The following is a 72,089-nucleotide window of genomic DNA, read 5'->3' as shown; positions in this document are numbered from 1 at the left end:
ACAACAATTTTTTGTGTTCATAACTCTCTTCAATAATTTGTTTGTTCATGTTAAATTATTTAGTACGATGTATATAGAAGCTTCATTTTTTTTTGCTGTGTTTTGAGGGTGGTTATATGCAGGAAGGTGAAAAGTATATTCTATTTTCTGGACAATTGCTTACCGCTTCCGAAATCCCCTTTTCAAATAACATGATTTTTCTCTTCTGGAAAATATTTCTGGACAACTTAATAGACAAAATATAAAATCTCCGTGGAGATAAATTACTAAAATTTAAGATAAATTACTAAAATTTAAAAACAAAATTTAATAGCAATAAGAATGGAAAAAATATAACACAACCCTCCAATCAAAAATCAACATCAACTTCATCAATTATTTTGTTATTAAAGTGAAAAATAAATGAACAGAACAGAGCAAGAACAACAAATTGCAGTATCGCGGATTATTGTGTATGGATGAGAGAGGGTATAAAAATGAGAGAGAAACAAATGCATGTTAGCAAACTCCCTATCCATATATATATATATATATATATATATATATATATAAACTTGGCATTTTATGTTCGAACAGAGATGATCTGAGTTGAAACAAGCAAATGGTTTATGAGAATCACTTCGTTTATCCTTGTTAGCTATAGAATTGCTCGCACTAGGCTAAGAGGTCACTTTCATATAAAACAATAAAGGGTAAAAGTGAAATTTTAAAAATGAATGGGATGCAAGTAAAAATTGAGCAGTTGCAGTAGGGAACTTCACAGCGTAAGAAGGAAGTTTATTTTTGGGTCCAAGACACTACAATCAGTGCCTAATAATATGGTCCAACGTTGCACGATCTTCAGCTTCATCTTTTGCCGAACTCCGCACAGAAGGGATTACCATTATTCTTCTCTCGCCTTTTCCAATTGCTGAAGAGATTTTGTTTACAATAAAACAAAATAATAAGTATATTGAAGGAAATTGATATAATATTTAAATTGTAAAATGTCATAATATTCAATAGTTAGAAATATAAAACATATTGTTAACTTAATAGTTTTAGTTTTATAATAGTTTATCGTTATATAATATCTCACCCTTTGTTCACTTGAATGGATTTTAGGAGAGTGATTAAGTGGATTTGAAGATAAATTTTGTTGTTGTTTATTTGAGTGAATTTGAAGATAAGTGAGAGTGAATTTAGAAACAACGGTTGTGACAATTAGTGTAGAATTTGATTGATGTCAGAGATTAAAAAAATTTACTTTCAAATCCACTCTCACCTACCTACAAATTCACTCAAATAAACAACAACAAAATTTATTTTCAAATCCTCAAAAATTCATTCAATTATTCTCTTTCAAAAACAAAATCTGAGGGTTTTATAAAACTCCAAGTCATAAAATGTTTTTACATCTTTTATTGGGTGAAAGCAATAAATAGCATGCCCGTACGTCATGAATAATTTCATAACAAAGAGTTACTAACTATATTAATGAAAACAGAAATAAATATATTTTTAACACCCTTGTTAATAAAGTTATCGAACTATGAAGTGAGTGGATTGAAAAAATTCCAATCTTCAAAACTTTCACAAAAAAGTCTTTTTTAAAAAGTTCACCCGCTGTAATATTAAATTAATTAATCTTAAATATTTCTCAAAGTTGTATGCATTCATCAAATGTTTTAAATTACAAATTAATACTTAAATATTTGGTACTAAATATAAATTGATTATTAATTAATTATTATTATTATTTGTAACAAGATAAGTCTAACCTAACTTGACTCAACATTTTCTAACTTAAATCCAACATTGAACTCAACTTAACTTGGTCTGAGTTCAATTTTAAGACAATTTAACTTATTTTAATTAAATTCAACTTAAGTTTCATTTAATTCTAATCATTCCCATTTAGCTTAAACTCGACCAGAACTAACACGAGTTAACCCTTACTTAACCTTGACTAATTTAACTCAACTTGACTCATTTGCATCCTAACTTAGTCAACTACCCTAATTCAACCTAACTCGAGCACATCTCAACCCAATCCTTGTAAGTTCACCCTAAACCCTGACTCTTGATCTCTGAACCCTAAACTCTTTGACTCAATTTAATCCAACCTAACCTTTCTTGATTAGGACCCAACTTGACCTTAGGCTGATCCAACTTAGTCTAACCTAGAATTAAACAAACTCAACTTGACCTTAATCAAGACCTAAGCTTCATCCTACACAACATAAATCTAATCCGACTCGACTTAACCTAAATCTACCTCCAAGTAACTTGACTTGGTCATAATCCAACTCTACTCATATTGACATAGGTATGAACTAACTTAACCCAATTTGAACTAGTTAAATATAAGTCAAAACTTGTCTTAACCCAACTTAACGAACAAAACTTGATTCAATCTAACTTGAATTAACTTATACCATGATCTAACATCAACTTGATTCAAACATGATTCGTCTTAACTTTACTAAACTGGATTCAACTCCACTTGAACAAGATTTGACCTTATAAACTTCATATAATCTCAATTCAACTAATTAAAATTGATTTGACTCAATCCCACCCATACTAACTTGAATGTAGATTTCATTCAATAAATATTTTTTATGTATATAAAGATTTTTTTAAAGTTATTACTTTTTCTTTTCATTTTCATTTTTAAAGATCTTTTTTACAGATAGCCTTAACTTATAAAGTTTTTATGATCAATTCGACCCATACAATTTTTTTTTATGTACACTTTTTATCTACTACATGAGTGCAGGGTAATATGGGCTATATTGATAAGTATAATGCTTGAGTACATTTTGTTAGTTATTCATATCAATGGCATTATCCAGTCTAAAATATACATCGACTTGTGAAAATAAAAATAAGGCATGATTAGCAATTTGACTGACATACCAATTAAAATAATAGAAAATCAAATAGCATGAGACGCATGAAAATTACATAATTTCATGGTAGTTTCAATCCCCACCCCTGCAGTATTAAACCTTTGTATTTCTTCCCCATTTGCGTGAGCTGTAGCCACTTGCCCTTTCTTCTCGAGTTCAATTGGTCTACCCACCACCACATGCAGTGGATGTTTAAAGGGTATCGGAGATCTGAAGAAGAGAAAATATAACCCGTGTAAAACATTAGTGCCAGATATCAACTTCTCCAATGTAATTTAAGCTTCATACTGATAGACCAGTCAAATGATTACTGTCCAAAAAACAATGATTGACTGTAAAATTCATGCATCCTCCAATCGAGTCCACCTTTTCCCAGTCAATAGCAAATATTTTAAGCTGAACCAGACAAAACTGACCTTCCATATTATTTACCAAACTGATTCTCAAATTGGTTTGACATTTTAGAAACGATTTTTTTCTATTGTTCCATCTTTCCGAATTTAATTCATTGAACAACCTCAAGTTTGAATTAAGAAAATTAGCTTCATTCATCATACAAAACCCCCTTGACTAGTGAAACTGTTTCAACAACTTCAAGTTTGAATTAAGAAAATTAGTTTCATTATCATGCAAAATCCCTTTGATTACTGAAACTGAAAAATAGATGTAAAGGAGATCACTGGCAGGTGGCAAGTTGACATTTAAACGAAAAAACATACCCGAAAATTCCCCAAAAATATATTGGGGTGAACTTGACAGCCCTCGAAAAACTCAGAAATAGCTTCCCACCTGGTTTCCATCACTTATTGACATTTGACTACAACAAAATTACACCAAAAGGGAAGTTATAGTTTATTTGAATCCAGAAAAAATCTAAAACATAAAGTAGCAACATTAGCAGATAAGGAAATAATACCCAGCGACATTTTAGTTTTAACAGTTTGCAGTTGATGTGTGAGAGTCCGCAAAATCTGCAACATTTTTCCTAGAGAATGACATGGGCAAGAAATAAATACCTGCCCAAAACAGAAAACTGGCACCAGGGGTTTGCCCTTCTCCATTGCTATGCGCACAAATCCTCACCTTGCTTTAAGAAAGGCAATCTAGAAAGCAAATGATTCAAAGTATTATTAACTTGCTTGAATACAAATTATATAAAGGAGTTTCATATTGAATACCCATTTTATTTGGAACCTTTTTCGGACTATCTTTATATATAGTAGAAACATTATTTAAAAAACAATCAGACAATATATAGCCACCAAATTATCAAGCAAATATGATGTACTGAGTATATTCTTTGCATATATTTTTAGGCATTTTGTGATTGTACAATGATTCAATTACAAAAGCAACCATACAAAATGACAAGGTGTTTAATTGGTAGATTGTAATAAGTGGGCCCATTGCTATGCTATAATCAAATTGAAATGACTTCACAGCCAATGTCAGAATTCAAACAAACAGGACTATGATCGCACCAGTTTCATGAGGCATATTAAATAAAAGATTTCTTTATTACAACCATCGCGGTGTGCAAACGGGTATGACTTTGCTGCTACAGATAACAGTATCTTGGCTCATTATTGTACATTTATAAAATAGCCTAATGCCATTGCTGCTCAATAATTCTAACTACTATTTTTTTGTTGGTCATTATATTTCTATACAAGTCTAGTGCTTCACATGAAAAGCTTTATCAACCTTGTTCCTTAGCGTTGGGAGAATTACATTATCCCCAATTACATAATCTCTCATATTTTACATTACTCAAATCTCAAGAATCAGGTACACCTTAAGAGTGTTATTGGCAAGTCATATTGCCATAGCTCAAACATTTCAGGTTAGTGATCCTAAAATTAGATCATAACATATATAAATGAATCAAGAGAATGTAATTTTCCCACCTTTCCATCAATACTAGACATGAAATATCAGAGGGGGAAGAAACTAAAGTGCTAGTTAAGACTATCAAACATGGACCATTCAAATGGCAATGCAGCACAAGTGCTTGCATAGCAAGAGAAAATGCCTGTACCAACATATTACTCCAATTTGACATCAGTTATAATACTATATCTAAAAGAATAAACATTTTCAGTTACCGAAAAAGATAAAAATATAAAAATATATACTAAAGAGGAAGAGAGAAAAACAATGTACCTCAGAACCATGCTCCATGAGAAATGTTTCTTGAACTCCACCAGGTATTAAGATACAACTGTAGCCAGCATCCAACAGAGAGGTAAACCTTTTCCTTGTCACTGGAGTCAAACCCAACGAAGTCCATGTGTCGCAAAAAAGGTGTGTAAAAAACCTATTTATTAAGTGTGATAAGAAATTTTTTAAATTATATCCTTAATAACCTTCTTACAAAACAGGGTATATAAAAATCTTACCGCACTGCTAGCAAGAACTTTTATTTTGGGAAGAGGCATAAAACCTGTGTTGTCAGCTAATGCAACAACTCCAATTGGCAAAACTGAATGTGGTTCATAGCCCAAAACTGCATGAAGAGGCATGCTATAGTTAATATTGATGAACTACTAATAATAAAACACAGATAACTTAGAAATCATCACCGTAGAGAGATATAATAGATTAAAACTTGCTATCATGTTTCAGATCTAGCTCTGCCAAAGGATAAGAAATAAATTGGTTCATTCAGGACACTTCGTCTTATTTATGCAACGTTCATTCTCTAAATGAATAATTATTTAATTTCGAAATGAATACTTGCATAAATCTGTTTAGAACAATATCAGCACTATCACGTCGCCTATCCACTCCTCAAACTAGCTAGTTTTTTTCTTGGTACAAAGGGAAAGGAAAAAGACAGAACAGGAAGCAACAAAGCTAGCTATATGAAGCTTGATCCCCTAAGCAAGAATCCGAAGCTTTCAGGTGGTGGAATAAAAAACTCAGCCATCTTCTGATGAGCTCTCATACCAGCAAGGGCATCAGCTACACCGGAAGTAGATATTTCTAATTGCAATTTCTAAATTAAAAACATATTATTTATGTCAAACCTTAGAATGGACACCGAAAGTAGATATTTCTAATTGCAATTTCTAAATTAAAAACATATTATTTATGTCAAACCTTAGAATGGTCTCCTTCAACCATTTTAGGTTATAAGTTACACTTTTCCGGCAATCGCCGCCTACCATTATGAATGAAGCAACCAAGCAAAGGGTAAGGCAATCTCCTGCTCAACGTTCCTAAATCCAATCCTTCACTTTTCCAATCACCCTTTTTCATTGTATAAAAACCACAGAACAAACTTACCCAAAAAAGAATCTGTTTAAAATATCTAACCAATTTTAGACAAAAAAAAAACAATACATAAATATGTGTGTATTTATATGTCAAAAGGTTGTTTCCCACTTATAATAGAACACTATGAATGATCTGATAACAGTACTGGGACGTAACTCAAACTCAAAAGTTGGCTCGTGAGGTGAAGATTGTCCACTACATAAACTATTTTGGTCGTGTTAGTATCATTATCACTAGTAAACAATCTCCATTAGAAGGCAACAAAATTGCAAGAGAGAACAAAGATACACTTTCATCTAAGAAAAATATTCAGAAGTCAAACTTGAGTTAAGATTAAGGGGCAAACCATAAGCACGATTGGGATGAAAGGCCTTCATATCTTCCACATGAAGAATGACGGGAAATTCACTGCAAAGGTGCTTGCGTATGTACCTGAAATGCACCCAATTTTTTTTTCTGAAAAAAGATACATTTTATTCTACCAGAAAAGCAAGGGATTCAAACCCAGTGTCACAAGAAGAAAAAGAAAATACAAAAGCTTATAATAACTTAATCACCGTTTTTTACATCAAATTTTCATGCTATAAACAAGTACCTGGATAATTTTTGACCGAATTTTCTATTTTGATCAATAGGAATCAGCATCAACACGAGAAGCAAATATAAGCCTGAGATAACATAACATGAGAGGGGCCTCTTTCTTAACCTCATTCAAGGGAAGAGCAATAGGGGAGAGAAACGAACAAGAGTGCTTGGCTGAGAGAGGACGAGAAGCGTGAGGAGAATCAATCAACCAACCAAGAATTTGACAATAACTGAGTTTGACAACAAGCAGCTGCAGGATGAAAAACTATGTGATTTTACCATGTAGCTCTTCCACTGTTTCAAAACAGACCCAGAATTTGAAGAATTGACGTTGGTCTATAGAACTGATTGGGTCTTTCAAATGCTGAGCCAGTTAATGAAGATTTGGGTATCATCAAGATACCTCCCTACTCGTTCAGTTTCCATGAGCAACATCCACAAGATTTGGGACGTATCCATTCAATCTTAACAAAGTCGTCAATCCCTTCAATGTCCGATATATACTCTCTGTCTCAGGATGTCTCTCATCCAAGGAATAGAATTCTACCACACTATCATTGCACCCAATAACACTACATCCCGGTAATTTCTTGAACCCGGTATCTCTCGTTGCAAGCTTCAACCGGGCAACATCCTCCCATCTTCCAAGATCCTTGTATATGTTCGAAAGCATGACAAAGTTTGCAGGGTTGTTGGGTTCAAGTTCAATGAGTTGCTCAAGTGCCACTTCTGCTATTTCCACATTCTTATACATCCGACAAGCCCCAAGCAGTGCTGCCCATATAACCGCATCCGGTTTTATTGGCATCTTTCTCACGAAATCCATAGCCTGATCTATAAGACCAGCTCTTCCCAACAAATCCACCATACAACCATAATGCTCAATCTGAGGCACAATTGAGTAATTATTAACCATCGATTGGAAATGCAGAAACCCTTCACTCACTAACCCCATATGCGTACAAGCAGACAAAATCCCAACAAATGTAACACCATCTGGCTTCTCTCCCATGCTCTTCATCCGCTCAAACAAACTTAAAGCATCAACTGCATGACCGTGCATGGCAAGGCCATTAATTATGGTGTTCCAAGTTATTATATCCTTCACATCCAACCAATTAAACATATCAAGTGCTTTCTGTATAACCCCACATTTTGCATACATGTCAATCAAAGCATTTCCAACAAACAAGTTGCCCTTATACCCAATACTCTCTGCATAAACATGCACCCACTTACCCATCTCAAGGTCCCCCAATCTGGAACATGCGGACAACACTACCACAACTGTGTAATCATTGGGAATGACCACAACATCACCACCTTCCCCTTCTTGTTTTGGTAACATCAACATCCGTTTAAAAGACTCCAAAACTTTGTTAAAGAGCCCATTCCGAGCATACCCTCCAATTAACCCGTTCCAAGAATAAACATTCCTCTCAGGCATTTCATCAAACAGCTTCTCGAACGATTCGACCTCACCGTTATAGGCGTAACCGTTCAAAACGGTGTTCCATGACATCACATCGCGGTTCGGCATTTTATCAAACAGCGCTCGCGCGGCTACCATGTCCCCCAATTCGATGTATCCCGAAACGACGACATTCCACAGCACAACGTCACGCTGCGGCGCCAGGTCAAAAAGACGCCTTGCGGAAGCCATGTCACGACACGCCACGTGAGCAGCGATGATCGCAGTCCAAGCGAAGACATTCTTCTCGCGCATTTCGCCAAACACCTTATAAGCATCCCCGATGAACACCTCCCCTCTCACGGAGTACATGTGAATCAACGCGGTTCCCACAAACGCGTTCGACTTAAAACCACGTTTGGCCACCACGCAGTGAACCTGCTCTCCTTCTCTAACCGCGTTCGCCTGAGCACACGACTTCATCACCAATGGGAAAGTGAAGCAATTCGGCGAAGCACCAGCGCGATGCATTTGCGCGAACAAAACGACAACTTCAAAGGGACACTCCAATAGGGCAAAGCCTCGGAACATGGCATTCCACATGGCACCGTTTGGTTGCGCCATTGTGTTAAACACTCTTCCAGCGTGACCCATTCTACCGAGACGCGCGCACGTCGTGATGAAACTAGGGGTGACGTAATCATTGCTTTGTAGTCCATGAGTGACTATTTGGGCTTGAATCTGGTGCAGCCGCGTGCACGTTTCGCATGACCTTAACAGGGATATCAGCTTCTCTTCCACAACTATTTGTAGTCTCTTCGGAGAATCGTTCACCACTAACTTCCCTATTTTTCTTTGCATTTGTAGTCGTGGATTGAAAACACATATCAACTGTTTGTGTATGATATTGGTATGTGTAGGACCCAGACTGTGTTCCACTTGGATCCACCTGACCCGAAAGTCTGATGTCTGTATGTCGTGTCAGAAGAGTACTGTTTTTTCAGAACAAAATGTTTGTACCATTTTTTTCTGAAAAAGGAAACATTTTATTCGACTAGAAAAGCAAGGATTCAAGCCCAGTGTCACAATAAGAAAAAGAAAATACAAAAGCTTATACTAACTTAATCACGACTTTTGATATCAAATTTTCATATTATAAACAGAAACAAGTACCTGGATAATTTTCGACCGAATTTGCTATTTTCATCAATAGGAATCAGCATCAACACGAGAAGCAAACCTATAGACACGAGATAACATAACATGAGAGGGGCCTCTTTCTTAACCTCATTCAAAGGAATAGTAATAGGAGAGAGAAACAAACTGTAACGTTCAAACTACGAGTCACTTAAGCACATCAAAGTCAAAAATTTTATAAAGACAAAGTTAACAAATCCAAAAGAACTAAACTTTATTACAACTTTAAAACTCAAGTATTCATACATCCAATAGATTAAAACATCAAATTAAACTTATAAAGAAATTTCTTTCATAAAATTCAGATGAATGTTTAAGCTCCACCAAGGCACATCTGTCTCGTGTCATCTATTCCATATCATGTATTCTTGTATGCTTCCGTACAACACACATGTCATATAATCATCGCACTAAACATACAAAAAACATGGGTGAGCTAACAAATCAAACACAATAATAACAACAATACCATCATCAAAACAAATATAACAATAACCCAATCACTCTACTTTTATCTTAGTGATAACATCTCACCCTGTATCATATCACATAAAACAATAATGAGATGAACTTAAGGCACATTAGTTAAAACAATAATGAGATGCACTTAAGGCACATTAGTTAAAACAGAATTGTTGGTAAACGTAAAACTTACATCTTCTAATTTTGAGTTCAAGTCATTAACCTTTTTCTCTAACAAACACTCGAGTTTCCGTGTTCCCTTTCTACTTGTTTTATGTTTCTAGTTCCCCTTTAAGCTTGTCCACCTGCATAAAGAATTTCTGAGTCTGCACTATAGAATAATGATCATAAAAGACACATCTACTGGCTGATTTATAAGTAACCTGCTTCTGTAGAAAAACCTTGGCTCAGTTTGTGACAGCCGAATTTTCACTAGAGTTAATTAAATAATCATAGTTTTTTTTTTTAACTGGGAATGTTAAGAAAAATTAATCACATTGTTTTGTATAAATCCTCATATATGAATTTTGTGAGATAAAGGACAGAACTAGCACCGATTGATCAATGAATATAAACATAGTATCAATTTTAAGTTGGAACAATACATAACACTATTTCAGAATTAAAATGATTTTTTTTTCTAGAAAGAGAATAATATGACCTGCCATGAATCATGGGCTGCATTTACAAAGAAAGATAAGTAAAAAGAAGACAAATAAGCTTACACATTGATAAAACAACCAGCATCTGCAAGGCATTTCACTTTAGTTGTTCTAGGTAGTAGTGATTTGAATCGATCACAATTTAAAATTGCAGCCAACTCTCCAGCACAGAACATCCAGAAATAATTGCCTAAAGTTACAAGTTTCAACTAGTGAATTAAAAATTATTCAAGATGAAGACAAAAGTATGTAACCATCAATGTCCCATACATTTTGAGCACTTTTCATTCCTTTTGCTAAACTTCTGTTTCTTTTCTGTGTTTCCTTTCTTTTTCTTATATAATTGCTTTTTTTTTCTCTTATCAAAATATTATTGTAGAATTATGATTTGTGTTCGGTTCATCTCCTAAATATTTAAATAGATCCACAAAGTGCAAGTGTATGTGATGAGAAAGCCTACACATTTTAATATGATTTTTCTGATATTTCTGACTTCAACTTTGTTGCCCCGTTACATGTCATTGCCATTATCTTAGTTTCACCTCTTCCAAAGTAATTATAATATTCAATTATTTATTTTATGTAATCACATAATATTTTTATGTATTAGATAAATATTAAATGGTTTAGTATGTTAGTTTAATTATTTGATTAGTATGTTAGCTATATTTAACTTGGATTCTTTTGTATACATATTATAAATAAATTATTCTGAACTTTGGATGTTTAGACCACATTTCTTGACCATTACCATAAAAACCTATGAAAAAGAGAATTGTTTGCTGTTGATGAAATTCATTGTACAAACAATATCTAGAACATACATCATATTCAAAAGTTAACAGCATGTTTCTATTTACTTCATTGAGTTTTTATACATCACATAATTCAAAAATTATAACCATAATAATAATAATAATAATAATAATAATAATAATAATAATAATATGACTTGCTTCTCTATTTTGATATCTAAAATCTTGAAACCTGCTAAAGAAGTACATGTGTCGGTATATACTCTCTAATTTCCTATCCCCAAACAAAAGTTTCTTTTATTTTCCCTACTTGAGTTTATCTTTTACAATTAAGATTTGCTACAATCATATATATCATCTTCATGTCATTATCAAATGTGAAACAATATCAAATGCATACCTGTTAAGAAAGATGGAATTATAAGGCCAGTTGTTTGAACTTATTTTGAAGAATTAGCGGTTTTTTAATTAACAGATGTTTCAATAAAATATAAATAAAAACTGAAAAGGAAACAAAAATAGTTTTAGAGCTTTTCTTTTTTCACTCTCAATATTCCTGAAAAAAATTTCAATAAAAGATGTATCACAGAATCACTAAGCAAAGAAGCACTTACAAAGAAATCAATATCTCTGCATTGATATTAGCAAACAAAGCCTATAATTGTTCATCCTTCTAACATTTTAATAACAATATCTCTGCATGTCTAAAACCTTAGCAACATAAATTTAATACCAATCTCATCCAAATGGAAATGAAAATCATTTGGATAAAGTAATCAAACCTCACACTTTCACTGATATTCTAATTTGTGCACTTCACTTCAATATTCCTTCCAATTCAAACAAAACTTTCTCCAACATATCAGACTTCACAGGATTCACAATACTAATTTAATATAATAGGTAATAGGTATAGGTAATCTAAATACATATAAAAGAAAGTTGGCTCACTCTTCCCTGAGAATATTCTGACACACGCACACCTAAATTCTGAGTCTCTATGTTCATTTTCGTGCTATCAGAAGAGTAGATGTAGCTACAGAGACAAATATTGCTCTTTACCGTGTGCACAGAGGGTAACAGTGGGATTTTCTAGTGTAAAGTCAAACACATTCTTTGAAGGTGTGACACAAGGACAAGCAAAAACACACAAGTCGCAGCGGTCCTTCTAGGACATCAGTAAAAAGAAGCAAAAACACACAAGACACAAGGTGGGATTGTATTATCCTCTTTAGTGAGAGTCTTCCTTATAAAAATAACTTCATTATTGTATAGCCTAGAGAGACCTTTACACACTTATTTTGGAAATACTTTGTGTACTTCAAATGATATAATGAAGAATCAAGAATACTAATCACCTTACGAAAAACTTCAGTCACTGGGCCATCGTTTTCTGATGCAGTCAGCTCCTCTTTAACCTTTTCTAATCCCCTGATGATTGCTTGCATTTCTTCTGCTAATGACTTCAATTGTATCTACAAGATCATGGATTTATGACCACTATTCATTGCAATCACGTTAACTAATAGTAACAGTTATCCAGTACAAACATCATTTTCTTTTCCTTAAAAGTGCAAATATCCAGTTTCTTAGGGTCACGCTTTTCTTCATACTCAGCTGAAATTTCGTACACTTCTTGAACCTGCACAAAAACATTTACATAAATGTCGAAGAGAAGAGAAAGAACATAAATTCTGGAATATTTTCTGATAAATCACTATAGCCTTCTCCATCGAATCCATCGATTACATCCTCAATTTTGCACCATTTCACCGATTCAGCCGTTGAATCTTCCTTTTCCACCGAACACGCGACCTAAATCGCATTTCTCACCGAACAATCTTCCTATTTTTCACTCCTCTCCGAACCCTTCCCGCTCCTGGAGTATTATCACGAACCTAGGGTGGATGAAGGTACTCTCTCAGCGTCGAACTACGACTCCGAAACGAACGATGAAGGTGATTGCTTCATCAACGAAGGACAACGACATTGCTGCGTTATTATGCGACGACAGTTCGAGAGAGAAAGGGGGAAGAAGCAAGGGTTCGAGAGAGGGACAGCGACAGTGAAGAGGGCTCGGGAGAGGGACAGCGAGGCGAATAGGGCTTGAGAGAGGGACAATGAGAGCAAAGAGGGCTTCAGAAAGAGATGTGAAATCGCGAGGGTTTGAGAGAGAGATCAAATAGGGTTCGAGGGATAGAGAGAAGATCGAGGGTTTTGAGAAGAATAGGGTTCGAGGGAGAGAGAAAAGCTAGAGGGTTTTGAGAAGAATAGGCTTTGAGGTTCTTCAGGTTGGCTTCATTTTAATCAGAATTTTTTTAAGTAAATTATTTTCCCAGTTCGTATGTAATGTAACATTGGTAGCTAAAACGTGGACATATTTAAGTACAAATAATTGGAGCTATATATGGATCTATCCTTGGATAACTTTCCCACCATCGCCAACGTTATATACGACTTTTATATACGGATTTGTCGTATGTAAAAATCCGTATATAATATTCGTATATAATTTTTTTTTTAAAATCCGTATATAATATCCGTATGTAATATATATATTATATACGGATTATAATCCGTATGTAATAGCCATATTTCTTGTAGTGATTCCTACAAGGCGGTTGAGTAGTCCTATACGCACAGGTAAGAACTTGTTCCTCTTAAAGAGCCAACAACTTTCCTCTCGTTAACGATCACGCAGACTAGAGAGACTAGAGAGTACGATACTCAAACTCACTCTTACTACCTCACATAATCTGAAGAGTGCTCCTTCTCAACACACAGGAGAAATAGACCCTTATATAAAGAGAAACTCATCCTAGACCACTTTTTATTCTTGAACACATCAAGAACAACTCTCTATTTATCTCACCTCTCACTATCGACACTTTAATGTAGCCAATTCACTTTTATTGGCTAAACTATGAGGTTTAATATCACATCAACCAAACATTCATTTAACACATCAACTATCACCAATAGTCTGAGTTACAACATTCACCGTTCACAAATATCATGCACATAGCCATAATCCTTCATACAACAAGTATCTTTAATGTTACAAGACCTTTTAAAGAAGATACACCAAATTAGAACCACGTTCACATGTTCACATCATACTCATACGTACAAACCCAAGCAACTAACAACCGTTCATAAATATATTAACCACAGCAAACAATGCATGAAAAGAGGAAGCTAAAACACCCAGGTCTCGCTCAGCGAGAGCGAGACCTTTCCAACGCCCAACGGCCCACCGCCCAGCGGTATAAAGTGACGCTCAGCTCTAACATACTGCAACAGCTTACTACTATAATGCACTTATGATTACTGCAAACATTCAACTACATTTTGGACATTTTGTATGCACTTTTCAAAACACCTTGAAACAGTCACTAACAACACCAAATTAAAGAAAACATTCCACATCAGAGTTAATGCTCACACTTACACTATTATGGAGAAAACCAACATCTTTAAACATGCACTACACTCTCCCGTAACCCAAATTTCCAGAACATACCTTACAACATCTAAGCATAGCACTTTAACCACTATATTCCATAAACACTCGTCATCACACACGACTTTATTTACTTCAATAAATATACATCAAAATTTACTTCAAATCCAATACCCCATTATTCACAATTCTGAACATCAAAAACCAGCATCTATCACTTACTGTTAAGCTTTAACTCATTTATCCCCATATCAAAACAGATTGAAAATTATACTACTGATAGTAATCTCAGGTTTCACAATTTATACAAACTAAAGTAATTCAATCGCACATATATCAGTCATACCATCCTTATTACTTAGTTTACTTTAACACATGCACGTTCATCCATAATAACACTTCTTAGCATACCATATTCAGACAACCAAGCATTTTAGTTCTGCAGCCCAGTTTCAAGAAAATTCACAAGCTAATTCAGAATTTCAAACAACAATATCCTATATTAATCTTACAGAATAAGATAACATCCCTTCAGAGTTTAAAGTTGATTCCAACTAATACCAAACCTGATTCGCATGAGAGAAGTGAAGCGGTGGTGATTGAAGCCAACTGGGCAGGATTCGGTGACGATAAGGACGACGACTCGGAAACTTGGAGACAATGGCGTTTTGCGCGACTCCTTCGTCGAGGTTGAGGTTGCGGAGAAGATGAACCGCGTCTGGTGGCCACGGCGTCCGGTGATAATTCGTTTGACGGATTGAGTGCGCGGTGCAGGGAGCGGTCTCCGGCGACAATGTGGACGGAGAATTCGCCGGCTAAGAGGCACGGTGGAGGCTGACAGTGGTAACGAGGCAGTAAGGTTTGAACCTTTGTTTAATCATTTCAGATACTGCTGATGAATTTATTCATATAATTACCTTACTGTTTTTTTAATTCGCTCCTTACTTTTTAAAAATTTAAGTTTTTATCGGTAATTTCGTATTAATACAGTTAAAAATTAAAACAATTAAATTTTTATTATTAACTTTTAAAAGAGTATCAATTCATGGTTTTTTTAAAATAATTTTTTAATTATTTTTATTTTTATTTTTACATTTCTAAAGAAAATTGTCAATTGATACTTAGTTATCATTACATTTGTCTTCATTTCTTATATTTTTATTTTGTCTTAATTTAATTCTATATTTTTATTTTATTTCAATTTATTCCTATTTTTTTTAAATTATTCTATTTTTTTTTTCAAATCCAAACAAAAATTTAATTTATATATAAATTTTTACAAATTCTTTTATACAATTGATATTATTTCTATTAAAATAATAAAAAATTAGGAACTAACATAAAATACATTTTTTTGTAGTATTAAAGAAAATAACTTAATTGTATTAAAGTTAAAAAAAAAAACTAAATTAAGACAAATAAAAATAAATAAACTCATTTAAAAAATTTCTACAAAATTAAACAAAAAATAAAATCATTTAACCTAAATAATCAAATGAAGATACTATAAAAACTAACATTTCAATAGTAAATATTTTTGTGAAGTTAATCTATAATAAAATAGTCACTATACTTCCTCAACAATTCATAAAAGGTTTATGAAGTTAACATTAAGATTTGGAATACATACTTACCAAAAATTTACTTAACAAAAACAAATTTAAAAATAAGAATTTGGAAAATGTACATACCATTATTTTATTTTAAATTTTCTAAAATTGAGAAAAAAACTATATTTAATTAATCTTTTAATCATTTAATTTTTAAGACAAAACTATATTTCATATATCAACAATTTAAAAACATAAACATTCAAATTTTAGTATTTAAATTTCCTAACTAAAATTCAATTAAAACAGTACTTAATAAAGTAAACTATTGCACATTTATGTAAATTTTATCATAAAACACAATAGTATTAGTCATTTCTTTACAAATTCCACATTAATTAGGATTTTCATAGAATTTTTCTTAAAAAAGTGAAATTTTGCGTCATTATTTTTTTTAAACTCTTATAAGTATATTTAAAAAACATAAATTAATATTTATATAATTTTATATTTTTGTTAAAAATATTTAATAAAAATATCAATTTTAATAAAAATATTGTTATATATTTATTAATAAATTAAATTTTGTTTGAATTTGAGAAAGACAAAACTGTTTTATTTTAAAAAATTAAGAATAAATTGAAACAAAATAAAAATACAAAGATCAAATTGAAATAAAATAAAAATACTGACAAATGTCATCTTTTTAATAGTGTTAGTATGAAACTTAGAATAATGACCTAATTATTTTAAAATTTCAAAAATAAAAATCCAATTGAGAAAAAAAAATAAAAATCCTATTTAAAAAAAAGTCACAAGTAGAAACTATCTAAATAATTAAACACTTTAAAAAATAGGAAAACAAATGTTTTCAAAATAAGAAATAAATAATAATAATAATAATAAGTAAAAAATAATAATAAAATAAGAAGAGGGTTACTCCCTACACCACCCCACTTTGCTTCCTGTACCACCACATTTTTTTAAAATTCCAAAACTATCCTTTATATTTTAAAATATCCTACACTCCCACCTCTGTTCTTCAACGGATGTCAACATCCGTTGAAAAAAAATTCTTCCACGAACGTGCCACATCCGTTAACGGATGTGACGAATGCGTTGCCTTTTTTTGTTTTTTAGTTTTTAGTTTTTTTATTTTTTTGTTTTAAATTAATATATAAATATTATTTAATTATTTTAAAATTATTACTTAATTATTTATAAATTAATTTTATTTTATTTAATAAAATAATTATTATTAATTTTAATTTATGTATTATTATTTAAATAATAATTAAAAAATTTATTATACATATATTAAAACGGATGTGCCACATCTGTTAACGGATGTGGCGACGTTGCTTTTTTTGTTTTTTAGTTTAGTTTTTTTATTTTTTTTGTTTTAAATTAATATATAAATATAATTTAATTATTTTAAAATTATTAATTAATTATTTATAAATTAATTTTATTTTATTTAATAAAATAATTATTATTAATTTTAATTTATGTATTATTATTTAAATTATAATTAATTTTTTTTTATAAATATATTAAAGATGTGCCACATCCGTTGCCTTTTTTTGTATTTTAGTTTTTAGTTTTTTAATTTTTTATATTTTAAATTAATATATAAATATTATTTAATTTTTTAAAAATTATTATTTAATTATTTATAAATTAGTTTTATTTTATTTAATAAAATAATAATAATAATTTTAATTTATATATTATTATTTAAATAATAAATAAAAAACTTTTTAAAAATCTATTAAACGGATGTGTCACATCCGCCGTTGAAGTTTTTTTTTTTAAATAAAAATAATAAACTAAGATATAAAACATGTAAATGGATGTTACGGATGTCAACATCCGTTGAAGGTGAAACGGATGTTGACATCCGTTTTATAGAAGGGCAAATAAGATATGGGAAGGTGCAGGGAGCGGTTGGTGGGGGTGGAGGGAGCAACTCTCAAATAAGAAAAAGTAAAGAATGGGATATGGGATTGAGCCACTTCGGTGTTTCTTTTTGAACTAGTTATTTTGTTCACAACTATATGCGCTTAGTTATATGGACTGAACTTAGTCCAATCCAGTGTTTTTTTTTTTTTTTCATTCTGCACCTTTAAGTCCTTTAGGTCTTGTTCTTTTGAGTGAATTTGAGGGAGTAGATTTGAGGGAATTTGAGAGGATTTGAAGATAATTTTTTTGTCGTTTTTTTGAGCCAATTTGAAGGTAAATAAGAGTGAATTTGAAAATAAAATTTGTGAGAATTTGTATAGAATTGTATTGACGTGACAAATTAAAAAAATTATTTTCAAATTCACTTTCATTTACTTCCAAATTCGCTCAAAAACACGACAAAAAATATTATCTTCAAATCCTATCAGATCCCTTCAAATCCATTCGCTCAAATCCACTCAAAATAACAACCCTTACACCTCCAATTTTTTCAAGCATACTCATATTACCCTTATTTAAAAATCTTTAATTATTTAACAAAAAGTAAAATTTTGGTCAAAGATTCTTCTTTTAGAAACATATTTGTCAGTGTGCATTTATTGATCTCAATTTTTTCATTATCTATTTTAGCTTCCTCTCCTTTGGTTGGTTCGTTGCAGGCACACACAGGAAGCTCTTCCTTTAGAGGTTGAAGTGGGTTTTGGTGTGGGTTTTCATAGCACACACCACTGCTTCTCGTTTTCTTAGTGCAGCCATACTGTTTCTTCATTTTCGTAAATTATACATTTATAAATTTATTAATAATGTAATCAACTTGAAAAAAAAAACAGCAAAATAATAATACTAAAACATTTAAAATGTATTATTTATATTAACAAAATTTAATAAGGGTTAAATATGTTTTTAGTCCCTAAACTATTAGTCGTTTCTAGTTTTCGTCCCTCTTTCAAAATAAGGTACAATTTGATCCTCATTCTTTTCGAAACGTTCGTTTTAATCCTCAAAATTTTGGTTTTAGTCCTCATTTATTGCTAAATGAGGACCAAATTTTTAAACAGTGTTTAGTTTTCGAGGACTAAAACGAACGTTTCGAAAATAATGAGGACTAAATTGTAGCTTACTTTGAAACAGGGACGAAAACCAGAAACGACCAATAATTTAAGGACTAAAAACATATTTAACCCATTTAATAATTATAAAATTTAAGTTATCATTATTTAGTTTTTTAATAAAAAAAACCTATTGTTAAAAAATATTAATAAAGCTAACATGTAAAAAAAAAACATGCAACACATTAATAAAGCAACATGTAAAAAAGTGCAAAATTAATAAAGCAACTTAAAAAGCAGAGTACTTAAACATATCGCATCTAGATATCCGATCATTCAACTATTGATATTCACATCCGATTTTGCCAACCGATATATATCTTTACAATTTTATTTTTTAAATATTTATTTTAAATCTAAAAAATTTATAAAAGTTATTTTTTAACAATTAAATTCTTTTTAATTAAATTATAAATTCATAAAAATTAATATATAATTTTAAATATAATTATAAACTAATAAATAATTAAATAAATAATATAATTAAATTTTTATGAAACAATTTCTTCGTTTATCGTATATCAACATTCGATAACTCTACTCAGATTTTCATATCCGATATATATTTAAAATTTTATTTTTTCAAAATATTTTTATTAAATCTAATAAATTCATAAAAACAATTTTTTAACATTTAAAAGTATTCTAATTAAATTATAATTTCATGCAATATGATACATAAATTTAAAATAATTATAAATAAATAAAATAATTAAATAACTAATATAGGAACGGGTGTAGAGTTTCTTAATAAATGAAAAATGAGGTGTAGTGGTATTTTAGAAAATTGGAGGTGCAGGCTCAGAGGTGCAAGGTGAAACACCCCAGTTTTTTATTATGGACTGAAATTTGATCCATTCTAGTATTTTTTTTTAACCATTTTTTTATCTACATCTTTACCTATTTTATATAATTTTTTATAATAATTTTAAGTCTTGAACATAGTTAGTAATTATAATTTAAAAATTAATAATTATCATGTCAAATTTTACATTTTTTTGATAAATAAATTTTTTATCATATTAATCTATATGAGAGTTAACTCTGATTTTTTATTTTTAAAAGGGTTAAATATGTTTTTAGTCCTGAACTATCAAGCGTTTTTATTTTTCGTCCCTATTCAAACTTTGTACGATTTGATCCCTGTCCTTAAGGAAACCATTATTTTTGGTCCTCCAAAACAAAACGGCGTTAAAATTCGGGTGATGTGGCTAACGTATAGCCACGTGGGATGACATGTATCATTTCTAACGTTTGTCACATGTGTTTACATTTTAAATTGAAATTGATTACTGATTAAATGAGATGACGGAGTAAGGGCTTATATACTTACTAAGGGATGAGATCTTCTTAAGCGAATCAAAGACGAGGGTGATAACTTTGTTGTATGTTGAACCTAAGTCGCGATTAGGGTTGTGGTTCCATCATTTGGTTTGACGATTGTTGTGGTCCAGTGTTCGTTTGCATTGTGTGTGAAGGAAGGTGATTTTTTAGAAGGAATTTTGTTCTTTCGTTTACGTTACTGTCACTCCATGCTTGTTGTGCATTGTGTGAGTAAAATTTGCATTTTACAATGTAGGATTAGCAATGGTTTTTGATTTTTCTCTGCATCACATGGGGAAGTTCGTGAAGAATAAGGGAATAGAATATGTGGGAGGAGAAATACATGTTATAAAAGGAATTAATCCGGACATGTGGTCTTACTTTGAAGCAGTGGGATATGTTAAAGAAAAAATTCAAGTATGATGCAGAAGTTCAAGCTTTGGTGGAAGGGGGCAAAACAAAAGGCGATGAACAACCTCAGATTACTCAGTGATGACAGTGAAGCACTGTTCTTGCTAACTATGCAGAGGCAAATAATGATGAGGTTGAAATCTATGTCCAACATGTACAACCTAGTCAGCCAGATGAAGTTAAGTTTCTGTGTTTTGGTGAAGAGGCAGTACAAGAGACGGAGGAAGAGGTAAATATGGAAGAAGAGGTCGAACATATACATGCATATGTTGTTGAAGAAGATGCTATTCTGGATGAAGAAGTTGGTTATGTTGGTGAAGCACATGCTTATGTGGCTGAAGAAGATGATGCAGTGGCTGAAGAAGATGATGCAGTGGATAAAGAAGATGGTTATGTTGGTGAAGCACATGCTTATGTGGCTGAAGAAGATGATGTAGTGGATAAAGAAGATGGTTATGTTGGTGAAGCACATGCTTATGTGGCTGAAGAAGATGATGCAGTGGATAAAGAAGATGGTTATGTTGGTGGGGTGGAGGGGAATGTGGAAGTAGAAGATGTCCTAATGGATTACGAAGAGGAAGAGGGGAATGTTGAGGACGAATATGTACAGAGGGGTGAGGAAGAGACTTATGTTGATGAGGAAGAGGAAGAGGGCAATGTGGCTGAGGAAGAAGTGGTGGAAAATGTGGATGATAGTGAAGAGGAAAGAATGGAAAATGATGATGATGGGTTCGGGATGGAGGATGAGAGGGTGGAGGAAGAAAGAAGAAATATTAATCCTGTTTTAGAGAGGTGGAGTACAATGAAAAAGAGGAAGAAAAGTGTGAGGAGAAGAAACGGTGGTGGTGAGGGGTCATTTATGATTAACGAAGATGTTGGACAGCATGAGCATGAGATAAATGAATATTACAATACTGATGAATTATCTTCAAATGTGGATAGTGATGAGGCTATTAGTGAGAATAGGAGGAAGTTTCCAAAGTATAGAGCAGATGATATGTCCAAGAGCTTCAAATTTACATTGGGGATGGAGTTTAAGTCATTGAAAGATTTTAAAAGTGCCCTACAGGAGCATAGCGTATTAAATGGAAAAGAAGTGAAGTTTGTTAAGAATGATTTGAAGAGAGTGAGGGCAGTTTGTAAAAAGGGATGTGGTTTTGTAATTATGGCTAGCAAGGTAGGAGGAAGGGAAACTTTTAGAGTGAAAACTCTCGTTGGACGTCACAAGTGTGGAAGGGTTTTTGGTAACAAAAGTGCAAGTGTGCAATGGATTGCACAAGTATTGGTAGACAGATTTGTAAATGTGGGAGGCATGACAGTGAACCAAATCATAGATGAAATCAAAAAGTCCTTTAGTGTTGGAATTTCTCCTTGGAAAGCAGGAAGAGCAAAGGAAATTGCTATGGATTCTTTAGTGGGTGATGGAGAACGACAATATGGACGTTTGTATGATTATGTGGCTGAGTTGGTAAGAGTAAAGAGGGGTTTGGGGCATTTTACATGTGTTTAGAGGGCTGTAAAGAGGGGTTCTTAGGTAGTTGCAGGCCATTTATTTGGGTTGATGGTTGTCATTTGAAGACAACATATGGAGGTCAGTTGTTAGTGGCAGTGGCAAGAGACCCTAATGACCAATATTTCCCACTAGCTTTTGCTGTGGTTGAAAATGAATGCAAAGAGACATGGAGGTGGTTTTTGAGCTGCTGCTGGGTGATATTGGTGGCATAGATTGTCAACGGTGGATCTTTATTTCGGATCAGCAAAAGGTAAGTTACTTTATACATCAATATGTTTTTTCATTCCCTCTTTTATTGAAATTGTTAAGTTACTTTATTAAAGGCTGTTGGCATTTGTTGACAGGGATTAATGGCAGTATTTGATGAGATTTTGAATGGGGTGGAGCACAGGCTGTGTTTAAGGCATTTGTACAACAACTATAAGAAGAAATTTGGTGGAGGACTACTCATTAGAGACCTTATGATAGGGGCTGCCAAGGCAACATACTTTCAGGACCGGGAAAAAAAAAAGGGTGAGTTGAAGACTGTGAATTGTGATGCTTATAATTGGTTAATGACAATTCCAACTAAATCTTGGTGTAACATGCATTTAGTGCTTATCCTAGATGTGATGTGTTGATCAATAATTTGACTGAGTCATTTAATAGTACTATTTTGCTGGCAAGAGACAAACCTATAATTACTATGATGGAATGGATTAGGTCATATATTATGAGTAGGTTTGCAACACTTAGAGAAAAAGTGATCAATTATCCTGGTGATGTTATGCCTAAACCGAGAAAAAGACTTGATAGGGAAGTTGAAAAGAGTGGGAATTGGCTTCTAGTTTGGGCAGGGGATGCTAAATTTGAAGTCACTCATGGCTTTACAATGAACAAGTTTGTAGTTGATATAAGTAATCATAGTTGTAGTTGTTACTTTTGGGATTTGGTTGGAATACCTTGTAGACATGTTGTTGCTGCCATACATTATAAATTAGAAAACCCAGAAGATTATGTTCATCCATATTACAAGAAACATGCTTATAACACTTGTTATGCACCTGAAATAATTCTAATCAATGGACAACAACTTTGGCCTACATCCGACACTGCCCCACTACTGCCACCCACTTAAAAACACCTCCTGGGAGGCCTAAAAGTTAAGAAGAAGAGAAGCTGATGAATATGTCAGCCATTCAAAGTTGTCCAAGAAAAATATTGGTATGAAGTGTAGCAGTTGTAATGCATATGGACACAATGTTAGAAGTTGTAAAAGGGGGCAGAAAAGCAAGGTACTTCCTCCTGAACATGTTATTTACAAATTCATTTATTTATAACTATGTCAAATCTAACTACCTTAAGCCTTTGACAGGACACAAGAGGCACATCTGCAATGGGAGAATCTACATCAACTGGAAGGAGAGAATCTGCAAGAAGAAGTGCATCAGGTGGAAGGGGAGGATCTTTATCAACTGGAAGGGGAGGATCTGCATCAACTGGAAGGGGAGGATCTGCAAGAAGAACTGCAGCGGCTGCTGAACCATCTGCATCAACCTCACAAGGTCAAAGAACATCACAACTTAGAGGGGCTGCACATATGCGTCAAGGGGGAAGAAGAACATCCTCAAGATTGGCTGCACAATTTCTAGGGTCTCAAGCAAGTTGCAATTGACATCCACAGACTTTTTTTAATGCTATAATGTACTGATTGGGACCCACTTAGGGAGACCATTTGTAGTGGGCACAATATTTTTTGGACAACTTGTTTGTCATATAGTGTACCACATCCAATGTTAATTAAAGTACTAGGGGACCACTTCTTCTGTTAATTAAACTGCTCGGGGACCACTTCTGTAATTTCTTGTGTTATTTTTGTTGAATGCAATGCTCTGTACTTCGATGACAATTTACTCTTCATTGTCCACTGTCCATTTCAGTCATTGTGCTTTAAATTACTTGTTGGATTAGTTATTTTCAAAGCAGTAGGGGGTTGGCATATTACAATAGACAGAGTTGCTATTTTTGATGTATGTTTTCAGGTTCAATAATCTTGCAAGATTGATGTTATAAGTGAAAAACCTTATCAGGTTCAACACTGGTGCTTTTTGCTGTCACATTGTGCTTTCTGATGTTATAAGTATTTTTGTCACATTTTTATATAAACCATCCACATCCAATGATACTTGGTCATTCTTTATAATGCTTTTACTGGTTCAAGACTTCATTCACATGTCCAAATTACGCATACCAGTATAATGCTTTTACTGGTTGAGATTTTTATAAACTATGCTGTCAAACTCTTTTATTTAAAATAAAACAGAAATGCACATAACACAACGTAATCACATATGTTGTCCACATTTTATTCAATTTAAAACTTCAAAGTACATCCACAACACAACATTACCAATCTAATTACAATTTATCTTCAGCACAAACATAATACAAAACATCACTGTTAATGCCCATAATGACAACACAAACAAGACCAACATCATTTTGAACTTTTTTCTCTCTTGCTCTAATTTCCTCTTCAACTTGTCTTTCTTCTTCCTTAGATCCAACACAACATTTTCAATACAGACTTCAACTTCTTCACTCCTCCTTTGTAAGCTTCCTTCAATTTAGAGTCTCCTTCATCAACCCATTCAAAGTAGTTACAACTTGAAGTACTCTGCAAAAGAAATTACAAATCACGAATACAAACTTCATCACAATAAGTAAAACATTTTCTCACTTACTGCCCAATTTCTACATCTATAAAATAGTCTCCCTTTGTTCTTCAATGTAGTTGCCTTCAACAGCAACAATCTTTCCCACAACCACAATTTCTTGAAGCTAAGTGAGAGGAGGATCCACATGTTTCGGACATTCCAGAACCAATACTCCTTCGTGTGCAACCATTTCCTCCTTTGTCAACTTCCATTTCCCTGATACAGTAATTTCCAAACTAAATCAAGTTTGACTACTCCCAACAAAAACCCTATATCCCAAATCCATCCATTCACACGAAACGAAAGAGGAAAATGAACTTACGTAACCAACTACAGCAATGTTGAAGAAGATGAAATCCACCCTTTTGCGGGTCACCTTCAACCTTCTTTCCAGCTGAAATTATGTGCTCGTCTTTGCTCGTCTTTGATTCGCTTAAGAAGATCTCATCCCTTAGTAAGTATATAAGTCCTTATCTCCGTCATCTCATTTAATCAGTAATCAATTTCAATTTAAAATGTAAACACATGTGGCAAACGTTAGAAAGGATACATGTCATCCCACGTGGCTATACGTTAGCCACATCACCCGAATTTTAACGCCGTTTGTTTTGGAGGACCAAAAATAATGGTTTCCTTAAGGACAGGGATCAAATCGTACAAAGTTTGAAATAGGGACGAAAAATAAAAACGCTTGATAGTTCAGGGACTAAAAACATATTTAACCCTTTTTAAAAATACTTAGAACAAGGGTCTAAATAATTTAAAATATTTTAAAAATTATATTAATTTTAAACACTTAATTGATTCAAGTATGTTCTGAATCGAAATTTGTCTTAACACAATTTGACTTAATTTGAATAAGATTTAATTCATTAACTTATACTATAGTTCAACCTCAAATTGATTCAAACATAATTTGTCTTTTACCTTATTTGAATTTATTCAACTTAACTGATTCGACTTTATAAACTTGATATAGTCTCATCTTAACTAATTAAATTTGACTATCCATACTAAGTATACATTTCATTCAATAAATATTTTGTATGTACGTAAGGTTTTTTATAAGTCATTATCTTTTCTCTCTCTTTTTTAATTTTTAAAGAATTATTTTTAGAGATAGCCTTAATTTATAAAGCTTTTATGAGCAATTTGACCTATACAAATTTTCTTTATGTACACCTTTTATCTACTAGGTAATATGGGCTATATTGATAAGTACAATGCTTGAGTACATTTTGTAGTTATTCATATCAATGGCATTATATATCAACGCTTGAAAGTTCATGTAGTTTGAATCTCCACCCCTGCAGTATTAACCTTTGTATTTCTTCCCTCTCCTTTTGCGTGAGCTGTAGCCACTTGCCCTTTTTTGTTTGTGTCTTGAGTAATAGAGGCAATGTGAGGTGAAAAAGATGGGATATAAAATGGTGGGAGGGAACAATAATTGAGAAATGGGAGTGTAGCAATGGACATCAGATTCACTTTTGCAGCCATCATTTTCCTGACTCTTCACACTGCTCACTCATCTAACCCACCATTCGCTTGCGATTGGTCCAATCCTGCCTCCAAATCCTACCCATTCTGCAACCCCAAACTCCCCATCCCTCAACGAACCAAAGACCTTCTCTCCAGACTCACACTTCAAGAGAAACTCTCCCAACTCGTCAACACTGCTCCTTCCATTCCCCGCCTCGGCATTCCCGCCTACCAGTGGTGGAGCGAGGCCCTCCACGGCGTAGGAAACGTCGGCCCCGGCATCCACTTCAATGCCTCCATCTCTTCCGCCACCAGCTTCCCTCAGGTCATCCTCAGTGCAGCCACCTTCGACTCCCTCCTCTGGTACCGAATCGGACGCGCCATTGGGATCGAAGCCCGCGCAATCTATAATGCAGCCCAGGCCCAGGGCCTCACCTTCTGGGCTCCCAATATCAACATCTTCAGGGACCCGCGATGGGGCAGAGGGCAAGAGACACCCGGCGAAGACCCTCTCCTCACTTCTCGCTACGCAGTTTCCTACGTCAGAGGCCTCCAAGGAGATTCCTTCCACGGCGGCAAGTTGAGGGGCCACCTTCAAGCCTCCGCCTGTTGCAAACACTTCACCGCTTACGATCTGGACAATTGGAAGGGCGTCGATCGCTTTCTCTTCGATGCTCGCGTAAGTAACCACTTCACTCCACACACCACTCAATTACCTTTTTCTCTTTCTTCTGAACTCTTGGATAAGATCTGTTTCAGGTGAGTTTGCAAGATTTAGCGGACACGTACCAGCCACCGTTTCAGAGTTGCGTACAGCAAGGAGGGGCCAGTGGGATAATGTGTGCTTACAACCGCGTGAACGGAGTTCCAAGCTGTGCGGATTTCAACCTGTTAACCAAAACGGTCAGAAAAAAATGGCATTTCCGTGGCTATATTACGTCGGATTGTGGAGCAGTCGGGATCATACATGACCAGCAAGGGTTTACGAAATCAGCGGAGGAAGCTGTAGCTGATGTTCTTCGTGCTGGTATGTCTCTCTCTTCGTCGCTAATGGCACTGTTAAATCTTGGTCGCTAATTAAAACCACAAAATAGCTTAAAGGGTGATTACCTAAATCGCATGTATACGTAGAGACCTTTATCACCTTTCTTCTGTCGGTTTACAGTAACATGGCTTTACGATGCTATTCATTCTCAACCATATTAATGACAAAATCGATGCCTTGGCCCAGTTATACTCGGTACCATAATATGTTTACTAGTATTTCCTATGTTACCTTTCTGTATATTTTAAGTAATCGTTTAACATTTTAGGTTTCTAAGGTTCCCATTTTTGTATTTTCCCTTCTTCTATCAATAATACCATTAACATGCATATCAATAATACAAATTATTGTTAATTATTTTCCGACATGTGAGCCCCCACAAGAAGACTTTCTTTCTACTTTCCACGCAGGCTTGCTAATATAAGATAAGATATTCACCACATTTTTTAACAATATTTTATCTTGGTATTTATACTTATTATTATTAATTATGAAGTAATTATAGAACTAATCACAGAATACATATAAATGATGTTAAAATATTAGTAAAAAAAAATTGTTGTCAAAATATCATTATCCAATATTTATGGTGGCAAACTTATGCATGTGTATTTTAAAATTTAAGTGAAATTTATGAAATACAATTTTAAAAAATATTTAAAATTATAAATAAAATATGTTTAGTTAATACATTTAAAGTTTTAAAAACACATTGGAAACAAAAAGTGTTTTAAATTATAAAAGTATTGGTAGCTACAATTTAGAGAGAAAGAGCACACGTTTGTTTATAAAGGAAAAAAAATATAATCCAAAGTGACTAATTTGAGATTTTTTTAAATAGAAAAAAATAGTGCGTTGTGGATTTTAAAAATGGTTGGGATGATATATTAGGAAAATGTTAAAAAAAATTCACGAAACAACAAGAATTTTTTAAAGAGAAATGGTGCTTACTGAAAAAATTACATTGACCATTGTTATAGGAGCTATGTTTTCCGTCAAATTACATTGAAATTGTTTAAACTTTTAAATTAATATTTGTTTAATTCATGTTTTCTAGACTAATAATTATGATATCACTGAATGAGGATATAGTTGGAGTAATATTATTATCTCAATAACAATCAGAAGTTAGTCATAAACTAGATTTGTTTTAAGTCTCAAAATAATATTAAACTATCTTATACCAGAATGGAGACATTTTTTTATCTCAAACAATTTTTTCAGATGCATCGCAGTGAATATGTTTTTAAACTTTGCAGGGATGGATGTGGAATGTGGAAGTTATCTGACGGATCATGCTGAATCGGCAGTGTTGCAGAAAAAAGTATCCATGTCTGAAATAGACCGTGCCCTTCACAACCTGTTTTCTATTAGAATGAGGTTAGGCCTGTTTGGTGGAAATCCAAGCAGTCTCCCATTTGGTATGATTGGTCCGAATCATGTGTGTTCCAAAGAGCACCAATATCTTGCTCTTGAAGCTGCAAGAAATGGCATTGTCCTCTTAAAAAACTCTCCCACACTTCTACCACTTCCAATAACAAGCCCCAGTATTTCCCTAGCAGTGATAGGACCCAATGCCAATGCTTCTCCACTAACTCTTCTTGGAAACTATGCTGGTCCTCCTTGTAAATTTGTCACAATATTGCAAGGCTTTCAGCACTACGTTAAGAACGCCGTTTATCATCCTGGGTGTGATGGTGGACCAAAGTGTTCTTCGGCTAAAATCGAGCAGGCAGTAGAAGTTGCAAAAAAAGTGGATTATGTGGTGCTGGTTATGGGATTGGATCAAAGTGAAGAGAGGGAAGAACGTGATCGCATTCATCTAGACTTGCCGGGCAAGCAACTTGAACTCATCAACAGCGTTGCCGAAGCTTCTAAAAAACCAGTTATTTTGGTGCTGCTGTGTGGAGGGCCTGTAGATATCAGTTCAGCCAAGTATAACCACAAAATTGGAGGCATCCTCTGGGCTGGTTATCCCGGAGAACTTGGAGGCATTGCACTTGCACAGATTATCTTTGGCGACCACAACCCAGGTGATTTCTTTGCTATTTTATCAATTCAATGTCCCCTTTAACTTTTATTAGTTTCTGACTCTACAAAACTTTTAATCAAAATATCATTCACTTTACTCGTGTTTTAACTATACTCTGTTATTACCGAAATGGTGTGCGCTGCTGCCTGTCATGAATACTATGTAGGAGGAAGACTTCCAGTTACTTGGTACCCAAAAGATTACATCAAAGTACCCATGACAGACATGAGAATGAGAGCCGATCCTTCTACGGGCTATCCTGGGAGAACTTACCGATTTTACAAAGGTCCAAAAGTGTATGAGTTTGGCTATGGACTGAGCTACTCGAAGTATTCCTATGAGTTTGTTTCTGTTACACATGACAAGCTTCACTTGAACCAATCATCCACTCATTTCACGGTTGAAAATTCAGAAACCGTAAGGTACAAACTTGTTTCGGAGTTGGGAGAACAAACCTGCCAAAGCATGTCACTCTCGGTCACTGTGAGAGTTCAAAATCATGGAAGCATGGTGGGGAAGCATCCTGTGTTGCTGTTTATGAGGCCTAAAATCCAGAAAAGTGGAAACCCTCTGAAACAGTTGGTTGGTTTCCAGAGCGTGATGCTTGATGCAGGGGAAATGGCTCATGTTGGATTTGCCGTAAGTCCTTGCGAACATCTTAGTAGAGCAAATGAAGCTGGTGCAATGATTATTGAAGAAGGGTCTCAGGTGTTGCTTGTGGATGATCAAGAGCACCCCATAGACATAATTGTTTGATGCTACATATGAAAAAAAGTTACTTTCAGATACTTTTACACTCATTTTAACACATTAGTTTTCACCTTTTCGTTACAAAAATCATGTTAAGTAAATGTAAGTGTATCAACTACTGTTCCCTGCTACAGATTTTTTCTTCAACTGTCACAAGCTGACATGTTTCTGAACAGTTTGGGATCATGAGACAAAGTAATGTACTATAATTTGATTTGATTCGTGGATCCATCCATGGTATTTTCAAAATATTCATTACAAATGTATTTCAAAAATATTTTCAAATCCATATATATAATTTAAAATGTAAATTAAAAATGTGTATTTGAAATTATAAGTTTTGAAATACAATTTTTTATTAATATACAATTCAAAAACTTTGAAATTCAAACATCCACAATCACCTCCAACAAACAACAATAATAACACTCAATACGCTCCCACTCATAACTTCTATCACAGGAACAAGTTTGATATTCTGACAATTATAGGATGCAGGAAGAAAAAATATGGGTGCAGGAAGTAATAATTTACAAGGATGCGTACAGTATGGGCCCATTTTGCCAGCTCCAACCTTTTACAAAACAAGCACTTTCACAAAAATATTCCTCACAAGGTTTACTTTGGAACTGTATTTTCAATGCGTAACTCGTTAAGATTTCTTTTAAGATACTTTGTGGAACACTTCTTTTTGTTGACATTGGGGGTTCACTTCACATTTTAATCTATTCTTCTTAATATTTCGTATTAGTTCTAGTTATTGAAAATCACATTAATAATTATAGACGTCTTATTTCAATTAAAAATATAAAATATGTTTATAGATGTCTTGAAAACACTCCTCTAATTATAATCATATTATTATTTAATAAATAAATAAAAATTAATTCTTATGCGAGTTTTTTCATAAAATTTCAAGGAGAACAAGACTATAGGATCAATTGATTTTTTTCTTTTCTTAAAACTTAATGAAGTAAAGAGGAACGAGAACGTGTCAAATTGATCTGCTAGATATTTACTTCTCAAATTTACCTGCTATTAGTTTGATTTCATTTACATATTCTATCTCACATAATATAATTAGAAATAATCTTTACTTTACAAAATTATTTTAGTTAAAATTTATTAGATTTAAATTCACTTTATATTATAATATGCTTTCATAGTCTATAGTCTGTTTTGCAAAGTTTGTTAATTCTCGTCTAACTATCAAACCATCCATAAAGTCAACAAACACATGAAATGTCCATATTTAATTGTAATGGACATACGTTCAATTTTACGTTAACTAAATATAATATCAATTTATAATATATAAATTAAATTATTTGTATTTTATAAATTAAATCTTTTTAAGGATAAATTAAGTTGAAACTCATCTTTTAGTATAACGTCAAAGTTTATATATACTGTGTTTCTTATTATGAAGTCAATATTATATCACCTTGAATTTCTTATTCTTATGCCTAAAATATAAATGTCTCCATTTTAAAGGATTTTTATTACAATGTCAATTTTAAAAAAATTTACTTTATAAATCAATTTTTTATAACAAGTTAATAATAAACTCACTTCATAATATATAATTAAAGTTTATTTTGTTACTCATTATTTATGCGAGTTAAATACGTTTTTATTCTTAATTTAAGATAAAAATTGGAATAAATTCTTATTTGGAACTTTGGATTAATTAGTCTTTCATAATTTTTATAATTGAGTCAATTTAGTTCTTCTAATTAAATTTTGTTAAATTTATTTAAGATTTTAAATATTTATCAATTAAAATTAAAAAAAATATTTCAAATAATATAAATAACTCCAATACTTTTTTATAAACTAAAAAACTAAATCTATTTATAAAATTTAAAAAATAAATTGAACCAAAATTTAAAAAAAAATTACTTAAAAAATAAAAATATATCTAACCCAATATATACTCTAACATGTAAATATTAAAAAAAACATGTTAAAGATTATCCATCAACCATATAAAACTAATTTATCCTAAATAAAACGATCATTACTTTAGAAACCGATTTCGATTTTAGGAAAACAAATCAGAAAAAAAATTTATGAATACAAGTCTAATAATAAAATCATATGAATAATATTGGATTTTGGTTCGAAAGTAACTGCAGTTTTTAATGGGATGTACATTTTGTACCAGATGTCTAGTAGATCTTCAGTACATTTAGATCAGCCTATTCACTACTTTTTCGAGTCATGTGGTGTACTGTCACGTTCATAACAACACCTGTAATTAATAAATATATTGAGCGTCAACCCTTATACAGTAATTCAGACATGTGATTCGCAAAAAACTGTTTTGAACGAGGAGGACGATAACTTCCATTTAATTCATTAGTTAAGTATTTATGTTATTGTAATACAGTTGTTAAATGATTATTTCAGTTGTCAAAAGTATTATTTTAAATTAAGAACAGGACTAAACCACTCCTTTTTATATTCTGCAGTGCAAATACATTTTAATACCGGGTAAATTCGGAAAGTTTGTAATTGTTTAGAAATACTTTTTTCATAATTTATTTGAAGAAAAATCACATTTTTTTTGTTTAGTTTGTTTAACCATTGAACATATTAAAAATAATTTTGACTCAAAGTTTTATATTGAGTAAAACTTACAAAATTAAATTTTATATAAAATGAAAATTTCATAAATATATTATTTGAAGATTTTTTTATTAAAAGCCATGTCAATATAGTATGTGATAAGATTCAATATCATATATATATATATATATATATATATATATATATATATATATATATATATATATATATATATATAATCGAATTCAATAAATTTTTTTATATGAAAAAAATTCTATAAATGATATTAAAGTTGATAGTTTGTTATGATGATTGTTTAAATTGCTATAACAGCAACCCACTATAATCATAATAATATTTCAACTCACAAAACATTTAGATTTTAAATTAAAAGTATAATCAAATGTCTTATATGGAATAAGACTCAATGTCTCACATAAATAACCAAATCTAATAAACCCCTACATAAAAAAATAGTGATATCATAATCGATAAAGGCTTAAATCGTTTTAACAATACCTTTATCATAATGACAGTAATAGTCCAACATGTATAAGATTTTTGATTTTTTATTAAAAGTCGTGTCAACTGCATGTCTTATGTGGGAGTAGGACTCCATATTATACATATATAATCGAACTTACGTGAAAAAAAAGTCTATAAATAGTATAATAACAACTCTATCATAACAACAACGCCATTTCAATTTTCAAAAAAATCTTTTATATTGTATAGTGTTTAATTTTGTTATTTTTATCTATAGTCATACTTTGAGTCACATTTATTCTCAACATAATACTATCACATTTATATAATTGGAGGTGTTAAAAAGAGTTGTGGAAAAGTATTGTTTAAAATCCTCAAATTATAAATACTTAATTGGCATGCTCGGTTTCAATATCTCTCTTGTTACATGAATATCATATTACATGAATCACTTATATCTATTTATTCCCATCTGTCAAAAGATTCTCAATGTACTTGTAATATAATTTTGTCTATTAATGGTATGAAAGGAAACAAAAAGAAAACCAAAATTACAAGGATAGTAAAGCGAGGTCGCGTTATGGGCTAACTATAAACTCTGAATTCAACAAATTTAAATTTTCTATTAACTTTTTTATACTCTTTCTATTGTGTCTTTAAAATATATTAAATAAAGTTTTAAATATATCAAAAAAATTAACATAGTATTTTAAAAGTATAGCAAACAAATAATATTAAAAAGGTGATCCCTATTTTTCTTCAAGCATCTCAAATATGATCCTTTCTTTTTTTGACATCTCAATTGGGTCCTTAATTTTGTAAAATTGAATTAAATAGGATCTTTTCGTCAAATTGATCAGACAGCGTTAAGTATTGTGTGACCTGGCATGCTGACAGTGTTATTTTAACACACGTGTCATTAAAAACGTGGGTGAATTCTATTATTTTAAATTTTAAATTAAAAAATTAACTTAAAAGAATGAAAATTCAATTACAGAAGGGCAAAGTTGGCGAAGTTGGAAATTCATTTACAGAAAGTCCCGTTCTCTCTGCAATTGCGATTCACACCAAAGCGGTTTAAATTGCGGAGGAAGAAAAGGCTGATGCCATTTCCACTTTGATAGACCGGCGAGATATGTCAAATTGGAATACTCGTCTTCATTTGGCTGTGAAATTTGGGGATGAAGTTGACACGAAGATGCTTATGGTTGCTGGAGCAGATTGGAGTCTGCAGAATGAGCAGGGGTGGAAACGCCTCGTCGCGACGCTGCGAAAGCTGACGCTGCTGTTGGAAACACCACTTAGGGCCGAATTTGGGGCGCGGTGGAGGCTTGCCATCAACGAGGCGGAATGAGGCGTCGTCGTCTCGTCGTCGTCAGCGGAGGCCGGGAAGGAGTCATCGTTGGTGAAGTCGAAGACGGAATCTGCGGGGTTCTTGAAGCGGGTCGGGTTGTTGAAATTGTTGGTCCAGTCGGCGATGCGGCCCAATTTGTCAGAATGGGAGAAGGGGGCAAAGGGAACGTTGAGAGGAAGGTTGCTGCTACCGTCAACGGCCGCTGTTTACGGTGGTCCCCAGCCGTCGGAGTTGAACGGAACGGCTCCCATGTCGAAGGCTTTTCCCATTGGCTCAATGCGAAGGGTTGAATCTGAGGAACAGATTGGCGTGCTCAGAGAGCAGAAGACGAGTGAGAAACCCTAGTTTCGAAAACAGATTTTATACAAGGGCTTCACATGGATGATGGATGACTGACGAGCCTAAAACTCAAAATTTCCCCAATTTCATTTCCATATTTTCACATCGCAATTGGATTTTCACATCGCAATTGCAAGTATGAGGCTTTCTGTAATTGGATTTCCAACTTTATCAACTTTGCCCTGTAACTTAATTTTTTAATTCAAAATTTAAAATAATAGAAATTACCCACGTTTTTAATGACATGTGTGTTAAAACAACACTGTCAGCATGTAAGGTCACACAATATTTAATGTCGTCTGATCAATTTGACGAAAAGGTCCTGTTTGATTCAATTTTACAAAAATAAGCATCCAATTGAGACGCAAAAAAAAGGGTCCTATTTGAGATTCTAGACAAAAATAAGGACCTATTGAGACATTAAACCTGTTAAAAACTAGTAAAAATAGCTTGACTCAAACCCAAGACAGAGTTATGTTCTCTCAATTTTGTCAAAAAAATCTGCACTATAAATCTAATGAAAAATCTGTTAGAGGTGGACTTTAAACCTAACTCAACCCCACAAAATCGGCTTGTAGGATGAGGTTTACATCCACTTATAAACTATGAATTGGCCTTATCTTGATGTGGAACTTTCCACGTAATCATTTGGCATTCATCACTCAATCTGTCATAGAGCTTCATTGAAGTTTAGTAACATAACGTAATAAGATGAGAATGAGTGGTTGATCAAGTCAATAATAAATTGTATAACACTTTAATCTTCTGTGTTCTGGTCATATTTAAGCCATGTAAAAAGGTTAATAGATTTAATGTTCATTTTGAAATTAAAAATTCTCTTATCATAATTTTAGTTTTAAAATATGTCTCGAAAGATTAACGAAGTAAGATGTATTTAAATTGAAACCGAAACAATATTCATATGTATTAATCATTGTTTAAGAAAATCCTAATTGTTTGCAACCAATTGAAAGAGTATTGAATGATGAAGGATGGTTTTTCTGGATCAACTATCAACCACTGATGATTTATGCATGCAAGTAAACAGACTTATAAATACAAGGGCCAGAATTATGACACCACATTACTAGTGGGGTGGGTCCAATTAAGAGTAGGATACTTTAATAGTATAAATTAAGATGGTGGATCCACATGAAAATTGGTGGAATATGTCATAAAGGTGGTTGAGATTGAGACTCAAAAAAATAATTAAAATACTACACCGTCTTCATATATTATAAAAAAGAAAGTATATGTAACTATCATAAAATTGGACAAGGAAACTTTTTCGTGGTGAAGGATATAACTTACACTAAAAGTATGTATGGTGAATGTTGAATACTCTTAATTCTTGACAGGGGATGATACTGATGGTGGTGGGGTCTGATATTGAAGATAATGAGGAGAAGTAGCACGGTTGAGAAGGTTTGACATGAAGAATGTTGAGTCTATTGAGGAGGAATTCACCCGGAAGACATAATTATGAGCACAATCATATAGAAGATTGACACCACTCTTTACTTAAAACCTTAAGACAATGAGTCAATGAGTCTTTCATTTTTACATAGTGCTCTACTTTCTCATTTTTATTTAATGAGACTTAGACTCACTTAAATCTCTAATAGAGAAGAATTGGTAACAATGAGTTGCAGAATTATCGTTCTCTTGTAGGAGTCATACATATGAGTTTTTATTTCAGGTATAACTTGTCGTGTACTCATGGAAAAACCAAGAATAATGTATACACATGAAGTAAAATAAATATTAAGACCATTACAATAACTTTTTCTTTTACCGATATGGATTAATTTGCTTTTACAGATATTGTTACTATCTTAATAATTTTTTAATTATGTAGCTCACATAATTGAAGTCGTAGAAATAAAAGATGACTTTTATTAAAATTAAATATAATTAATCATATATTTAATTTTTTTAAAACTAAAATCGTACTTATATTAGATCATTTTAGCATTGATCTTGATGATTTCTTTACTAATATTAAATAAAATAAATATTTTTTTGAGATTTTTTTTAATTTTAAAAGAGTTGTCCACGTGTAAAGTCAATATTGTGTCACGTGGCAATATCAGTGTCACATGTCAAGTTAGTGACAATGTCACGTGTCAAGTTAGTATCAATGTTGCATGTCAGTGTTAATTCCATGTGTTAATATCTTGTACTCAATTCAGTCACAATTTTCATTATTTTTGTTAAATTTAGTTACAATTTTTGTTAATTTTGTTCAAATCAATCCCAATTTTAAATTTGATAAGTTTTAAAATTAGATGAAAAATTATTCACTATTTTTAGAATTAAAAGAGTTTTTTTTCATTATTTTTAAAGTTATAAAATTATTTTTAAAATTAGAAGGAAAATTCTTCATTATTTTTAAAATTAGAAGTTTTTTTTTTAAATTATAAGGAATAATATTCATTATTTTTAAAATTAGAATGGAAATTATATTTTATTTTTAAAATTAGAAGAAGAAATTTTCATTAATTTTAAACAAACTTTGACCCTGTTTTTTACATGTAAAGAAAATCAAGCATAAATATAATAATTATATTTCAATAATATAGTTAGAGTTGATTTAAAAATAATAAAATAAATATTTAATAAAAATATGGATTTAATAAAAATTAAATTTAATCTGAAGTTAGAGAGGATGAAATTATAACTTAATTGAATAGTATTAATAAAAGTTGTAACTAAATTAAACAAAAATAATAAAAATTAAGACTAATTAAATATAAAACATTGACACGTTACATGTAAAGAACTTATTTTTTACATATTTAAATTAAGAAAAAATTAAAAAATAAAAATTATAAAATTACACGTGAGAGACATTGGTCATATATCATTAATGATTTAGATGACTTCATAAAAAACATAAATTGAACAAATTATCAAAATTAAAACCATATCAAACACTGAAAAAAAAATACTCACAAAACAAAGTCTACAAAATTAGAAATCAAAAGTGATATTAAGTAGGGATGGCAACGGATCGGGTCGGGCACGGATAGTGCCTACCCGCAACCCGACCCGACAAAAAAAAATCCACCCGCTACCCGACCCGCTACCCGCACGGATATCCGCTTAAAAAATATCCGCGGATATTTTAAAACCCGCGGATATCCGTGGATACCCGTGGATATCCCATAAATATTTAAAAAAATATATTTTTATAAAATATTATAATAAAATTTAAATAAAATTACAAAAAATATATAAAATATAATATATATTAAATTAAATATAAATTAAAATTTAATTTTAATTATATTTAACTTTATAAAATATAAATTAATGTTAATTTTAATTAAATTTAACTTAATAAAATATAAATTAAATTTTTATTTTTATTTTTTGCGGGTAGCGGATATCCGTGGATACGGATAGTATAATACCCGCACCCGACCCGTTTATAAGCGGGTATTAAAAAACCCGCTACCCGTAACCCGCGGATAGTAAATATCCGTGGGTACCAACTATCCGTTGCGGATTTTATCCGCAGATATCCGCGGGCGCGGATTTTTTTGCCATCCCTAATATTAAGCCTATAAAAAATTTAGAATAACATAATATACATGGAAAAAAAAATCCTACTCTTAAGGCACAATTTTTTTTATATAAAATAAAATAAAAAAAATTTACTGTATAAAAATTTGAAAAAAATTAAGATAGTATAACTTAAGTACAATATTTTATTATTATTTTATTATGATAAAGTTATATTTCTGACAAACAACTTCAATTGTTTTAATTTTTTATATTATAAGTTTATTTTATTTTATATTAATAAATTTGTATTTTAATAATTTTAAAGGAGTCGTCAAATAATTGTATGATTTTAATTTTAAAAATAGTGAACAATTTCTTATCTAATTTTAAAACTTATAAAATTTAAAATTTGGATTGAATTGAACAAAATTAACAAAAATTAAGACTAATTAAATATAAGACACAAAATACGTGAAGAACTTTTTTAAATTAAAAAAATATAAAAATCATGAAGTGACACGTGACAAACATTATTCATCTATCAATAATGGTTTAGATAACGTCATAAAAAAAAGTAAATTAAGCATAAATTATCAAAATTAAGACCATATCAAACACTAAAAAAAATGAGTCATCAAAACAAAGTCAGATAAAATTTGAAGTCAAAGGTGATATTAAGCCTATACAAAAATTAGAATAACATAATATTCATGGATAAAAATCTTACTCTTAGGACACAATTTTTTTTGTATAAAATAAAATAAATAAATTTACGGTATAAAAAATTGAAAAATTAAGATAGTATAACTTAAGTACAAAGTTTTTATTATTAATTTGTTATGATAATTATATTTGTGGCAAACAACTTCAATTATTTTAATTTTTTATATTTATTAATTTATTTTATTTTATTTCATATTAATAAATTTGTATTTTAATAATTTTAAAGGAGTCGTGAAATAATTGTATAAATAATTGTATGACTTATGTGTAACTCAATATACTCATTTATGTAGAAATTGCAAAATCATTGAAGTATATTTTTGAAAGATATCTTATAGTTCTTGTACGACTTTAGAAGCTTACTTTTGGAAGAAGTGGTTCAATTCAAACACGAGTTTAGCTTAAACAAAAGTTGTTCAAACCTTTCACGACTTTAATTAATGTATGATTAATTACATTTAATCCTAATGGAGATTCTTGTTCATCTCCATAAATTCAGCAGTTTACACGGACAACTTCAGCTTCACGAGTCAGAAATTATAAAAAATAGTGATGATTTTTTTACAATGAAATCATGCCAACAAGATATGGCTTGGTTTTAAATGAATTTTTTAAAAAAAATCGACCTAGAAAAATAATTTCAAAAACAAATTAATCCATATTGAGAAAGAAACCATCACCATTCAGTGTAGTATGACGTAGAATTTTCAGTAAACATTTATATAAAGTTCTAACAATAAGTCAAACTTTTTGTAGGCTAATATTAATTTCTACATCTTGAGTTTTCAGAATTCTCATTTAATCTTTAGGAATTAAAATGCACGTTATTTTTTTATTTATGTTTTTGCATTGGTCTACAAAAAGTGTAATTTTTGTCCACCCAAGTAGCTGATATTCGTGGAATTCTTGGAACCAAGCTTTGATGTAATTACCAATAAATACGTGCTCAAGTTAATGATCATACAAAGGATTACGAGAACAGAAATTTGGTATGAATTTAGTGTTAAGTGTACATATCTTACGTCATCGTCCTTTTATTGTTGTCAGATCTACCCATACAATTCCTGAGATTTTTGTTGATCCAGGGATTTTTTTATATTATCCTTCAATGTTTTTATTTTATGAAATTCTTTAATTTTATACTCATACAATTATCTACTTTTAATAAAAATAAAATTAAAAAATTTTCATATATTGGATATTACTTCTCTTATGCATTTTAAGATGTTTTGATTTTAAGTATATTTGTTGAAAGTGTTTGAATAACTAAAAATATATAATATAATATAAATTTTACCTTTTCTAACTGATTTTGTAAAATTAAATTAAATTTTAATTTTAATTTTTAATACAATATTGTAGTTATGGTGTAAAATCTATCTTAATAAAAATTGTTATTTGTTGGATTTATTGTTTTATTAATTATTTATTAATAGTTATTAATATTTAGTAATATATTTTATATATAAACTTTGACACGAAGAAATGTGATGAAAAATCTTTATTGTGTATAGTTGAGTGTAATTTTCATCTTATAATTAAGTCTTTTTTAGATAAACTTATTTTTTATTTAGACAATATAAATATATTTCTTTTGAAAAACTTATTTTTATTTAGATAGTATACATTAATATTAATCATCATACAATGTCTAAAAAAGCTATATGAAATGTACTTAATTATTTTTTTTCTGGTAAGTATTTATTGAAAATCTCTAGTGACTCAGTTATCTGAATACTTTTACTACTACAGTAAAGTGTTTTGTTAATAAATGAATTTTAAATTTAATTCAATTTTATAAAATAATTTATAAAATGATATTTGTATCTATTTATATATTATAAATTAATTTTTATAATATTAATTTTATGTTTAGTTGATGTGATATTCCTAACAAATTTACTAACAATTTCATCTTTGAAAACAATTTTAAAGTTTGTGTTTTATTTTATTTTTTTTAATTTAAAGATCATTCATTAATTAATTATCTAAAACTATCTTATTAGAAGAAAGATAAAAGAAAATCATTTTTCCAAAATGAGTAAAATTATAGAAAAAATACTTTGCTTATATAAAGATATGTAAATAATAATTTGATCTATCTATCTATCCATCTATATATATATATATATAAAGATTCATTCACATCATTTTGTAAAATTTATCTAAATTATAAATTAATCCATTCAAACGTTAATTTTTATTCTTTTTATTAATTTGATTTTGTATATAAGATTTCATATAATTTTAAAATTATTTAAATGTTTATCATTTCAATTATTTTTGACGAGCAATGTAATATTTAAAAAATATGTAAATTTTATTATTAAATAACCATATCTATAAAAAAAATTAAATTATATGAAATTTATCATTAAGATAATATATAATTAATGAAGTTGAGCAATTGAATTAATAAGTTTATATATATATATATAATATTATATATATATAATATATATATATATATATATATATATATATATATATATATATATATATATATATATATGTATTACTCTATCATTAATATTATGACTTGGTATATATAACCACCACCAAAGTATTTGGTTGATGCACAATAAATGTAGTTTGTGTTCAACTTGACTTTGCCAGTGTTGCTTTAACTTTAATGAACAAGTTATGGTGGTTGATTTGCACCAGTAGACATTATTGGAAGACATTGTGACATCTTCAAAAAGACACATATAAAGTAAAAATATTCTAATAGAAAAATTATATAACAGAAATTTATATCCGTCCAAAATTATTTTATTTAATGTTCAAGGTTTTATTAATAAATTTTGTTAAAATAAAATATTAACATAAATTGAACACTATGTAACTTGTGTAACTATGAGCCGTATATATGCTTCTTCTTGTAAATGTATCTCATGTGTAACTGAGTGTGGTATCGGTCTTAGGGTTGAGGTGAGATAATCCTTATGATATAGCGAACGGAAATTTTGAATATCAGGGAAAAGTAAATAGTTCAGAGGCGTTAAGACTAAAAGACTTAATTTAATGATTTTGTTTTTTTTTTTACAGAATACATTTTAAGAGTTAAAAAAGTGAAGAAGAACATCTATAGAAACATATAATAAGACTAGTTAGTAACTATACGAGTTTCAACGATCTCTTTGTTTAAAAACACATAATAAATTAATGAACAGAATAAAATGAATTAAATAAAAATTAAAACTAAGAATTATTATATTAAATTAAAAGACGATTATTATTAGTTGAATTGTTATTAAATTAACACTAATTCAAAGTTTTTTATGAAATTTATAAATATATATTAAAATAAATTAACTACATTTAATATACATTTATTATTAAACAATCAAAATTTTACTGAATTTGAAATAAAAATACTTTCTGCATGTATCTCTCCACACAACCAAACGAATTGAATAACAGTGACCAATGCAAAAAAATTGTACGAATAAAGTTTGAAAAATTGTTATCCTCAACCCCACAGAAGACTAACCAATGAATTGAAGTTGTGTAAAAATTGAGGTAACTAAATGTGCGTCAACCACCAACGTCCACCGAGGCTCATATATAAAACTACTTAACCTAAGTTGCTATAAAAGGAATGCTATCATATTTCAGTGAAGAAACCAAAAGCAAAACATTCCTAGAGTTGATTTTGCATCCCTTTGGAATGAAGGTTAATATCTATTACTTGGATAAATTGGTACTTATTATTGTGGTGTTCAACTCTTCATTGCTAATTTTTTGCCTCTCTGTACTGAACAGTATGAGTGAGGATCAGAAAAAAACTGCCTCCACGGGTCATGATGAACTGGTAGTTTCACAAGAACAGCAGGCTAAGGTATATGTTATTCTAGTTTTCGTTCTTTGTATATTAACAAAGTTTATTTTACCCATATTGAGTGTGAGAATATCAACACACAATGTCTTGAGTAAAGGATGTAGCTCTTGATGAATTGTTTTCTCTCAGATCACTGAGGTGAGAGGGTTGATAGGGCAGTTATCAGATAAGGAATCTGTGTACTGTTCTGATGCATCCATTTCAAGGTATTTAATGTCACGCAATTCGAATGTTAAGAAAGCAGCTCAAATGTTGAAACAAAGTCTGAAATGGAGAAAAAAATACAAACCGGAAGAGATCCGCTGGGTAAGTTAATTACTACTTGTCTTCACTTTCTTTTATCAAGTTTAGATAAATCATGGCTGGCATGTCTTCTCTTTCAAAAAAATCTAGAGTATGACACTTTTCTGAAATGATTTTCGACATGGAATTTTTGTTGATGCAGGAAGAGATTGCCGATGATGCAGAGTCAGGGTCGATTTATAGACCCAATTATCAGGACAAGTACGGGAGATCAGTGATTGTAATGACACCTAGACGCAAGGTTTCTTCTGAGGATCAATTTCAATCTCTATCTTGTTTTGTTTAATCAGCAGCCCTGAAACTGTAATCATAGTATCATACTTGGCTACTGGAATGAAACGGAAGAATGAGAATAGGTTTTTCGCTTTTGTTAGTAGGAAACACACTTAATTTTATGAATTTACATAACAGTGCTGTGTGCTGCTGATTCTTTTACTCTCAGCTTTGAAATTGAGGTCAGGGGTTTATGAACTATGATAAGTGGTTAGTTAGAATCCTATTTTTATGAACAACTTTTAAGAGCGATAACAGTCTTGTTTTTATTTCATTTTGTGGTCTGAATCTGTGCTGCAGAACTCCAAATCAACAGAGAGACAGGTTAAGTATTTCGTACACTGCTTGGAGAATGCCATTTTAAACCTTCCTCCACACCAAGAACAGGTGGTTTGGCTGGTAGATTTAGAGGGTATCAAGATGTCGGATATATCGTTCAAAACGTCACGTGAAATTGTCCATGTATTCCAAAACTATTATCCAATGCGCTTGGGTTTGATAATTCTGTTCAATGCGCCTCTAATCTTCCAGCCATTCTTCAAGGTATCTAAATTAAACCCTTTTCATTGATTTTCCTTACGAGACTACTATATGTACATGCATTGCCTTGGTAAAGTTTTAAATGCTACTTGTAAAGTTCATGATATGCACGTAGATTATATTAGATTTGATGGAGAGTGATCGAGGGGATTTGAGAGTATTTGAATATAAATTTTTTTATTATTTATTTGAGTAGATTTGAAAGTAAACCAGAGTGAATTTGGAAGTAGGATTTAATTGATGTGATAGATTAAAAATTTATTTCCAAATTTACTCTCACTTATTTCAAATCCACTTAAATAAACAACAACAAAAAATTATCTTTAAATCCTCTCAAATTCTTTCGTCACTCTCTCCCGTTGACCAAAACCTAAATTTGGACTTACGAGCGATCATGAATCTATTACCATTTTGTGACGTGAAAGAGGGAACTGCTGCAGATGATGAGGCCCTTTTTGGAAACTGAAATTTACAATAAAGTAAAGTTTTGCTATTCGGACGACCAGAACTCAAAGAAGATTTTGGAGGATTTATTTGATATGGATAAACTTGAATCTGCATTTGGTGGGAATGGTGACACAGGATTTGACATAAATAAATATGCTGAGAGAATGAAAGAGGATGACAACAAGAAAGAAAGCTTGGTTACACTCAAAGGGTGAGGAATTAGAATGAGAAATAATATACCAAAACATTTATTGAGTCAGGTAAAGCAGCAAGATGCTATGGCATTAGTTTGAAAGCTAGATTCAAGGCACGAAGTGTCAACTTTATGTATGATTTACTAAATTGCAATGATAAATAATCATGCTCGGTACCTTGAACTTCTAAAATTAATAAATAAATAAACCTACTGCTACAACTTGTAGTATCAATGTTAGTTTCATTCGATGTATTACTTGAACAACCATTTTTGACAACATTTAGACACGTGCACACGTATCTAAATTTGAGTGGTCCATTTTCATTTAATTTTTCTAACTGGATCACTCAAATTTAGACACATGTGCGCGTGTCTAAATGTTGTCAAAAGTGGTTGTTCAAGTATCATTTTCCATACATGAAAGGAGAGAGGAAAGGGGAGGTAAAATTAAGAATAGGGTGGACTATTTTCAGTTACTGTTACGCGTTAGAGTTGCCTGAGCCATCTAATGTTAGAGTTGCCTGAGCCATCTAATTAATCAGCCGGACTACTTTGAAACTAAAGAAAGATTTAAATATTCAAACATTAAAATCAGTGATTCATGGTGCGACAGTTGTCAACATCAACATCGTGAAAATAATCTTAATTAATATTTTCTAACAAAATTTGGCTAAAAAATAATACCAATCAAACATTAATTTAAAATACCTTAAATATTACAAATAATTTTGTATATTTGATAATGAAAAAATTACTAAATTTAATTTTTTATAAAAGAAAATATTTAAAATATATAATATTTTAAAATATCATAAATTCAAGTTTAACCTATTTTAAATATCGTGTGAATTTTTCATAACTAATTGATTTTGCAAGCTTTTCTACTAAATTAGTGTGATTTTTTTTAATTTATCAAAACAGATAATTTTTTTTAAAAAGTCATGAATATAAATAAATGAAGTCAACATGACATAGATTTATATATATAAATTTAATTCAAAATATTTTTAAATTTAAAGTGGTGTTAAGATGATTGAACCAGAATATTTTAAGCTGAAATCATATTAACGTGATATGATTTCGATTTAAAATATTTTAAACTAAAGTTATGTTATCATAATACAAATTATACTAAAATTAAACTAAAGTAATATCATTAGGAATATTTTAATTTAAAATATATTGAATCAAAATTATTAACTTATTATGACTTCAACTTAAAAATGTTATGCATTAAAATTAATATCATTCTTTTACAATAAAATTGTGTTAAAATTACACTATTTATCATATTGGTATATTTTTTAAAAATTATTTATTTTAATAAATTTATAAAAGGTACACTGCTTTAGTAAAAAAAACGATTTTGTAAGTGGTGGAAGCACGATGACCATAATTCTTATTTGCTTTTACATCAATAATGTGTTAAAGAAACAGATGAATCAGAGAATGATCCATTGGTTCTAGAAACGCGACCTGATATCTGAGATGAAAGAAGGCTGATTAACATGCTATCACATATAGAAAGCAGTGCCCATCCACGGCCTCTTAAAAATATTCACCACTAAATCATTTTTAAGAATAAGTTATTCCGATAATAAATTAATAAGTGAGAAGATAAATAAACCTTATTATATTTGTTATGAAATCTCAATTCAGTTATTAAATTTGAAGTAGTTTTAATTAATTTTTTTTATTTTAAAAATATATAAAAAATAAGTTCAAATCGTTGAATATTGCACAACAAACACCTTTTTTTCTTAACAGTCGAATGAACCTCAGTGCATTCAATTGTTTAATTTTTTTTTTCCAATGTTAGAAAGGAACAACAAAGAAAAATATGCCCTCGAGAGAAATGCGTTCTGATTGCCTTTCTAATTCCTCTTTGGAGAATAATTATTTCTTTGAGAATCATTTCCATTTCCATTTTTCATTGTCTTAAGCTCCAAGACTAGGGTTTGCAAGAATGAAGGTGCAAAAACTAGGTCTTTTTGAGATTGAAATTGAAAGAAGAGTGTAATATCAAGTATTTTAAGTTGTAGGGGAATGGATCATGTTTTGTTCACAAAAAAAAACAAAGACTTATGGTAACTAATGATGAATGAAGAAACAAGGTTTATGATTGTCTTTTTTTTAATGGAACTTGAGATGGTGACTTTATGACTTGATCATGTTCTTTGTTTGCTTTCAATGTTTTTGCTCATTCTATGACTCTGTTTGTTTTTTATTTTTAAGCAAATGATAAATAACTTTAAATTGATCGAACATGACAAACTCTCAATTTCTGCTCAACATCTCCTTTGTTCACAATGTTCAAAATTTCTGACAAAACTTTGCAAATAACGACAATTATATTTTACATAATAAAAAAAATCTATATTACCATAACTAGTGTGAATCTTCGTTTACCATTTAGACCGCATTAATGATTTAAACACATTTTAATTAAAACTACTTAAAATCTAATAACTAAATTGAGATTTCAAAATAAATAGGAGAAAAAAAATTGTTTAAAATATTATTTTACGTGTTATATTAAATAAACTCTTATAAAGTAAAGAGTGCTAATACCTTCATTGTGGTGTATTTCTCGACCATTATCAAGCTTAGAAAAAAACCTTTTACCTATGTTTTTTCGTACACATTCTTTTTAATGAACCACGGGCTATTCTTAACGTTTGTTCAATTTGTATTGATTGGTCATCTTGTCATTATGATTTGAATGTGGCAACTACCTCAACAGAACAATTATTATTAGGTATTTATTGTGAGTCTTCTGGTTGAGTTTTTTATATTTAGACTTAATTCGATTTAAAATGTAAATATTTCATTATTTTTATGATTTTAATGTATTTTGACCTTTTTTTTTCTTGTTTAAGTTATATCTTCCTCCTATTTGCAATATATTTTTTGTTCTTATAGATTTCTCCTGTTTTGTAATTGGTTTAAGTGTAATAAGGATGGAACAACTAAATGGTGTGTGAAGGCATTATCATAGGGTTACTGTAGTGGATTCCATTGTTATTACTGGTTAAGAACTCTCCTTTTTTTTTATGTTGAAATTATGAAAATCATCTGGGCTAATGAAAGTGCTTAGTAAAAATTGTAATATATAGGTTAGCTAATTTGTGTAACTTCTTAGTGTGTTGACAAAAAAATCTATATTCATATAAAAAAGACATAATTTAAATATAGAAATATTTTAATAAATTTTATTTTTAATTTAAAATAAAAAAATAAAAAATAAAAATTTAAAAAATTTAAAAAATTATTCATGATATAAGGTATTTTTATTGATTAAAATTTAATACACTTTAAGATATTACATAAATTAGCAAACTCATTCATATATATATATATATATATATATATATATATATATATATATATATATATATATATATAATATGAGATATTATTTATATAGATATAGTATATCTAACTTAGGTGGTGTGGTTGGATTTTTTACTACAAATATCTAAACTTTCAGCTTCATTGAAAATTGTGTTAATCTGTAGAACACTCTTTTAAATTCAGATAGAAACAAATTTTATCTCAAATTTTAAATAACTTTAAAGTTACAATTAATTTTTTTCAACTCCAGTAAAATTAATGTGTGATTGAGTCAATCCATACTAAACGGAATACACTTCTAGGTGAGACCTTAGTTAATCTTATGTAAATTTAAAACTAATTTTAGAACCGTGGAAGTTTGGTCCATCATAGAATTTGTTTGTGCTTTAATTCTCTTTTCTTTTATTTTAGGTTTTCGTGTGGATTCCATGGAGGACTAATTTTTCTTTTTCCAATATGTTGGTTTAAGAATTTCTTATGGAAATTAAGTTGAATTTTAATTTATTGTTTAGCTTGGTTGGAATACTTTTCTATACCCTCTTTCTTTAAATTTTGATTGTAAATTTGTTATGGACTCGTCATCATTCAATTTATTGTGTTCTTCATTGATGTTATATTGTTCAAGTGACAATGAGAAATTTTATTTAAAATATTGGTGGCACAACACTTTGTCCAAGTAATAATTATTTATTGAATGTTTCACCAAAACCAATTAAAAGATTTCAGTTGAATGTTTAACTCTTGCTCAAGTGACATGTCAATATAATTTTGAATTTCTTTCTAATATTTATTATGTTTTTAATTAAGTTATAGAATGGTCACGTGGTAAATTTTGAAAAAAGAAACACTAGTGCAAATTAATTATTAATGAACGTTAAATATTACTTTATAAAAATTAATGTAAATGTAAAAGGTGTTGCATGATATACCTAAAGAAGTGTATAATTAATCTCATGACTTATAATTCATTTTCTCAATTTTGTTGAGTGATGCCAATTTTCTTTCTCCGATATCAACCATCCTTTTATTTATTTAATATAAGTTTTGTAGTTGGCTTTCGTTATAGGAAAGAAAACTTCATATCACCAAGTGTTATACATACTATTACAAATACTATTAAAAATGAGACTAATTCTCGACTATTAAATTACAAGAACAAAGGTATTAATATGTGATATATATATATATATATATATATATATATATATATATATATATATAAAGATTTATTTAAGAAAAATATTATTGTTATAACAAAAGAATAATATAATTAAGATTAAAAAAAAACTTGGATGGTATTTTAAAGCAAAAATTGTTCAACAATTTTCTCAAGACTCAATAAATATGCGGTCATATATTTCTTTTGCGTGTGAAATTATGGTAGACGCGTGTACCTGATGTATCTACTCACGCCATCATAATAAATGAGCATTATGGTAACATACAACTACCACTACACATGTCGGATGGACAGGACAACTCAGTTTCAACATCTTTCCTTCATCATTATATATATAGCAAATTCTGACTTAATAAATAACTTAAGGTTGTTGATTTTGCAGTACCGACTTTACGGCCCAAATTAATCTAGATCTTCAAATCATAGTCATACAGACCGTATAGTATGACCTGTTGTGTACCGAACAGTAACTATATTTTAGATAATCTTACAAACATTAACGGGGCACCAAATAAATCTATAGATCATGAATTAATATATTAATTTTAATGTTAATCAATTTAAAAATAAAATAGATCAAAATCAATTAAAAATTCAATTAAAAATCTATAAATAAATATTTGAGATAAAAAAAATAAATGATTTATATTTAATGTGTCATCAATTTTTAACTTAAAATTAAATTGATTTTGATATCGAAATATTTTTTATAAATAGTTTTTTTTTATGATTTAAGCTGTTTAACACAAGACTTAAATTTTCGAACAACGATTCATTATACTTTAGACCATTTAACTCAATCCATCCTAAGACACAAAATAACACTAATTATCTCAACATTCTTAAACATTGATTTTTCAACAAAAATGATTCAATTTTATCATCTGATTTTGGGATTTTTAAGAAAATTAGATAAGTTGTTATTGGATTGCCCGTGCTTACTCTTCTCACACTTTAATCTTTCGTTTTTCAGAACATATACTTTTTACATATTTAGTAGGGTATGAAGCGAAAAAAACATATATGTAGCAAAACATTGATAAAAAAACAAGGAAGAAAGTAATAGTTATTTCTTAACAATGTGTTAATGTATACATGATTTGCCTCAATGTTCAAATAGATTCATAAGTTAAATTCTTACTCCACAGTGAATGTGTATTTTTCATAGAATCAGTTTTATCAGCGAAAAAAAATCGAGTAATTAATTTTAAGATATGTATTACAATTTTTTAAATTATTTCATAAGTCGGTGTAGTATTCAACAATTTTAATTAGGTCACTAAATTTTTATATAAATGTATTAACGAACTTATATTTATTTTTAATGTTGTCAAAAATTAAATAGTTACAATGGTTTGATACGTAATGAGATTTCCTTTTCTTTAAATGTCAATATTTTCAGAAGCTTTGAAACCAGTTTTTTCAATTAGTTTCTTTAATTATGTTTTTCAATCACTGTTTTCACTCAATTTAGATACACTTTTACAATTTCTTTTAGACTTCACTCACACCATTCGAATTGAAAACTCATACCATTGGCTTTGTAAAAAAACCAATAAAAAAGACTAGTTAAAAATAATAATTAAGATAATAAAAAATTATGAAGTAATTTAGAACATAAACCATGTTTTTACCTAAAAATTTAGGACCATGTTTTTTCTAGTTTTGGTAGCACACCGCATAATTTGGATCACATTAAAATAAGGTACGTGTAACTGTCTTGCAGGATACACTAACAAACAAGCAGAGCCACGAACAGAACCAGAATCCACACTACCACCAGTTCGGCGAACGCATAAGGTGAATTCTTTGCTTCTTTATCGTTTTCTAAATATTGTGTATCGATCTGATCTTCAGGTGAGAGATGTTCGTCTTAGCAGCACCTAGTACCATTTTATTATTTCCATTTTCTTAACACCTACTTTATCGTATCCTCTTTTTTACTCTTCTTCTTTGCTCCGAACTTACTATGTATTTTGGGAGTTAATGTCTTGTAACTGTCTTTTTTGTGAGTTTAACCACTCTTCATTGTCTTCAGAGTTAAGTTTTACATTGTGTGCCTTACAGTGTAAAGGGTATACGTAATCTGTAAGAAATGAAGAGAGCGTGAAATGTGAAGATGTACAAGTAATCTAAAATTAACAATGGTTTAATTTAATATAATTTATAATTTCCAACTGGTATTGAACGATGTCTTTGCGTTGCAAAGGGTGTAAGGGTGAATATGAAAGGTAAATGAAGTGTTTAGATGCAGGACTAATCTAAATTAATTCAGTTTCGTGTGATTTTCAAATGGTATAGACTTGTGTGTGCTCTTATGTTTGTTGTGGTTTTTATTAGCTTTTTACTTTGTTTTATTATGTTTTGTTGTGTCATGCTCACTGGGGTCAGATCTCAATTTTTTATTGCAATTAAAAAATTGTATTGTTTAACTTTTATAGCCGACAGAGTTCTTAATTAAAAAATAATAATAATGAAGTGTTGGAAAATGTGGTTGAGAAGAAAAAATAATTGGGAGAAAAAGGAAAGAAAAAACTACTATCTTGAGCTAAAAGTGAGAACGTGCATGGAAATAGTATATGAGGGAAGTTAAGTTTATATGTGCAACATGACATAATAGAATACTGCAAGCGCGTAACTACCCTAACAATTGATATGAACTTGCTAACAAATTGAGCTATAACTGTGAGTTAACCACTACGTATGGTAATTAACTGTTTAACAAGAGTGGCTATAAAAGGAATTCCACAATTCAATGAAGAAACCACAATTAAGGATCTCCCAGAATTCACTTTGGTTCCCTCGGTTTAGTTTGCTTAATCACATAAGGTAACTTACTATTGTTGGTTTTGGCGCTGTAGTTATTCGGAACGAAGATGAATAACTATCGCTACTAGAAATTGGTACTGGCCATTGTTCAATTGTTCATTGTTAATTCTTTATCTCTCTATATATAGTGAACAGTATGAGTGAGGTTTCGGAAAAAGCTGCCTCTAACGGTCATGAGAAAATGGTGATTTCCAAAGAACATCAGGCAAAGGTATGTCCAATTATTTTTACACTCCTTGAATCAAAGATACATATTACTGTTGTTGCATGTGAAAATACCAGTGTACAATGTTTTGAGTAAGGAATGTAGCCTATAATAATTTGCTCTTCCAGATTACTGAGGTGAGAAGGTTGATAGGGCCATTATCAGCTAAGGAATCTCTGTACTGTTCTGATGCATCCATCACAAGGTATTTAAGTTCACGAAATTGGAATGTCATCAAGGCAGCTCAAATGTTGAAGCAGAGTCTAAAATGGAGAAAAGAATACAAACCTGAACAGATTCGCTGGGTATGTTACTAATTGTCTTCACTTTTTTAATGAATATTTTAAGAGAAAATGCATGTCGGGGATGAGTCCTCCCTTTATAAAACTTGGTTAAACGAAGATTTGTTTCCATATATGGTTGGAAGTCTCACATCGACTAGAGATAAGGTCAAATTATAATATATAAGTGGAGTGCAAACCTTACTATGCAAGCCGATTTTGTGGGATTGAGTTAGACTTGAAACCACTTTTTAGTATAGTATCTGAGCCATTGTTGGAGCCTTTTTATAAACTAGCTGGAATTGATTTTCTAATGTTGTTCTTAAGATTGATGTCTGTTTCATTATTGTCTCACATGGAATGTGTGAGCTAGACATGCTTTTGTCTATTGTCGATTTTCACGCATTGTGACATTTTGTTTTGTAAAATTATATTTGCATGGATTTTTCCTTAATACAGGAAGAGGTTGCTGATGAAGCAAAGACAGGGTTGATGTATAAACCAAATTATCATGACAAATATGGGAGATCAGTGCTTGTAATGAGACCTTGTCTCCAGGTTTCTTCTGAGAATCACTTTCAGTCTCTATCTTGTTTATTTTGATAAGGATGAGATCCTATAAAAGTAAGACTCGGCCCTTGGAATGACTAAATGAAAGAATGAGAAAAAGGGATGTATTATATATATATATATATATATATATATATATATATATATATATATATATATATATATATATATATATATATATATATATATATATATCATGACCAGCTACCTTGTTTTTCATTTTAACCATATAAAAACACTGTCGAATGGATTTGTTTTACAGTATCTTGTTATAGTTTGATCTTCTTAAATTTCGTTTCCTAGTTTTCTGGTATATGCTATATTTTGATTAGTTTAAGCCTTTGCAATCAAGAAACTTTGGGAAACCACAACAAGGTTAATTAGCAATGGTTCTAGAGTAAGTAATCCATTTTTCATTTCTAATTTCATTTGCCGTCACTCTTGAACTGCAGAATTCCAAGTCAACACAAGGACAGATTAAGCATTTTGTGTACTGCATGGAGAGCGCCATTTTAAATCTTGCACCAAACCAGGAACAGGTGGTCTGGTTGGTAGATTTCCAGGGTTTCAGGTTATCAAATATATCAGTCAAGGTTGCTCGCGAAACTGCCCATGTGGTGCAAGAGTATTACCCAAAGCGTCTGGGCTTGGCAATACTGTACAATGCACCCATGATCTTCCAACCATTTTTCTCGGTAACTAAATAGAAAACTTTTCAGTGTAGCAATTCTGTATAGTGTTTTATATGCACGCTGCTTTGGTATATATGATATGTCTGCGTCCACTTGGTGAAGTGTTAAATGAAGAGTGACTATATTACGACTTTGGATGACCAAGGGGCATTGTCATCTTTTCTCTTAACTGATGCTTTCTTTTTTTTGCTGCTGTTCCGTAGAAGATTTTATTTGTGTGCGTGTACGTGTTTATATTGTTGATTTTTAAGTTGTGATGTTACCTGCTATTGAGGAGTGATTATGTGTATATTATGGATTTTAAATTGTGATTTTAGCCGCTATTTAAGAGTGAATATGTGTGTATATTGTTGATTTTTAAATTGTGATGTTAGCTGCTATTTAAGAGTGATTATGAATCTAGTGCTATTTTGTAACGTGAGAGTGAATTGTTGCAGATGGTAAAGCCCTTTTTAGAGACTGAGACTCATAACAAAATAAAGTTTGGCTACTCAAACGACCACAGTACAAAGAAGATTATGGAGGATTTGTTTGATCAGAGTATTCTTGAATCTGCATTTGGGGGGAAAGGAGAAACAGGAGTTGACATTAATAAATATGCTGAGAGAATGAAAGAGGATGACAGTAAGAAACTTTCTTTCTGGACACCGGTCAAGTCTCTGTCATCAGTTTCACACAATGCCCCCTTAGATTCAATCAGGTTAGATGCAGATTCTGATGCTTCCAACAATGAGAAAATTCTTGTTCCTAACTGATCAATACATCTTGGTGTCTTGAAAATTCGATCGCATTGGGATGAAAAATTACATACGTAATCAGTGTTGAGTCAATTGTAATGCAGCAGGACACTATGACCCTATAGTTTGAAGCCTAATTCAAGAACATTATGTGTCAACTTTATGTATGATTAATATGGTAACAACATTGCCCAGTGGCTTGAAGCTTGTGAGCTTCGACATTGGCAAGAAATTCATATCAGCTTCTTATGTGATTGACAATATTTTACATCGCAAGCAGGAACAAATTTAAGTATTTTTAATAAACTAGAAATAAAAACCTAGTATTATTACGACTTGTATGAACTTTAATTTTTTAATCTTCATTGTATATGGAGGGAGGGAGAAAATGAGATGTACAAGAGTAGTCAAGAATAAGTAGGAATTTAACAAAACATTCAGAATATCCAGCAAAATTCACAATAGAACTGATTTACAATTAAATAAGGACCTGAAAGTGTCTTAAGAAGCATCATCAACAGTCTCATGAAAACCTTTTGAAATAAGTATACATAAAAATGAGAGTTCATCTCTATATATATATATATATATATATATATATATATATATATATATATATATATATATATATATATATATATATATATATTGATTCAAAACTGTACTACTAACACATTGAAAACAACCTAGCTTTAGGACAACTGGAAATATTGTTGACCTAACAGAGCCACCGAAAATATGTCCCCCTTTGTGATTCAACTGTGACATTTCTGATTAAATGTGTGTATGTATTTCCTGAAACAGCGAGAAATAATGGAATGTAGCATATTAAGATTAAGAATATGATAGTATCATAAGAAGATGAAAAAAAATACTCAATGAGTTCTTACCTAAACAATATATCATTGGAACATGTCATCCAACTTCTGCTTGTAAAGAGCCAAACGCTGTCAACAAGTAAAGGTGTCAGTGCCTTTCCAAATTAGTTCAAAAGAAGATTTAAAGGACCGGAATTTCAACATCATAACAAGCATCGATCCAAGTAGCAGATGATGGATTACTAATAACAGATCAGAGCGGCCAGAAAGTGCCAACTCAGTCTGTATACATTAATTTTCATCCGCAGTACAAGTCAGAAATTTGAGGAACGAATGCCACTTTTTCTGGCATCAAGACCAGCCTAAAATTAACATATAATTGAGTTTGTTCTCAGAAACTATTACTGATTCATTTCATTTACTATTACGTGTCGCCCATGCTAATCAACCAGACTAGTTGAAACCAAAGGAAAGATTTTAATGAAGAAATCAGCAAGTCAAGGTGCAACAGTTTTCTATCAGGTTTAGATTTTTTGAATTTTCATTAGTCAATGGAACTTGCACAAACTTGAAGCTTACAGTCTCTCCCAGGAGGGGCAACAATGAAGCTTTCATAGTTCACAATAAGAACACGTATCACTAACACTCATAAGGAATAACATAGCATACACATGACGAATAATTTCACAAGCAAAACCATTTGATGATCTATTTATAGATGACTTCAAGTGCCATAGCAACCTTCCAGAAAACAATGTTAACCCTTAAAAAATTTTACATTTCATTAAAAAAAGAAAAAAATACATCTTAAATAAAAGCTGATATAAAACGCATCCTAAAAGTAGGATACAACAGCTGACATAAAAAGCATACCTTTGTATAGGCATAAACTCCAGCTTCAGAAGGCCTTGTGGGACTTCCCCTCCTAATGAATCTTCCCTCTTTGAAAATGTAAAGCATGGGAATTCCAGTTGACAGTTCCAAACTAATGACCTGGTGGTGAAAGAGAAAAAAAATGAGTATGTACTGTCATATGCAAACTTAAGAGAATAATTTTGAATACTCCAGCTACCTCTTGGGAAGTTAATTTATCAAGGTACATGATAATGGATCTCAATGAATTCCCATGGGCTGAAATCATGACATTCTTTCCAGATAAAAGTTGTGGTTCAATCTGCAGAATTGATGTCAATGGAATCAGTTGCTTGTAAATGTTACATGCTGTCTTCAACCATACCAGAAATTTGGCCATACAGCATAAATCAAGCTACATAAATGCCTCCTCTCCAGCATATATAGGCTATAAACTACATTAGTCCCGTAAAACATCAAACATATAACACATGTAAGTGGACTAAAACCGAGCTACTGAGTTGAGAGGAACATCAAGTTGAAACATTCACCATGTTTGTCTGGAAAACTTAAACATCAAATACATAGGAAAATGGGGAGGGGAGGGGTGTAATTTACAAATCAGATTCTTTTAAAAAAATTATACAAAAACTATATTTCCACTTACTTGGTCTCTGAAATAGGCAACTGCTCTTTGGGCACACATTTCCAAGCTTTCACCATTTGGAGGAGGTATGTCATAACTCCGGCGCCACTCATGGACTTTCTCTTTTCCATATCTGTCGGCTGTCTCTTGCTTATTGAGACCTTGCAGTTCCCCATACCTGAAAGGATAACAATTATGGTATGACAACAATAATATGTTAATGTTATTTGTGACATTGTAAAGCAGAAGTTTTAAACAGAGGAAACAGGAAAAAGATTACTACATTCTTTCATTTAGTTGCCAAGCTGCTATGACTGGAATGGACTGTTTTTTTGTATCTTCACTAAAAACTTGACTCCACGACCTTGCTCGTTCACTTTCATTGTGCAACATAATAGGGACCTACTGGGAAGTTGACGGTTAATATTAGAAAACAACGTTTCAAAACTTTACTGCAGTAGGTAAAAACATTTCTTCAAATTGTCTAGACTAGAGTTTAGTGCACTGTTATGTACATAATTAGCACCAAGCAAAACCGGTGAATTTTTCTATGAACCAATTTTTTGGTTTGTGGTGTCTGTCTAAATAGATCAAAACTCCTGTATTTTCAGCTAAGCACTAGTTATTTGGATATGGTATGCTTACTAGTATGCCGTAAGCTTTGAAAAGAAAAAATAGCTACATATTCATTTGCGTTACCTTCCCACGACGGTGCTGGGTCATAGCAAGCATGGCTGTCATTTGTGCACGAATCAAAGCCGATGTAAATATGACATCAACAGGAATGCTGCTAATTCTTTTTCCAGCTTCAATTGCTTCATCTATACCCTTCTTGCTCAGAGGGACATCAACACACCCTGTGAATAAGTCTTTTCATTCCATAATGACTCGCCATGCCGAATAAGGATTAAAGCTGCTTCATCTGAAGTCAAACATATTGAACAGCAATAAGACAACATCCAACTAACAACTTAAATTTCTTGAATGTTGCAACCACCTCAAATTGGTGAGTTCAACTTCAAGAAGCAATTTAAAGAAAGCCGTCCAGTAATAAATATAATTAACAGGAGTGTTCATCTTACTTGATTTCTTGTTACTGTCACCAGCGTTGCTTCTTGAAGGAGACAACACCGGATCGACCACTGATGTTTGCGAAGCTAGAGATCGAATTACTGTACAATTCCTCCGGCCAGAGCGGTTAGTACTTCTCCTTGACAAGACATTACCACTGATAAAATCCCTAGCCACTAATCTCACTGTGGTTTTGGTGCTTCTGGTGACGATTAAAATTATTCAGATGAGAATGGGACTGCACGGTGCCAATAGCCTGGTAATATACTTCAGCAGCCATTATCTGAAAATTGAAAGCAACACACCTGAGTAAGACAACCCTTTAGAGTTGAAAATTCAGGATCAGAGGGCCATTGTCGTGCCCAATTGATGCAGCTAATATGTAGGTTTATTTAGTATTATGATGTACCCTCCCATATTTGAATCAAGGAAACGGCAAACACATACTTTCTTGGAAGAATGTTCAATGCCAGAAAGGGAAAAAAACTACCTTATATCTCTATCTAAATCATCATAGGGAAATTTAAAAAATGGTTCCTTACAAAAAGATAGCAGATCTATAAAAGGAATATAGCAAGGAAACAAGAGAAACCCCACATAGAAGTTTCATACGCAAACAGAAAAAGAGGAAGAAATTAAATTTAGTTTATTGGCATGAAGTAATTAAGACGAAAAGCACGAACAAAATAGTATCAGCGTACCCAGGACGCAAATAAGCAAAGAAAAGAGCCAGAGGAAAAAGCAATGAAAATGTGAAAGAGAATGTGATAGCATTGATATACCTGGTTTATATAGGCGTGGCGAGGAAAACGAGGTGGATAGAGAGAAAGAGTGAGTTTAGTGTTAGGAGAGAATGTAACGAAGAAGAAGAAGATGATGAAGAAGGCGACGGAAATAGAGAAGCGAGGGTAATGTGTTGAGTCCAAGGAACAGACGTTGATTTTGGAGAGGGAAAGGTAGTTGTGATTATCACAAGTCTCAACTGGCAGGACAATGACTAGGAACAGAAATAGAAGAAGAAAATGGTGGTAGGTTTCGTTGTGCAAAAACTCGCATAGGTTGTTGGACAAAAAAGACTGCTACTACCTGCAAACTAAACTATCTTTTTTGTGCTTATTCTTGTTTTTCTCTGTCCTTCTATTTTCCAAAGATTATTACAAATATTAAGTTAATGATATTGAAAAATAAATAAATATTACGTTACATGAAAAAAGTCTCTCTCATGAATGAGTGAGGATTTTTTTAAATATTAATAAAGTGAAGTGGGAGTCTAATATCGGTGAGTGTTTCTTAAAAAGATGACATGTATTTTCTTAGTGGTTAATGTAATTGTGTATTTAAAATTATCACTGATTAAATTGAAATAATTTTTACATTGCGGTGGTGGTTTGATTTAGTATGGTATCATTGTATATGACCTGTTCTTTTTTCCTTAACAAACGTTGGACCGAGACATTTGAGAAAGTTTTTAGAAAAAAAAGATAAAGAGTTTATTATTGTAAAGAAAATCACTATTACCATGTTCATCAAAATCCTATTTACTTGGAAAATACATTTGATTATCTTACACTATAATTGAGTTATATAACAAAACAATTTAGAAAGTGCGAATTATGATCGAGTCATGTTCCACATTAAAAAATGTCCACTTGTTATCGTTATTAATATATTAGTTGTTAACTGTTAATAAACAGTAGTATAAAAAAAAACTCACCTAACCACCACCACGTGTGTGGAATTCCACTGCAATGGTACTTTCACTCTCTTTTTTAAATAAAAAAATATAATTTAACTTTCACTTTTCTTTTTATCCATGACATACTTGCTTGATTAAGAAAAAAATCCAAATGGTGAAACAAATTTAAACATCATGAATATATGAATTGCATAATATATAATTCAACGAATTTTCATGCAACTCAAATTCTCAAAAACCCCGTCAACTTTAAAAATAAGATAATTTAACTTTCTTATCTAAGAAAATCAAATCACTAAAGCTTAAAAGCTCCAAATATATAAAAAAATTATATATATTCGTATAAAACAGATAAGATATAGTAATAAGGACTAGCTGATCAACATAAGTTGTTGTAAAAAGACTAAAACAAAAAAAAAAACGAAACGACTCAAATCAAGCCATAACAAACTGAACTAAGCTGAATCGAACAAACCGAATCGACTCGGACCGAATCAAACCAAATCGAATCGAACCGAACTGGACTTATCGAACAAAACCAAATAAAATCGAATCAAACTGAACCGAACTGAAAGGAGCCGAGCTGAGTGAATCTGGCCAAGTCAAGCCGAACTGACGAGCCGAGACTACAAACTGAGTCGCATCGAACTAAACCGAATCGAACCAACTGAACCAAGCCGAATAGAGTCGAGTCATGTCGAGATGAGTCAAGTCGAGCCGAGATAAGTCGAACCGAACCAAGCCGAACTGAGCCCAACCAAGCCAAGACGAGTCGAGCTAAATCGAACCTAACCGAATCAAGTCAAACAAACTCAAACAAATCAAACTGAACCGAATAGAGTCAAATAGATCAGAGTCAAATAGATCTGGACCAAATAGAATCGAACCGAATCAAATCGAACCAAACTAAATTGAGCCTAATCATACCAAACGAACCAAATCGAACTAAACTGAACCGAACCAAGAGAAGTCGAACTGGGCCGAGTCATTCAGATGTAAGCTGAATCAAATCATACTGAACTGAACAATATCGAATTGTACTGATCCAAATCAAACTTAGTTGAGTCGAGCCAAGGCAAACCTAGTCTAGCCGGTCAGAGTCCAACCGAATCAACTAGAGCTCAATCGACCATAATCAAGTTGAGTCTACTTAAGTCCAGTCAACCAAACCAAACTGAATCGAACCAATTAAACTGAACCGAATCAAACCGATTAAACTAAACCGAACTAAATCCAACACAAGGAACCGAACCAAACCGACCGAATCATAGCAACAATCAAAACCAACATGGATATTCCATCGGCATTTTCAAAGGAAATCAGCTTTCGCACGCGTGTCATGGTTGGCTTTATGTGGTCAAGAGAAAAAAAATAAAATAGTGTAAGAATATAAGAATGCAAGTTTTTTAAAAATATTATACGATCTATTGAATGGTTATTATTTATTCTAATTTTTTTTATTTGTTTTTTCTCAACCAATCCCTTCAGCTTCTATTTTATCTATTTTCATTGTCTTTTATTCATCTTCTATTTTATTCAACCTTTTTCTCTCTTAAACACTAAATTGAGCATATGTAATGCATTGCGCACCTACTTATTTTCTTTATGTTTTTTTATCTACTTCATTTTTTTTGTATAGAATTGCTTTTTTTATCTTTGAAGTATTGATGTGGTATTTAAACTTTTTTATGTTTCAATTGAGTTATACCTAAGTATAACAAAAAAGTTATAAATTTTATCTTCTAATTTTATAATTTTACTTATTATGTCATAAATTAATGGTACATATATTAATTTCTTAATTCGAACTCCCACTTAAGGTTAAATTATTAAGTACTAATAGAAANACTATAATACAATTAAAAAATAATTTCTTACACTTTTATGAAAGAACAAAATTTTCATGGTTATGTCAGTGGTTTCACAAGACAGGCTTGCTGTTGATGAGAGTTGCTTCTTCCACCACCAACAACTTCCAATACAATTTCATACCTAATTTATCTTTTTATAAAACGGATGTAAACGTTCTTTTTATCTTTTAACGGATGTTGACATCTGTTTATATATTTTATTTTATTATTTTTATTTAAAAAAAAACTTCAATGGATATGGATGTGCCACATTACTTTTAAAAAGTATTTTATTTATTATTTAAATAATAATATATAAATTAAATCAATAATTATTATTTTATTAAATAAAATAAAATTAATTTATAAATAATTAAATAATAATTTTAAAAAAATTAAATAATATTTATATATCAATTTAAAATATAAAAAATTAAAAAACTAAAAACTAAAAAAAAGAAAAACTAATTCAACGGATGTTGCCACGTCCGCGGATGTGATACATCTGTTTAGTAGATTTATAACAAATTTTTTAATTATTATTTAAATAATAATACATAAATTAAAATTAATAATAATTATTTTATTAAATAAAATAAAATGAATTTATAAATAATTAAATAATAATTTTAAAATAATTAAATAATATGTATATATTAATTTAAAAAAAATAAGAAAACTAAAAACTAAAAAAAAAATTCTAACGATGTTGTCACGACCGTTTTAATATATTTATAAAAAATATTTTAATTATTATTCAAATAATAATACATAAATTAAATTAATAATAATTATTTTATTAAATAAAATAAATACAATAAATTAAAAAATTAAAAAAAAAAAAGGAAACTCAACAAATGTAGCACATTTGAAGAATTTTTTTCTTAATGTTGATATCGGTTGAAAAAAAAAGTGAGAATGTAGAATATTTTAAAATATAAAAAATATTTAGAATTTAAAAAAAATGTGATGATTAAAGAAACAAAGTAAAGTGGTGTGGGGAGTAACCCTCCTGCTTTATTTGGTTGGACCATCGTCAGTTTGTTTTTTCTTCCAAAATATCTGTCTTTTTTCACTTCCATGTATCCTTTTCTCATATTTTGTAAAGTCCACTTCTTAGTGTTCCGCGGACAACAACAATATAGATAATGCTCATCTTTCACATATAAAATCCACACCTATATCTCTTTTAGTTATGAGTGGTTATCTTCTACATTTAAGTAGTCATGTGCAATAACATCTTCATAACAATTTTCATATATTATATTTTAATATGTTTGATAGTCTCGTGTTGTTAAATAATAGAGATAAAAAATAATTTAAATATACATTTTTTTATTTTTAACAAAATTATGAAAAAACTTTAAGTTCTTAATATAAAGGTTAAAACATTCAAGGACTAAATCCGATAGTTGCATTAAAAAAATAAAAATGAAACAAAGTTTAGAAGAATGATTAAATCTAAAAACATTTAATATTTGAGAGATAAAAACATATTTATTCTTTTTATTTTATTTTGTTATGTTAAGTAATTGTTACACTAGAAAAGAAATATAAATAAATAGATCAAATATAAATAAAGAATGACAAATTGTGAATAAAATTTCAAAACATTTTGAAAACACAGCTAATAGGAAGAAATAAAAAATCTAATGTTGATCATAATATTTGGGTCATAGTTTTCATTTATTTACTTTATCATTTCTTATTCTACCCTTAATATTTTATTTACTTGCAATTTACATTTCTACAAATCCTTTGTCTCCATTCTTCACTTTTATTTTTATTTTTCTTTTATCCATTATTCCATTTGTTAAAAAATAACCAAAAACACAAAAAATATATATAAATTGTTTATTAAATTCCTTATAAAAATAAAATTCGATGACTTGAAATTTTTTGTGACTTTAGAAGGTGGATTTTTCATTACATTCACACTAATAATAGATGTATAAACACTAAAACATTTTCAAACAAATTAAAAAATTTATATATTTGTTAGTCCACTATAAATTAATCCATGTCAAATAAATTGGGTTCATATTATACAAAAACATTAAACCAAAGATTCCAGAAACAATTTCACATTCATCATAAAAGTTTTAACCGTACTTAAATAAGTAAATCAAAAATAATTAGATCTCTTTAAACTTGTTACATAAAATGTTATCTTAATTCGGCAGATAAAAATGCTTTAATTTGGAATATGGTGCATAAGAAACTATACAAAACACATTTTTATATTTCAATTTTTTTATCAATTCATATTTTTATAATACGAGTTTAAGTTTAGTTTTTATGTAATATTAGTGTAAAAAAAATATTATACTATCAATCATTCATATTAATTTGGAATATGGTGCATGAGAAACTATACAAAACACCTTTTTATATTTCAACTTTTTTTATCAATTCATATTTTTATAAATTCGAGTTTTAGTTTTGTTTTATGTAATATTAATGTAAAAAAAATATTATAACTATCAATCATTCATATTAATCATGACTTGCTGATTGATTAATTTTTTTTATAACAGGACAGTTTAGATTAAAGGAAGACGAAGATAAAGAAAAGTGGCGAAAGGTACTAATTACCGTCAACATCAATTTATAGTGGCACTTTTATATTGCTTACCGACATAAGAGATTTGAGAAGTCTTCATAGTTGCTTATTATTATAGCCTTTAAAACAAATTGGTTATTGTAAAATATTAATAAATATTTTACATTCTCAACATATTTAAATTAAAATCATAAAATATCTTTACAAAATCTTTAAAAATATCTCAAAGAGTAACAATTGAAAAAAAAAAGATGGATGGATATAAATTGAAAGCTTGAAAACGACTTATTGATAGTAAATGCATTTGGGGAGGTTCAAGGTCTAAAAAAGAAAACCGTAAACTACAGAGATAGTTTTTCCTTTAAGAAACATATTCAACAAAACGTATATACTATTCCCATTGGTTCTTCATTTAAAAATCAGATTGTGAAAAGTACGGTAGGGACTAGAGATGGTGTATTTGGTTTTTTAACATGCTTTAATAATAATGATTGATTGTTAATTATTTGCGAGAATTTTAATAAAAATGATTATTTTTTTAAAGTATATTTTTCGTTTAATTATACCATTTTATTTAATTAATCTGAGATTTCTAATATATTATCTCCCGTTGAATTATATATACCACGAAAGATAGAAGATATAATTAAACATTAAAAATAATCATATTGAAGTAATAATTTGTATTAAACTCAAACTTTCTTCTTGCATACCTCCTCTAAAAAAACATAGGAGAATAAGAAGTAAAAATTAAATATTAGCATTTTTTACTAAATGGGTGATTTTCTTACCTACTAGGAATCCCCCATAAACTTAAAATCAACATAAATTATTATAGAAATATCATTTACTTGATTGATCTCTATTTGAACATTTTGACTTTGGTAACACAATAAATATAATAAATAACAAATTTTACTTTAATAAGTTTTAGATAACTTTAATATTATATCAAGAAGTCACTAGTGCAAATAAGTTTTTTATAGCAACATATTATACTGGTTTAAATCCACTTGGTATAAAAAGAGAAGCGGTGGCATTTTTGTAGATAATGTGAGATCTTTTATACCAGTTTGACCCATAACCGATATAAAATGCGACGTAGGGGCAAGTCTATACTATATTACAAAGACTTTCTATATTGGTTAAACCTAAAATTGGTGTAAAAAGTTGAATATTCAACTATTTTAATTTTAAAATGCCATATATTCACTACAACCACCATAGTATGTTAAATTTTCATATTCCCCCAATGTTCTTTCTAAGTTTCTTCCTCGTGCTCAATACTCACGCAGTCTTTGAGTTTCATATTCACTTGCAATAGTCCTCGCCTTTGTCTCCTCTCTTTGTCGCTCTCACCGTCGTTTTCACATCGGAGACCGTCAATGTCATTACCTGATTCTACAATGTTCCTAGTATGTTTTTTTACGTTTTTCGGTTTGTTGCATATGTAGTTCATCAGTGGCCAACAATGCAAATCTACATAGGTGGAAGCGCAATTTAAGGATTTGTGGTGGTTGCTCGAATGATGCTCGTGTGACTGTCTCGTGAAGGTGTTATCATGTTGCAGATCTGTGTGCAATGACATCATCATTCTTGCGAGGTAGTTGGATTTGTGTAACACCCCTTTCAAAATGTCACGAGTGTAAAATTTTTCAAAATATTTCGATAAAACATTCATTTCTTTGATGTCATGTGCACTTTGGTGGTCGTAGAAGCTTCAATGTTCACTCGCGGAATATGGTGTTGTGCACGTTCTAGTGGTTACAACAGGTCATGTGTTTACTCGCGTGGTTCTGTGTGGTTGTGTGCATTTTGTTTTGACATTGTGTGGTGGCTCTGGTTCATCATTGTCTTGGTGCAAAGATATATACTTGTGGTGACGACTAGTGAATGCATTGTAGTTATGTGGTGTTATAATAGAAGAACATTAAAAATGTGTGATAGTGGTAATTGGGAGGCACGTAAAGGAAAATGACATTCTATTGATTTAATAAAATAACTTTCTATATCGATTTTAAAATTAGTATGAAAAACATTTCCTAATTAATATAAAATGATTTTTTTACATTAGTTAATAAACTTTAAAACTAATTAAATCTTATAAAAACTTTCTATTATATACTAAAATTTAAATTTGTCTCAAAAAAACAAATATTTCACTATTTAACTGCTGAAATGTCAATAAAGTATACTTTGAATTTGGTGATGAAAAAAACTTTCATTAGATAAGGTGTTTTAATTAGCCTACCTCCGATGTGACATATTTATCTTATCCAATCCTTTGTCTTTTTGTTTTTAAACAAGCTAAAAGTATTTACTTTTAGAAAATGTTCATAAAGAAACCCAATAATCATGAATAATGGGTTAGTTTTAAAAATGTGACGTCATACGAATGTGCGTGAAAACTGTTAAGTAGAATTTTCAAAAAAGTACTAGGCTCCCTCAATAGTCGAATTTGATTAGCATCCATAATTTTATATTTATTTCAAAAATTGGATTAAGATAAGAACGCGTCTCATTATTTTAGTATGAACATGAGAGTTTGCTATTCATGTGCTCAAACTTCTCAAAGAATTTAAAGTAAAATAAAATATATTAATACTCAAAAATACACTTTTAATTTTGTTCGTTGGTTGATATATTTATTTTGAAAAATTTCTTTAATAATTTGTTTCTTATTAATAATTATTCTTATATAATTTCGTTAAGATTAATCTATTGACCGTTTTAAGTTTTAAAGTCAGCAAGTGAATAAAATCAATATTTTGAAACTGGATTGTTTCTATTATCTTTAAAATTAATTAAACTTACATACACATGTCTTATTAACCTGAAGGGTAGTCATAATTCATTTCGTATTAGATGAATTTATTTTGTGCCTATTTTAAAAAACTTACTTGTTTTAATAAAATAACCATTCATTTTTAAAAAGTTCGTCTCCGTTATTTTATTTATATTTTTAATGAGTTAATTTTATATTAAGTGGATTATTATTTAAAAAATTACTTTTTTTAGAAAGACGTACTTCTTTTATATGCATATCTTTAAAAACTCCAAAAGTTAAAATATATATATATATATATATATATATATATATATATATATATATATATATATATATATATATATATATATGGGTTTGTTAATATGTATAAACTCTTATTTCATTAGGTACATTTTAGTAAAGTGTACTGGGTTTTAGTAAATAAAAATACCTTCATATATTATGCATTCTAAGTTTTAAGGTCAAGGGTATTTGATTAATTTTTATTTTTAAAACAAAAAAAAAAAAACAAGAAATCCAAACCCTTATCCACCTCTTTCTCATCCTTAATTCCCATCTCTTTTACTTTAACATTCACCAAACTCTAATCAACCTTCTTCACTTATCTAATTTGTTTCTCTCTCATCTACGTCCTCTCTCACATCCACACACGGCAACCCCGTGACACCACAATTTGTTGCTCTTGCTCTATTGGTTCATTTGTTTTTCACTTTAATAAAAAAATAATTGTTGATGTTGATCTTGATTTTTTATTAGAGGGTTATGTTATATCTTTTTCGTCTTCTAATTGTTATTAAATTTATAAAAAACTAAAGTCTACAATAATTTCAAAACTAAAAAAAACAAGAAACCTCACGAAAAGATGTTAGCATCAACCCATAATAGTAGAAGTTAAACTATGAGCGTGATTGGTAACAAATTTATTAAGTTTAAGTTCCAATTTGAAATTCAGTATGTTTTGTTTTTTTTTAATTTCACTTATGGGGAAAATGATAAATCAGAATGACAACACCATGTTTATAATTTTGATAAAATCATAGAAATGAAAGGAGTAGAAGTTAAACTATGAGCGTGATGGTAATAAATTTATTAAGTTTAAATTCCAATTTGAAATTCAGTGCATTTTGTTTTTCTTAATTTCACTTTTGCGGCAAATGATAAATCAGAATGACAACATCTTGTTTATATTGACCAAACAAGTTGGAGATGTGAATTGTTTTAAATAAACTTACAAATATGATTTACTTTGGAAAGTAATTTCCTGGTCCAACAAGAGCTAACAAGTTCATTATGACTAATTTACTAATTTTTTATTAATTTTTAATTAATTGGTATATCAATGTTCTTCTTCAATATCCTGCAATCTGCTCAAATCTAGAATATGTGTAATTTGTTAGAATATTTTATTCTTTTTACAAAAATGAAATGAAAATATGCTTATCAATATGAAACATTCGAAAGTAGTGATCTCTTTTCTGATAGAGTCAACAACAACAATTTTTTGTGTTCATAACTCTCTTCAATAATTTGTTTGTTCATGTTAATGATTTTAGTACGATGTATATAGAAGCTTCATTTTTTTTTGCTGTGTTTTGAGGGTGGTTATATGCAGGAAGGTGAAAAGTATATTCTATTTTCTGGACAATTGCTTACCGCTTCCGAAATCCCCTTTTCAAATAACATGATTTTTCTCTTCTGGAAAATATTTCTGGACAACTTAATAGACAAAATATAAAATCTCCGTGGAGATAAATTACTAAAATTTAAGATAAATTACTAAAATTTAAAAACAAAATTTAATAGCAATAAGAATGGAAAAAATATAACACAACCCTCCAATCAAAAATCAACATCAACTTCATCAATTATTTTGTTATTAAAGTGAAAAATAAATGAACAGAACAGAGCAAGAACAACAAATTGCAGTATCGCGGATTATTGTGTATGGATGAGAGAGGGTATAAAAATGAGAGAGAAACAAATGCATGTTAGCAAACTCCCTATCCATATATATATATATATATATATATATATATATATAAACTTGGCATTTTATGTTCGAACAGAGATGATCTGAGTTGAAACAAGCAAATGGTTTATGAGAATCACTTCGTTTATCCTTGTTAGCTATAGAATTGCTCGCACTAGGCTAAGAGGTCACTTTCATATAAAACAATAAAGGGTAAAAGTGAAATTTTAAAAATGAATGGGATGCAAGTAAAAATTGAGCAGTTGCAGTAGGGAACTTCACAGCGTAAGAAGGAAGTTTATTTTTGGGTCCAAGACACTACAATCAGTGCCTAATAATATGGTCCAACGTTGCACGATCTTCAGCTTCATCTTTTGCCGAACTCCGCACAGAAGGGATTACCATTATTCTTCTCTCGCCTTTTCCAATTGCTGAAGAGATTTTGTTTACAATAAAACAAAATAATAAGTATATTGAAGGAAATTGATATAATATTTAAATTGTAAAATGTCATAATATTCAATAGTTAGAAATATAAAACATATTGTTAACTTAATAGTTTTAGTTTTATAATAGTTTATCGTTATATAATATCTCACCCTTTGTTCACTTGAATGGATTTTAGGAGAGTGATTAAGTGGATTTGAAGATAAATTTTGTTGTTGTTTATTTGAGTGAATTTGAAGATAAGTGAGAGTGAATTTAGAAACAACGGTTGTGACAATTAGTGTAGAATTTGATTGATGTCAGAGATTAAAAAAATTTACTTTCAAATCCACTCTCACCTACCTACAAATTCACTCAAATAAACAACAACAAAATTTATTTTCAAATCCTCAAAAATTCATTCAATTATTCTCTTTCAAAAACAAAATCTGAGGGTTTTATAAAACTCCAAGTCATAAAATGTTTTTACATCTTTTATTGGGTGAAAGCAATAAATAGCATGCCCGTACGTCATGAATAATTTCATAACAAAGAGTTACTAACTATATTAATGAAAACAGAAATAAATATATTTTTAACACCCTTGTTAATAAAGTTATCGAACTATGAAGTGAGTGGATTGAAAAAATTCCAATCTTCAAAACTTTCACAAAAAAGTCTTTTTTAAAAAGTTCACCCGCTGTAATATTAAATTAATTAATCTTAAATATTTCTCAAAGTTGTATGCATTCATCAAATGTTTTAAATTACAAATTAATACTTAAATATTTGGTACTAAATATAAATTGATTATTAATTAATTATTATTATTATTTGTAACAAGATAAGTCTAACCTAACTTGACTCAACATTTTCTAACTTAAATCCAACATTGAACTCAACTTAACTTGGTCTGAGTTCAATTTTAAGACAATTTAACTTATTTTAATTAAATTCAACTTAAGTTTCATTTAATTCTAATCATTCCCATTTAGCTTAAACTCGACCAGAACTAACACGAGTTAACCCTTACTTAACCTTGACTAATTTAACTCAACTTGACTCATTTGCATCCTAACTTAGTCAACTACCCTAATTCAACCTAACTCGAGCACATCTCAACCCAATCCTTGTAAGTTCACCCTAAACCCTGACTCTTGATCTCTGAACCCTAAACTCTTTGACTCAATTTAATCCAACCTAACCTTTCTTGATTAGGACCCAACTTGACCTTAGGCTGATCCAACTTAGTCTAACCTAGAATTAAACAAACTCAACTTGACCTTAATCAAGACCTAAGCTTCATCCTACACAACATAAATCTAATCCGACTCGACTTAACCTAAATCTACCTCCAAGTAACTTGACTTGGTCATAATCCAACTCTACTCATATTGACATAGGTATGAACTAACTTAACCCAATTTGAACTAGTTAAATATAAGTCAAAACTTGTCTTAACCCAACTTAACGAACAAAACTTGATTCAATCTAACTTGAATTAACTTATACCATGATCTAACATCAACTTGATTCAAACATGATTCGTCTTAACTTTACTAAACTGGATTCAACTCCACTTGAACAAGATTTGACCTTATAAACTTCATATAATCTCAATTCAACTAATTAAAATTGATTTGACTCAATCCCACCCATACTAACTTGAATGTAGATTTCATTCAATAAATATTTTTTATGTATATAAAGATTTTTTTAAAGTTATTACTTTTTCTTTTCATTTTCATTTTTAAAGATCTTTTTTACAGATAGCCTTAACTTATAAAGTTTTTATGATCAATTCGACCCATACAATTTTTTTTTATGTACACTTTTTATCTACTACATGAGTGCAGGGTAATATGGGCTATATTGATAAGTATAATGCTTGAGTACATTTTGTTAGTTATTCATATCAATGGCATTATCCAGTCTAAAATATACATCGACTTGTGAAAATAAAAATAAGGCATGATTAGCAATTTGACTGACATACCAATTAAAATAATAGAAAATCAAATAGCATGAGACGCATGAAAATTACATAATTTCATGGTAGTTTCAATCCCCACCCCTGCAGTATTAAACCTTTGTATTTCTTCCCCATTTGCGTGAGCTGTAGCCACTTGCCCTTTCTTCTCGAGTTCAATTGGTCTACCCACCACCACATGCAGTGGATGTTTAAAGGGTATCGGAGATCTGAAGAAGAGAAAATATAACCCGTGTAAAACATTAGTGCCAGATATCAACTTCTCCAATGTAATTTAAGCTTCATACTGATAGACCAGTCAAATGATTACTGTCCAAAAAACAATGATTGACTGTAAAATTCATGCATCCTCCAATCGAGTCCACCTTTTCCCAGTCAATAGCAAATATTTTAAGCTGAACCAGACAAAAC

The 72,089-nt window shown here is 30.5% G+C and overlaps 3 protein-coding genes and 6 pseudogenes across 16 annotated transcripts in view; 4 read left to right on the top strand and 5 right to left on the bottom strand.

Annotated features, from left to right (window-relative positions):
- Window positions 1-2,756: 2,756 nt before the first annotated feature.
- LOC148204061 (diacylglycerol O-acyltransferase 2D-like) lies at window positions 2,757-10,123 on the bottom strand (annotated as a pseudogene). Its single transcript, XR_015784372.1, has 8 exons — window positions 10,052-10,123; window positions 9,343-9,409; window positions 6,520-6,605; window positions 5,294-5,400; window positions 5,058-5,211; window positions 3,911-3,997; window positions 3,614-3,711; window positions 2,757-3,104 (listed from the first exon to the last, which is right to left on the bottom strand). The product of XR_015784372.1 is annotated as a diacylglycerol O-acyltransferase 2D-like (transcript).
- Window positions 2,757-10,124, bottom strand: LOC124842106 (pentatricopeptide repeat-containing protein At2g20540 pseudogene; annotated as a pseudogene). 4 transcript variants are annotated; one of them, XR_015784370.1, is made up of 9 exons: window positions 10,052-10,124; window positions 9,343-9,409; window positions 6,769-9,198; window positions 6,520-6,605; window positions 5,294-5,400; window positions 5,058-5,211; window positions 3,811-3,997; window positions 3,614-3,711; window positions 2,757-3,104 (listed from the first exon to the last, which is right to left on the bottom strand). The product of XR_015784370.1 is annotated as a pentatricopeptide repeat-containing protein At2g20540 pseudogene, transcript variant X3 (transcript). The 4 variants fall into 4 exon arrangements; XR_015784368.1 differs by having other exon boundaries at window positions 10,022-10,094; XR_015784369.1 differs by having other exon boundaries at window positions 3,911-3,997; window positions 10,022-10,094.
- Window positions 10,125-20,634: 10,510 nt separating this feature from the next.
- LOC148204060 (uncharacterized) lies at window positions 20,635-24,230 on the top strand (annotated as a pseudogene).
- Window positions 24,231-26,620: 2,390 nt separating this feature from the next.
- On the top strand, window positions 26,621-30,797 carry LOC148204059 (putative beta-D-xylosidase 7). The gene is made up of 4 exons (XM_088106912.1): window positions 26,621-27,430; window positions 27,511-27,778; window positions 29,056-29,829; window positions 29,995-30,797. Exons 1-4 carry the CDS (start codon window positions 26,741-26,743, stop codon window positions 30,582-30,584), a joined length of 2,322 nt encoding a protein of 773 aa, XP_087963038.1. The 5' UTR covers window positions 26,621-26,740; the 3' UTR covers window positions 30,585-30,797.
- Window positions 30,798-43,114: 12,317 nt separating this feature from the next.
- LOC124842112 (uncharacterized) lies at window positions 43,115-45,335 on the top strand. The gene is made up of 6 exons (XM_047318531.2): window positions 43,115-43,237; window positions 43,327-43,402; window positions 43,532-43,708; window positions 43,848-43,946; window positions 44,279-44,521; window positions 44,959-45,335. Exons 2-6 carry the CDS (start codon window positions 43,328-43,330, stop codon window positions 45,178-45,180), a joined length of 816 nt encoding a protein of 271 aa, XP_047174487.1. The 5' UTR covers window positions 43,115-43,237; window position 43,327; the 3' UTR covers window positions 45,181-45,335.
- Window positions 45,336-51,360: 6,025 nt separating this feature from the next.
- Window positions 51,361-55,285, top strand: LOC124842111 (uncharacterized). Of its 3 annotated transcripts, none has more exons than XM_047318530.2 (6): window positions 51,361-51,495; window positions 52,653-52,735; window positions 52,858-53,034; window positions 53,470-53,568; window positions 54,033-54,275; window positions 54,710-55,285. In XM_047318530.2, the coding sequence occupies exons 2-6, from the start codon at window positions 52,661-52,663 to the stop codon at window positions 55,025-55,027; spliced, it is 912 nt and encodes a 303-aa protein (XP_047174486.2). In that variant the 5' UTR covers window positions 51,361-51,495; window positions 52,653-52,660; the 3' UTR covers window positions 55,028-55,285. The 3 variants fall into 3 exon arrangements, with proteins under 3 accessions (XP_047174486.2, XP_087963036.1, XP_087963035.1); XM_088106910.1 differs by lacking the exon at window positions 51,361-51,495 and adding an exon at window positions 51,529-51,552; XM_088106909.1 differs by lacking the exon at window positions 51,361-51,495 and adding an exon at window positions 51,749-52,524.
- A 362-nt stretch (window positions 55,286-55,647) lies between these two features.
- LOC124842117 (2,3-bisphosphoglycerate-dependent phosphoglycerate mutase 1-like) lies at window positions 55,648-58,676 on the bottom strand (annotated as a pseudogene). Its single transcript, XR_015784540.1, has 8 exons — window positions 58,408-58,676; window positions 58,025-58,247; window positions 57,609-57,727; window positions 57,347-57,503; window positions 56,900-57,001; window positions 56,701-56,820; window positions 55,900-55,956; window positions 55,648-55,804 (listed from the first exon to the last, which is right to left on the bottom strand). The product of XR_015784540.1 is annotated as a 2,3-bisphosphoglycerate-dependent phosphoglycerate mutase 1-like (transcript).
- A 12,863-nt stretch (window positions 58,677-71,539) lies between these two features.
- Window positions 71,540-72,089, bottom strand: part of LOC148204058 (pentatricopeptide repeat-containing protein At2g20540 pseudogene) — a 7,368-nt pseudogene continuing 6,818 nt past the window's right edge. For all 4 annotated transcript variants that reach the window (XR_015784365.1, XR_015784363.1, XR_015784364.1 and 1 more), the window contains exon 9: window positions 71,540-71,887. The product of XR_015784365.1 is annotated as a pentatricopeptide repeat-containing protein At2g20540 pseudogene, transcript variant X3 (transcript). The remainder of the gene's footprint in view (window positions 71,888-72,089) is intronic.
- The window catches only part of LOC124842109 (diacylglycerol O-acyltransferase 2D-like), a 7,367-nt pseudogene continuing 6,817 nt past the window's right edge, over window positions 71,540-72,089 (bottom strand). The window contains exon 8 of the transcript XR_015784367.1: window positions 71,540-71,887. The product of XR_015784367.1 is annotated as a diacylglycerol O-acyltransferase 2D-like (transcript). The remainder of the gene's footprint in view (window positions 71,888-72,089) is intronic.

Source organism: Vigna umbellata, chromosome 2 (assembly GCF_029865625.1).
Source record: "Vigna umbellata cultivar VRB3 chromosome 2, Vumbellata_1.0, whole genome shotgun sequence".
Lineage (NCBI taxonomy): Eukaryota > Viridiplantae > Streptophyta > Magnoliopsida > Fabales > Fabaceae > Vigna > Vigna umbellata.
The sequence above is the reverse complement of the archived record's forward strand: the minus strand, read 5'-3'. Positions and strand labels throughout refer to the sequence as shown.

Excerpts from the sequence above, each read along its gene's own strand:
- LOC124842111 (XM_047318530.2), top strand. The coding sequence starts at position 52,661 with ATGAGTGAGGTTTCGGAAAAAGCTGCCTCTAACGGTCATGAGAAAATG. Across the intron at positions 53,035-53,469 it reads AACCTGAACAGATTCGCTGG|GAAGAGGTTGCTGATGAAGC; the intron begins GTATGTTACTAA and ends TCCTTAATACAG. Across the intron at positions 53,569-54,032 it reads TAATGAGACCTTGTCTCCAG|AATTCCAAGTCAACACAAGG; the intron begins GTTTCTTCTGAG and ends CTTGAACTGCAG.
- LOC124842112 (XM_047318531.2), top strand. The coding sequence starts at position 43,328 with ATGAGTGAGGATCAGAAAAAAACTGCCTCCACGGGTCATGATGAACTG. Across the intron at positions 43,947-44,278 it reads TAATGACACCTAGACGCAAG|AACTCCAAATCAACAGAGAG; the intron begins GTTTCTTCTGAG and ends TCTGTGCTGCAG. Across the intron at positions 44,522-44,958 it reads TCTTCCAGCCATTCTTCAAG|ATGATGAGGCCCTTTTTGGA; the intron begins GTATCTAAATTA and ends GAACTGCTGCAG.
- LOC148204059 (XM_088106912.1), top strand. The coding sequence starts at position 26,741 with ATGGACATCAGATTCACTTTTGCAGCCATCATTTTCCTGACTCTTCAC. Across the intron at positions 27,431-27,510 it reads GCTTTCTCTTCGATGCTCGC|GTGAGTTTGCAAGATTTAGC; the intron begins GTAAGTAACCAC and ends GATCTGTTTCAG. Across the intron at positions 29,830-29,994 it reads CTTTGGCGACCACAACCCAG|GAGGAAGACTTCCAGTTACT; the intron begins GTGATTTCTTTG and ends AATACTATGTAG.